Below are 60,948 nucleotides of genomic sequence, written 5' to 3' on the forward strand. Positions count from 1 at the left end.
GATTTGTAATGTTACAAAGATACCCTATTCTCCCGAGTTGTTAATAATATTTCAAGCAAGAATGACAGCATAGCTAACCTTGACCAGAAGTACAACAAATCCGTCTCGGCATCTGTTATCTTGCGGCTCTGACTGACAGAAGAAATAGAGAAGATATCGGCTTGGATTCAAACTCACGATAAAGTCTCTTTTTCCAGGGACAATGAATGCGTTTCCTGAAAATAACAAGATTTTTTATTTAGAAATAATAAGAATATAGTGCGAAACAATTAAGCAAGAGATGGGAAATGAAATGTTGTGCGTTCAAATGGGTTAGAATAAATACATACTTTTCGGGTAAACAAATTTTAAATGAAGTTGATAGACATTGCTACAAAAATATAAGTACCTGATACTGGACGGAATATAGCTTTCGTACCATCCGCACGTTCGTCTATCCCAAAAGCAGAGCCACAAGTGTTGAATGATGAGAACCTTAATAGAGATAAATGCTTTTAATTGTGCAAATTATTTTTAAGGTCACAGTGGACCAGTAGTACGTAGGACAAGGGCTTCTGTATCAAGAGGTCCCAAGTTTGATTCTTATCAAAATAATTCCTAATGTCAATTAGAATTTTCTCTTCATCCAAGCGGAATTAGGTACCTTAGAGGGCGGCAGGATTCCGTAACGATATAACGTTATTAAAGATATTCTAAAACGAAACAAAGGAACAGAATGCCTATTTCCATGAGTGCTTATGAAAAATTCCTTTTGAAATTTTAATGATGTAAAGAAATTTTAAAATACAAACCAGAATCCTAATTCTCTCCGTATTGATGTTTCATTCAAGACTTGGAGACGTAAGTGATTTTTTAAAACTCTTCCTGGGAACACGTCGTCGTCGTCATCAATATCATAAATACCTATGTAATTAACATCTGCAACCTGGTGTAGTAGATATATAATTGTGTTATCTAAAAATATTTGAAGAAAAACACCTATTTACGTAATGATGTTGATCATGCTATAGATAATATAATGTTATTTTGATTTAAGTTTAAACTGAAAAGCAAAACAATGAATTATTTAGTATTTGTAAATAAAAACTGACTTTTCCTGTTTGCAATATGAAAGATATTTGTCAATGTAATAGACATGCGATTATAAATACGCGTAGATATTTGACTTAGCATGAAGGCCAACCTTTGGAATGAAACTTTTGCATTCTGATTTGCACAAAAAGCTCAAGTTAGGTTTGCGATTTGCATACAATCACAAATCTTTAAAAAGAAATGTATTTTAGTTCACAATGACATTCACGTCTAGATGTTGCGCTCAATGGACGAAAATTAGTCGTAATTCTTTGTTACTACTAGCCATAGTAAAGGCAGTGTTGTTAAAGAATAACATGTAGAGTGACAGTTATTCTGTTTTGGGCGAGATGTTCTCTTACTTGTTACTTTACCTGCAATAATTAACTTTTTCAGGTGAAGAAGAAATTTGTGGCCGATCACGCTACAAAAATAGCACTGCGGTGACATCGAATATAAACATTTCTGATGATCCCAAAATTAACTTACATGCTCTTTTAACTGGTCCCATGAAATGATGCAGTCATGCGGAGGAATTTTTATGCCTTTCTCAGCTGTCAAATTTTCTTCGGCCTCGCTGATCATTAAAATATCAGGGGTTGTACCTAGCGGACTTGTTGTTGTTTGTTGTGTAAATGGCAGTAAATCATTTGAAAAACGTGGGAAATAGTTTCTTCTACCAAAGCCTGCTAAGTGTCTACTGTATAAAGTTTGGTGTCGAGAGTGCATTGCATAACCATATGGAACGAACAATATTACCAAAATCACAACAAATTTCCTGAAATTAAAACTGTAAGTCATGGTAGTTGTTTTAACAAATACAGGCACAAAATCAAAGGTGATGATCTCATCATAAAGTAATAAAAAAATTTAAAAAAAAGTTGTGACTGCAATCCAAACTAATGCAGAACAAAACAAATTAGACATTTCATAAACTTTCAACACAGGCTTCAGCAGAATTTTAGCAGGCAAGCATATTTAAGTTGGTATGTAAAAAGTATACATTTTCTTTGATTATATGTGCCTTGTTATAAAAAGAACACACACACCCATGCAAGATAACACGCGCACGCACGTACATTTGTGCGCGCACGTACCAACATTTTTTTGTAATTATTTACAATAAAAATATTTGCTTTATAAAAGCACGAAATAGAGGATGAACGATAAGATGAATAAAATGTGACACTATGTCCTCCCAAGTGGAAATGTTGAGCATTTAGGTAAAAGTCAAAATAATTTTTGTTTCTTGTTTTCAATTTTATAAAGCACCTCGCAGGAATAATCAATAGTTCACGTGACCTACATAAATTTCTATAAATTAAAAAGTAGTTGGGCAGACTTTTTTCATATTTAAGGCAAATTTTATATCTAATATCAATTGCTGACCAATAACCATTACAATTTAAGCCAATCTTTTAAAATATAGAGCTTATTTTTCTCATTCTAGCCCCATTATGCCCCCAGAAATACTTTTATTTCTACTTCTCAAAAGCTTCTTATATTGTATGTCCAGTTATACGAGAAGTTTCAATAAAGTTACTCATTGGTCAATTACCTGTATCATATTTTGTTAACATCTTTTTTTTATGACAAATGATTTCACATTCAGTGCTACTTTCTTCAGGTAATTAACATCTTACATGCTCTTTAACTAATGTTAAAACATTATAAAATTTATGTTTGCCATTTCTAAAGAAGGAACTTTTTATTTGTTTCCGAGACATAACGTGCGAGAATTGAAAACATAAAATTCTGTTTGTCGCCTGGTAAATTGCATGCAGATAATGTAAGATTTTATTTCTATTTTCACTTTCTAGAAATAATTTCATTTATTCATTTCGATATTTTTCGTGAAATAGATGGTTTTATTTTAGCAAATTATAACAAAAAAGTAGGGAATCATGTAATAACTACATGTACACATGTACTTTCTTTCAATTTTGGTAAGTTTGCAATACGTTTATGAACTTTACATATACACAATCATTCAAAGGAGAAAATAAATACTTACATTTTGGATAGTCAAACTATTCCAGGCAAAATATATACACGCAGTTTTGACGCTCGTGGGCACGATACACTGTATTGAAGCGGTTTTGCCTCAAGTAAAGCGGAATTACACGTTTAATTATTTTGATTAGAGATGTACATGTATTTGATAGTGTATCTAACATGATTTACGGAGGATATTTTTATTATGTTGACAATATCCCGCTTCGTTCCAAATTATCATGGAGTTTTATATTAAGTCTTTAAATAGAGGTCTTCGAAATTATCAACATATGTATTTATATTATACAAGGTCTACTTGTTTTCTTACTACCTGGTACATTGATTTTTCCTATGAGGAAATGAAATTGCTTGTGGTTTGCATTCTCACCTGTTTTTATGAACTTTATTTATATGATAAGAAAATTAAATATAAAGATGTTTCTTATAAGCATTGTCAGATTTTAGCGAAAGGTAAATTTTAACTACTATGAAACATTTAAATATGGATGTGATGATATCTTTCAGCTGAAAATATAGCAACTTTTCATCCGTAGTCTAAGCAAAAATATTTCAACATACGAGTATATTTATCATACGATATCGATATGCATGTATTAAAGTCATATTCATGTGCGTGAACTATCAATTTGTTAATATAGTAATGATTAACGGTAGTTATTAGTATTATGTTCCCCTATTTCATTTAATATATAGTATAGAAAGGATACTTTTCAATTGATAAATATTGTTTTACTGTACACATTGTTATTTTACAAGTCCATGCCTGTTGAATTCCCAGATTACTAAAATAAAATACAACAAAGCGGAAAGTGGCCGGGTATGGTGCAGTTTTTATGGAGATTGAAACGAGAGTGTGCTCGCTTTCTTTCTCGCTTCATCTCCGCATATGAGGCCTGTAATAGTAACATGATTCGGACACCTTGAGCACTAGGGAGAATACTTTCAGAATGAATGACGCTTGTTATGTTTTGTATTTATTTTACGACGTCATGCACCTCATTTATTATTGTATTGTTAGCGTGCGCCTGGTGGAACAAATGGGCCGGAAAATTATCATTTCTATTTTTCGAGTAGTCAAGTAGTCAAATAATATTAACAATTTACTCCTCTGGAAGTTTTCTTATGATTGAGTATTAAATCAATGAAGTATATAGTATGTTCCGAAATTCCACAGAATGTAACAAATTTAATAGAATGTGCTGGCACTGTTAAACACAAATTGATTTGTATGAATATTTTGAATTAAAATTAACTATTTTAATGATTATTAAACACATCTCGTTTAAAAATCAGAATGTTGGTGTTAATAATTTACTGTAAAATATTATAAGACACCAACTCTCCGTGACACTTCCGTCGGCGGCGATTCCGTGTTGTGTGATAAACAGCCAGGCCGTTCGGCTCATCTTTAGCTAACAACGTCCTCTGTTATAATCCGCAATTTCTTTAACCCTTTACCTCATATAGACGTGTTTCGACGGCTTTTCGACCGCCCCTCCCCCCTCTTTTTTGAGGCCTCAAGCAGTGAAAAATGTCCTATTTAGGCCCAAACACTGTTTTTCGTTTGAGAAATGTTGATAGAAAAGTGACCACTTTTTCGGCGCCGCCCCATCCAAAAGGTATATCAGGGGGTTGCCAGAAGGGGGATGTGCCCTCTTCTGTTTCGGGGCTTCATTGCCAAGAAAATTTTGGACATGTGACAGGCTAAAAATGGCCTCAGGTCGATTGTAAGGTAACGTGTAACCAACGTTGAAAAGTCTTTTACTATATCTCAAGCCATTGAGAAGTTGCAGCACTTTGAAATCAGTTTTGATGGAAAAAACAATGCAAAAAGTGATTTTTGGCAATTTTTAGAAGTGCCCCCGTTGTCAATGTTACAAGAAATTTAAAATTGAGCATGCTGTTACAGAGGCTATGTTCCTGTCAACATTTGTGCCAAGTTCCATCAGTATTGAAGCATTTTTCATAGTTTCATAGCAGTTTGAACTTGTAACAGTAGGCTTTTCCATGAAAACGGCCATTTTTCACAATATGCTCATGAAGGAAAGGGTTAAACAGCAATCTTTTTTGGTTTGGTTTATACATTTTATTTATTTTAGTTCGATTGTGTAGCAAGCTATAAGCTTATAGACACCCTTCGAATCCGTTCCTGGAACCAACCTACACTGAGCAATGAGTGTAAAGTTTCTTGCTCAAGGAAACAACGACTTGCAACCTTTTTTTTAAAAGATTAACCAACGTTTTTACAAGTGTGTGCAGGTGGATTTACTCAAACTTCAAGGGAATTAACTTTAGGTGACTATCTACAAAAATTATATAAAAGGTTGTAGGCTGATGCAAAGATATATGCATCAACTTCTGGTAGTCTATAAAAGGTAGTCCTGTAGTCACTTAGTTTATATAGATTTATATAGGAAAATACATTATAAAACTGCAATGCAAAGATCTCAAATATTTGGCATGTAGCATTGCCTAGTGGACCTCTACAAAAGTAATACAAGTCTGGCCCCTAGGGTCAAAAATGATTTTAGTCCTGCGGGGTCACTTAGTTTACATAGACTTGAATACATGTAGTAAAGACTTTTGTTTAGAAACTGCACTGCCAAGAGCTTAGATATTTGGCATCAGCACCTTCTTGTTGTCCTCTACAAAGTTACAGATGACCAGAGCTTTGGTGTCTGCCATGTAGTATTTCCTGGCGGACATATTGTTTAAAAACATGCAGTTTGGTAAAATGACACCTTATTACTGTGTTGTTGTTTCTCTTTTACAATGAGAAATGTGACTTTTTTATCAATGTTTCTCAGCTTAACGAATTGGTGTCGTTTTGTTTTATAAGAGCAATGCATTCTACACGTGATTTTGTGCTTATGCAATAAAACGAGTTTTACGTGCATTTTAGCTGAATTTTAATTTCCACTCAAGCGCTCGTTTTTTAAAAGATATTTTAATCGATTTTGTTTTATAAGCATATATAAAGAAATACTGTTTTTTTACCTACAAGGTCAATATGACTTTGACCTCCGGTCCTTTAACCCCAAAATCAATAGGGGTCATTTACTGGTCAAGACCAATGCACCTACAAAGTTTGAGGGCAAACAGCCCATTGGTCGTCCAGTTATTGATCAGAAACCGTTTTACCTACAAGGTCAATGTGACCTTGAGCTTTGACCTAAGCGTTCTTTAGTTATTTACCGGAACCCATTTAATTGGTCTTCGGACCGACGACAGACAGACAAATGCCTAGCAATTTACTCCAACTTCTTTGAAGGGGGGTAATTTTAAACATATTTTTTGTTTCAATATTTACTCTAGAAATAATCAGGAATGAGGGGTAAATTGATTTGAGGTAGGGGAGAAGTGTTTTTTTAGGGGTGATGTGTCTTCAAAATTTGAGGTTTGATGTGTCGGGACTGGATGAAGTAACGTGTTCCCCTTTTGGTGTATGAAATATGTAGTAGCAGGAAGAAAATTACGCTATATGTATATTATTTATTTTTAAATTACCTCCTCAAACCAAGGCCTTTCAATTAGAAAGACCCTGCTCAAACTGTCAATTTTCAGTACTAATGCTTCTTACTGCAGTAGTACTATCCGAAACGCACCAGAATAAATTACATCTTTTTTCAAAATGTTCCCTTTCCCCTAGATATTACAATGTATGTGAATTTGCAAGTTCGCAACATAATTGGTCTAGTTTCATCCCTGAAAAAGCATAATTTTAATACAGGATTTCAAGATCTATTCAAAATGGATTCAATATACTGTCATGGTTCATAAGAGCATCACTGATCATGTGACATGAAATACAAAATTTTGAACATGTAACAACCGGAACACAGAAAAAAATTAACATGAAAACAGGAGAATGAGTGACAATTATATTGTACCCGTAAAAATAGAATAAAGATATGACTAGATTATCAATTATAACAGGAATTTATGCTTCAATAACAAAATTACTAGGAGGCTAATGATACAACATTATATTTATTATTTGCATGATGTAATTATAAGTATTTTCTTTACAAAACAAAGCAAGGTTTTTATTAGATGTGATATGTTTTTACTATTAATAAGATCTTCAAATTTCAATGCATTAGGATACCTATAATAATACTGTTTAATAAATTTAGGTCTACTATGAACAAACTGTGAACAATAAAAGAGATATTGAAATTTATCATCCAGTTGGTTTGACTCGCATAAAGTACATATATACGTAAGTTTATCTCTATATTTAGGAATTTGTCTATTGGCATGCATTTTATGATTCATACATCTAAATTTTAACAAACCTGAAGACAGTTACCAAGGAAGTATGCTAAAATAGTCTTAAAATACAAACTCTGGTTTATATAAACGATAGTTTAAACATTTGCTTAAAGATTGGACGTCACTCTTTTGAAATTAAGCGGGACTAAGTAGATTGACTTAACCAATAATTTGATAAACCAAGTTCGTCCAAAGTATCCATGGTAATTCAGTTCTACATCTAACATACACCGAGTATGCAGTCTTATTTAAAGATATTACAAATCTTATCATCTTTGCCATTCTTGAAAGCTTACACCAGTAGTTAATAATTTTACTTTTATTGTCAAAGATATCGAAGTAACTCCAAGTTCACCATAACGTATACAATTGGGAGTACTTTGCTTGAGGTTGAGTAAAATTTTATAAAAAATTCAGCTGAAACTGATCGATACACTTTAAATTTTCTATTCCCCGAACTTCAGAGCCATAACAAAAAAGGAACAATCCTTGTATTAAACAAGTAGATCTACAGATGATAACAATTTTCTAGCTTTTTTGATCAGAGAGAACAAAGCTTTCTTCGCTCGACCAATAAGACGTTTTTTAGTTTTAGCAAATTACCATTTTCAATAACAAGATTCAAATAACTTTATTTGTGTTCAAAGGCATCAGGCCCAAAATACATAGCATACATACAACAATATAGTAATATGGTTGCGTCAACTTAACAATGTTTATTAATGCGAAAAAAGACTAGTTGTTTATGTTATCCATTAAAACATATACATAAAACATAAGCTTCCTTAAAGTGTTTATATCACGTGTACCTATTAATACATAAAAATCATGTAGTTCTTTTCCGCCAAAATACCAATTGAATAAATACTTATCACGGATTTGTTTATATTTTTTACATATAAAGAAAGCATGGAATTCACAATCTATACTATTATTACAAGTTGTACACAGACGTTCTTCCCTTGGGATATTATTATGTCTGCCTATTTCTATACCTAATTTATGGTTGGAGCAACGAAAATTACAAAACGCCTTTTTATGTTTAAATGGTATTTCTATTAATAAGTATCTACGTTCAACATTTAAAAGTGATTTAAATTTATTATAGTGAAAACATCTACTAGAGTTCGTTATATTTCCATACCATTGTTGAGTACAACAATCAATAAGTCTTTGTTTGAAAAGTTTAAGGAACATATTCGTAATAACTTGAATACCTAGATAAGAAGAATCATGTAAGTAATTATTAGTTTTCATTATAAAAAGAAAATTGAGATGCATCTTCCATACGATTCCTGCCCGTAGAAAATATTACAATTAACCTTTGTTGTTGCAGAGTTCTCTTTTAAATTCAAAACATAACAATATTCAAGCATAGCAGCTAATGCAGTCTGAAGCTCATCTGCATTGTCTGCTAAAATTACAGTATCATCAGTATAAAGGAGCAGAAAGACTCTAAAAAGTACCTCTTCAGTACTTCAAAAGTACTTCATTACATTATAAGCTTTCACATCATCAGCAAGTGTATATAGACCAGCATATTTTTCAGACTTAAACTGTGCAAGATCATTTAGAAATAACGAGAACAAAACGGGTGAAAAATTTTCTTCTTATCTTACACCAGCATTACAAAAACAATTTGATACAGTTATGCCCCTGTAAATATCATGGTCATTTACATCACACTTATTTTCATACAGTGGTAAAATCAGTCTTTTACTCCATTTCTCTGGGAATATACCAGAGTCAAGAATAATATCAAACAATATCAAACACCTCAGAACTTTTACAGATCAAAAAACTTTTCGTTAGTTATTTACTTTACGTTGTTTTTGTTGTTAGTTTTCTCTGTTTAGGTTCATTAATAATTTATTACCCACATTTCCATTCCACATACTTCCGTCTATTTGTACACCGGTTGTTTAGAAGTTTGCAACGTTTTCAAACAGCTGTTTGAGCAAAAATGGTTGAAATAGGATCAGGGCCTATAAAGGAGAGCATAGATAACACGGTTTTTATTGTGCCTGGATTGATCATAGGATTTTTAGTCAGTAAGTATTGTAAGAATTCAAAACTAAAAAAAGGCTACGGAGACACCCCTCTATTTAGGTTGTACGTGTTCAATTTTGAACTCCTGTAAACAGAATTGATTACGCACGTAAATAGCATTGATTATGCACATATTTGTTTCATTTAAGAACGCATAAATAAGGGCAATTCTTAAAATATGATTTTTTATAAATTTTTGTAACTGTTTTATACTAAAAAGCCTCTTGAAAGGTCTGATTTGTCTTATTACAGGGTTCTGGGTGACGCTTATTTCGGCGTCCTGGTACTCATGTTTATTACATCTGATCGCAAATATTTCTCAACAAGAATTCCGCGTGCATAGGACCTCCTATTGATAAGACTTACACTGTCTGGCGTATTTGTGGTTGTAAACAATCGGTAATGTTTATGTGTACCCAGGCAAAATTAAGCGTGCGCGAGAATCCTTGCTCTGAAATATTTTTTCATAATTATGCCCCTTTTTCGGCTTAGAAATTCTTGGTAAAGGTTTTGCTTGTAAGCTGGTATCTCCATAACTACTGAAGGGTTTGTGCCTTTTTTGGGACAACCTTATGCTTTCATAATAATAAAGCAGTGACTTACTTGATAAAACATCTTAATAACAAGCCTTTGTACCTTTTCGGACAATTTTATGTATTCATATAGGTAAGCATTATTAATATACTCAATGAAACACACTTGTGACAACTTTTTCGAAAAGTTGAGCGTTACTGTCTTCTGACAGTTCATGTTTTATTAGATTTGAGTTCTGAAACTACAGTTATTAGTAATGTTAGTTGTGAAATGCTGAAAGTACATATTTTAAGAATTGGATGAACAAAGAAACCAAAAAAAACAAATTGTTATACATTCATAATTGCATTTTGTGTATAGTTTACTCAATTTTGTAACTTGATATTGGAGAAGTCTGGGATTCAAGTTTTGTTGTCGTTATTTACTTAATCTTTTACCACGGTTTACCATTTGCCCTGGCTTCAAGATTTGTTGTCTAACACTGTCTTTACTCAATCTTATAAAGTTCTGGGTTTGTTCTAGCTTCAAAATTTGCTAAGCTGTCTTTACTTTCATTTAGTCTTGTAACTATGTTTGTCTTGGCTTTAATTTTTTTCATTTTTCATATTTAAAATTAATTTTTTGATGTTTTTTTTCTTTCAGTATTCTTCACATATAAACTTGTTAAAAGTCTACGAGAGAAAGAAAGGTTAAAAGAAGAGAAGAAGAAGCTGAAACAGCAAAGAAAAGAAAAAGAAGCTAAAAAAAGTGTTCCCAGAAAGAAGCTAGGATAAATAGATGAGCAAACAGTTTGACAAAAGACCAATTTAAATAATTTATTTTTAGAACTTGAAGTTATGAAAATGTGGCAGGAATTTTTGGCTGGAACAGAAAGTCTGATGCTGTTGGACATAATATTGCAATATTTTTGTAGTTGAATTAAGAAAAGAGGGGTAAAATGCATAGACATTACAGATGAAACATCAATAGGGAAAGAAGGAAATGAAAATTTTAGAACTTCTAACTGGCAGTACTTGGTTTCATAGATGTCAGATGTCTCGATATATGTTGGAAGTGAAATTTATAGGACCAATCTCTTTACAATGAATTGTAAACCCGCCTTTTCCTGTAATTTCTATGTTTTAGGAGTTTATTTAAATTATATATATTGGAAACATTTATGACATCAGATAGAAAGATTAATATATAACAAGATACTAATAACATATTATTATTAAAAACAGAAAAGAACATTAGAATTAACATCAGATCTTGCCATGATATTGATATGATGTATATATTATTAAAGTGATTGAATTATTTAATTCAATGAGATTATGTTCACCAGATTCTGATTACTTATACATGTATATTATTTATTGATTATTTGTTAATTTAGTTCATATTGGACTATGGAAAATTTTTAATTTCAATAAAGAGTAATGTTATAGAACTTTTTTTAAGCCTAAAAGTTGTTCATATACTAAATGTAGTATTTTGGTGGATAATGGTGGATGCTGACATAAAAGTAGAATGTAAAATTAATGAAATACTACAGTCAGTTATTCCACTGTATATAATGCAGCAGTCTATGCAGTAATTTAAGCACAGTTCAAGTCACATGATCCTTAAAGCTGCATGCCTCAAAATGAGCAAACATATTTGTAGAAAAATAAACATGATAAAAAGATTAAAAATTTTAATAATAATATACACTTTATTATGATTTTGCAGCAATTATCATCATATCTCTACTGTGTGTAATTAATACAATGCATGAAGGTCTATTTTTGAATATTTTGATCTCTTTTTGGGTAATTTACATGAATTGGAAGTGCTGTTTGCAATGTGTAAATCACTTTCTTTGTTCACTTCACAATATTATGAATATTATTCTTTTAAATACATTTTTAAATTTTATATGAAAATAAGTATGAATCTGAAGACATGCTGCTTAAATGTGTAGTAAATAATGGTAGTTTGTCCTTAGAATTTAGCAAACTGTTTTAAGATACTGGATAAATAATCAAAACAGCTTTACAGTGATAATCAGTATTTTTATTGTATTCAGTGTTTACTGTTTAGTAAAAATGACCCTTGAGATAATGCATTTGTATATTTACAGTCATAATATATTGATCATATTCTTTTACCTAATGAAAGCATAGATTTTATAAAATATACCACATAATGATGTGAATCAGTCATTTGGAAGTTCTGTATCCCATCTCTATAATTCCTTACTATTGTACAGCTTAAAGGGACTCCACTCAGGGTTTTTGACATGGTGGGACTGAAAATAATGTTTCGAGATATAGAGGATATTTGTCTAGTTCAGTGTAAGATCGGAATATATTTCACCGAGTGAGCACCAAAAGGTATATTTCACGAGTGGCGCAGCCACGAGTGAAATATGAACTTTTTGGTGTTCACAAGGTGAAATATATTTCTATCTTACACTAAACTAAACAAATTTTCTTTTTATTATATGCAAAGAAACGTTTTAAAAAGACATTAAACCTAAAACTGAATGAAAAGCGCGCCAAATAATTAAACAACGTGACGTCATTAACGACGTTACGTCATTAAGTTGGTTCCCAGTTCTGTGCACGCTGGTATTTCACTGAAACAACGTAAGGGGCTTAAATTCAAAACAATTATCAAAGTGGTAATTTCACTGTTTCAAACAGTGAAATTACCAGTTTTATATCACTGATATATTTCTATAAACTACCGAAAAGCATGTAATAATAATGTTTATTTTGCTTTAGGTCCAGACCAATAATGTGTGTAAATTTTCAGATCACTTACTCACTCCGTTTTTCCAAAATAATCATTTTAATTGTGAAACATGTCCACAATTGATAGTGTTGCAATTTTCACTCAAATCAGGCTAAGAACAGCATCTAAATACAATTTTCAATTTAATTCTGTGTATACTTATTTACTTTCACTTTGTATATCTGTCTGTTGTTATTGCCCCAGTTGATCTTTATAACAAATTCATATTATATATTTTTAGACTTTCGAACCTCAGTGGAGTTCTTTTAAATCTCAGTACTTTCAAAAGTGTTGTGAGGGCTGGGTTACAAATGTCTGATTCATAATAGTTTATTATATTATCCATTTGTAAATCTGGTGGTTCAAAAATTTGAATGTTCTGCCAACTGAATTTTTTTAAGCATTCCATAGTCATGTATGTTATTAAGTTATTTTAGCCAATCATGATATTGTTGTTGTTGTTGATGATGATTATTGCATTATTATTATTTCCGCCAATAAAATTGGAAGGTGAATATTGAATTGGCATTGTTTGTCTGTCTCGGAATATAAAAATATAATTTCATTGTCTTTTGAAAAGCATTTAATAAAAAACTGAATATGAGACTGTATGTCAGAGATTAGATGTCTGGGAGAAACTTCAAATTGCCTGCAAATCATATTAGTGATCCATCTGAAACTCTCTGTTGAACCTAAAAAAAATGTTACAATAAGTTTATTTTGCTCCTCACTGCACGAGATCTCAGGCTTTGTATTATAATTAGACACCAGACTCGTTTCTGAAATTCTCATATTTTAAGATATATACACAAATAATACTTAAAGGCCTAATTCAACTTTCAAGTGGCTGGGATATCAATTCAACAACAAAAAAATTATTACTAGTACGGTGAAACCTCTGAATAAAGAGCAACCTATAAAAAAAGGCCTATTTTCACCAAACCTTTATTGATTGAATATAACAGAGTAACCTCACTATAAAGATCACCTGTCTACAATGGCAATGTTCGGTTTTGTTTCTCCCTTAGATGAACATTGTTCACAGGTTTCACTGTACCCTAAATGAGAAAAGATTTTTTTGCAAATTAGTAGTACATGTATGACTTCATTTTAAGGGTACATTTTACTCGGATTCCGTTTGTTGATGTAATAAAAGATAAATTAGTTGATTTTAGATATTTACAAGTGGGTTTCTGTTACTATGTTGATACCAAATATTTATGACTTGGTTTTAGTTACTATTGATTCTACATCCATTGTAGGTTTTGTGTAAACTAGTCATAAGATGATACTATCTAGGTGTAGGTATATGTACTGTATATATGTGATTATACCCTTATTAACACACTGTGGTGATGAACATGCACAAAGTTATTACAATACTTTTAATCCTTAAGCAGAAAAAATAAGTTTATTAAAGCACTAGATGATTTCATCAGTTGAAAGTAAAAACAGTTCTTTTACCTTTGCCAAAAAATTGTTTAATTGACTTGAAGTACTTTTAATTTTGAACTGTTCAGTATCTATATGTGAGAATACTAAAGTGAAGTTGCCAACAATATAGAGTCTACTCACATTTGACAACATGCCTAGCTTGGTTGACTCTATACTGGTGTCATATGAATATTATTATTGTTATAAATTCATCACCACTAACAGGGCTAATTGTCTTTTAGTTTTATTTATAGAGAAATACGCAATATATTTTAAAGCATATCTTGTACTGTTTGTTTTCACATTTTGTGACTTGTTTTTTTTTAAAGATTTACAGATATTGTACCAGATATAATAATAAAATGTTTTGTCTTCTATATTGTATGTATATTATGTTTTATAATGAATAGAATGATAAATCCAGTAATTAAATGATTATTATATGATTGATAAGACATGGTAATTTATCTAAAACAATTAAATTGATATTGATTTGTTTCTCTTGTATCAGACATATTTTGACCTCGACTCATGAATGACCTTGACCTACATGTTGATCAAATTATTTTTACTGTCCTAGGATGATAATTTGGTCTTAACGGTACATGGGAAAGTCCAAAAACGGGGTTATCTGGATTATTATCCGATATCGTAAAAGTAAACACTTACATATACTTTACAGTACCGTTTATATATTACCGTTATGGCTCTGTCGGTAGATCGAAGTTATTGTAACTTTTAATATTTTGAACTCATAGGTTCGAACCCAAAGTAGTGCCATTTTATTACCACAGTTTTTTCTTCTTGCTCTGTTTTTTATCATTATTATTTATTTATTTTTTCGTTTTCCGTTTTGATTTCTTCTTATAATATATATTTCATAGTATATATTTTTTTATTTCTATTCTATTTTCTTTTTGTATTTTTTGATCGCAGAGTAATAAAATATTCGATCTCATATTCATGTATGTATATGAATTTTTTTTTGAACCATTGACTGTTCTGAGGTAAAAACAATATGTCTTACCAGTAGTCGAACTTCTGCCTGTATGGGTAAAAGACATTACCGACACGGTTGCTCTACCTACTGCGCTAACACGTCATATAATTATGTAGTTTTATTTTCATTTTTATAGGTTGTGACATTGATCTGCCTAACCTATTTTTCGCATTGATATTGGTCTTTGTTATGTAAACAAAGGCTCAAGTTATCATCCTAGGACAGTACTTTCACAGTTTCTTGCACTAATTGGCTATGACTGTTACTAATAAAAGGACTGTCTTCATACATGAGCATCACAATCCTTTTGGCAAGATATTAAAGAAGATTAATTAAACTTTACCTTGACCTTAATATGACATTGACAATAAAGTTCAAATTAGTGAATTTTGCTACATTTTGTCATATCTTTTATTTATATATGGGTTTGACTTGGACAGAAGAACATTTATAACAAAATAGTCATGGTTAGTATGACATTGACCTGCAAATATCAGACTGACAAAGTAATGAATTTAGCTTAAACTGTCATAACTGTGTTATTTATGTGCATAATTGATTTATACTTGGACAAAAAAATTGAAAAACCAAGGTCAGGCTATTTAAATTTTCTCAAATTGTAATAACTTGATTTGTGTACTAATTTGGTTTTCACATGGACAAAAGGTCTTGTATGAAAAATCTGAGAAATAGAATGATTCTGATATGACATTGACCTTAAAATGAACTTAACTGGCATGTTCAAATTACTGAACTTTTCTTAAATTGACATAACTTTGTTACGACATAACTTTGTTACTTATTTAAATGACAAAATATGTTGAACTATTCTGATATGACCTTCTCTTTAAATTGACATGTACCATCAAGGTCAAATTATATAAATTTGCTAAAATTGCCATAACTTGGTTGTTTATTTTATTTATGGATTTGATTCAGTCTTGGACTAAAAAACAACACTTATGACAAAATTGACATGATGAAAAATTAAGATGCTACCTTGACGTTTGAATGACCTTGATCATCAAACGTAAGACCTGAGTTTTAAATTATATTTTGTTCTACAAAATAATGTTTTCCAAGAGTATTCTTTACTACAATATTCTTCCTCTGATATGTTTGACTTTGGAAATAGAAAAGTCAAGGAAGGCCCCTGCTTGGTGATGGCTCTTGTATTTTATGCTACAAATGTGAAATTGTACTGGATCATTTGTCACAGTTTTAGAGGCAGAATTGAACTTTGATATCATTTGACCTAGATTCTAATCACGTGCCTGCATTTTAGCTCACCTGAGCACAAAGCTGTGTAGCGTCCAACTATTTTGTTGTGACTGTTTCAAGACGGTACCCCATTGTTCTCCCAAGATGTATGTCTTGTTTATTACTACATGCTTGTAGTAACACTGGTCGTGTCCTTTAATTTTATATTGAATTTTAGTCCCATGTTTCGCTCTTATGCCCTATATATTTTTTTGCTTGGCGCCTTTCCATGTTGATCTTTGTTATCATATTTTGGAATATAATGATAAATAAAACCATCTGGAAAAATCTGTTAGTTTTGATAAAATAGAAAGATCATCTTCAATAATTATTATAAACATGTACATGTAGATACATTCAATCAGAACAATTGTGCAAAATAACCTTTTATTTAAGTTATCAAGCTTAGCTTTAAATTAAAAAGTATTTATAAACTGAAAATTTTCCTTAAAAAGAGTTTTCAAAATTTCAAAAAGAAGAATTTAAACTGGCCAGACAGAAAGAAGAAAAAAATGCAGAAATTGAACAGACCATAGCTCACGTTCCATGCAAATATTGCTAATTACCTCTAGCTGAATAAAGTTTTGTATTAAATTCTTTCAATACAAAAAGAAACGAACATAAGGATGTTTAGATATTTTTATGTGTTGAATATTGATCAGGACGAGTGTTACATGTGTATTTTTGTAATGGTTACATAGATAACAAGACATGTCACTCACTGCCTTCCGGAGAATGATGTATTATAACATGCCTTAGGCGGTTGTTATACATTCTCATTTATGCAACATTAATATTTTATTGCATTTCAAAGCTGCACTTTTTTCAAATTAGCTCCAGGGTACCTCATTATAGACATTGTGACAAGAAATAAAGTCAACAGGAAATTATATGATCGCAGTCAATATCAAATTGTTTGTGATTGATGTGTCCTGCTATGATTTTAGCTCACCTGGACGCTTTGAGCTCAGGGATGAGCTTTTATGATGATAATTTGTCTGATGTTCGTCATTATCTACAATATTCTTTAAACAAGATCTTCCTTAACCACCTTGCTCATATTGACCGGACTTTTACAGGAATGATCATTGGATGACCCTCTGCAAAATTTAAATAAATGGTTCAAGTCTGGTGCATAAGAAGGCCACACTGGCTAAAATTTAAAATGAAATCTTTAAATATCGTCAGAAACTACAGTTCACAAAGCTTAGATATTTAGCATCTACCTATTTGTCCTTTACGGAAGTACATTGTAATATAAACCATGCTCCACATGTAAAAACATTTGCCTGGTTGCCACATTGATTATATTTACTTATGGCATGCAGGTTCATCTTTTCGTCCTGTACAAAAATAATAAAAATCACGCCCGTTGGGTCAAACATTTCTAGGAAACACATTTACGTTTTCATTGGAAAACTGCTGCCCAGAACATTTTGGGGTCACTAAGTTTGTAAACATAGAATTTTATAGTGAAAATGTCACAAAAAAAACGTTCTTCTGGAACTACAATATAGAATTATACAATATAGAGTATAGAATTTTGGCATAAAGCATCACCTTGTGGTCCTGTGTGATGTCCAAAACTTAGATATTTGTCATGACTTGTGGCATGTTAAAGCAAACCACAAACTCTCAAATATTATATAAATCGTGCAGCGTCAAAAATGATACCCGGATGTATTGAAGAAAATATGACATTTCCTAGCACAGAATGTCGGGGGGGGGGGGGGGGGGGATTCATCCTCAAACAGCTGATTTTATTACATATATACAATGGACGTGTCCAGTTTTGATTTTGAGGGATCTCATTATCAACATTACACTATTTAAAAGCTTGTTTGTTCAGCCACTTTTCAAACTTTAATTTCTACCACACTATATTATTACATGTACTTCTTAAAACAGGTCAATAACAGAGTAAGTTTTCAATTTTTTAATGCGTTAATATAGAAGAAAGTCAGGAGGGTGGATTCATATTTCGATTTTCTTATAAAAAGCTTTGAATTTTATATAAATGTTTTAAAAAATCGAAAACTAACCCTGTGATTGACCTATTTTCTCCTTCATCTATCGAGTTATAGCGCACGTCTGGAGCAGCGGAAATTCACATAATATTTATTTTTTTACCGATGTTCAATTTTGAGATGAATATGAGGTTCCACACCGTGCTCAGAAATAGTTACAAAGAAAAACCTTAAGTTGATGTCGTTAACATTTTTGAGAAACATGTCATATATTGTCTATTCCACATGACATTTTTGTGAAAACGAATAAAAAAGACACGTATTTCAAAACTATCTTGAAATATCATTTTACTGTACCCACTCATTCTAGCGAATTGGAGTGATTTGCGCATGTTTGGTTTCATTTTGTTCTGAATTGCATTGTTCATCGTTTCCTTTCAAATATAAATGTCCATTTTCGTGGAAAGCAGTTACCACTTGAAATTACAAATTGGTCAAATAATATAACCGCCAGAAATTTTCTTTGCTGCAAAATTTGATAAAAATATGCGATAACATTGGGTTGCAAATAGGAAAATTACAAAAAACTAAATTAGAAATGTATGTACTATTGGAACATAGTACATTTGTATATGATTATTTTTCAAATATTGAAAAATATAACAAATTGTAAGCAATTTCTATTTTAATTTATGACACGGCAATCAGCGGAGACCCAATGTTACTGTAAACAAAAGTGATGTGATCACCCACCTTGATATTTAGATTTTTGGCTATCATGGAAAAGGTTCATGTTATAGAAATATAAATAATGTAACTTCTAAATCCTAAAAATCTGTTGGTATACATATACATTGTTTTAATATATGCTTGTTTGTTGTTCTTTTTTTCTTCTCGGAGACTTGTATCACAGAAATATAGCTCTATGTTTTTTGTATATTGATGTAATTAAGTAAGTATAATTAATGGACCCCAGTGGAAAACATGGGTTTTCATTGGCAATACTTGATTTAACAAAGTGTTCATTTGCCTGTGTCATTTCAAGTTATTAATATGTAGTTGCATATTGTTTTACGAAATAATGTGATTATGGATTGTGATATATTTACATTGTTAAATTTCTACTTTTGAGAGAGGTAGTCTACTTCTTTCAAATCAAATAATTGGTCAGGATAGTCTACTTTTATGGTTTTCTTGTGTTTGTTTCCTCTGAAGGTCAAATTGTACTGTAAACTGTTTTATGTCAGCTTTTACGAACCTTGTGCAGCAATATCTCACACCTGAATTTGAAATACCTTATTTGATTGAAAAAAATATCATTATGTGTTTTAAATCCGAATAAAAGCAATCAATCAATCAATTAATCAATCATTGATTCAATCAGTCAGTCAGGTCAGTCGTCTTCGTCTGTACTACCATTACAAGGGGGACAACTGCATAGCAGTTTTGATCTCACGAAAGCAGTTAGTTCTCCTGATTTTTGCGGAGACGCCGACATGACCGGCGCGATCAAACCTGCACTCGATCCATTTACAATATAAGATATTTTTTTATTATCGAGTTCATCGAAGCTGAGTAATGTTGGACACCCTATTCATTGTACATTTGAAATTTTATATCGTAACGGAATTTTACTGGCTAAAACTTCCTTCAAATTTCTTTACCATTTGTACTAGTTATTGATCTTTTAATAAGTACAATAAAGGATTTCACATTTCCCCTTAATATTGCAAATTATAATTTAATTAAATGCATTTCTCCATAATAACAGGAATGATATGTCACATGCACCAATACTTGACCAATACTAGATAATACCTTGAATTAATATAATTATGATGATCGTGGCGGTGATGATGATGATGATGATGATGATGTGAAATTGTAGTATGAGTTTTTAACGTCTCTGGAGTAATGTTCAACACAAAACTTGAGTATGAACTGGAAATTATTCAACAACGAAATATTAATATACAGTGCACAGATACTGTATACAGATTTGTGTCGGAAGTTTAAGTCAGTGTTACCAAGTTGCTATTGACCAAATCAATAATAAATACCCGATCGAGTGTTGCTTTACTGATTTATTTATGCGTAACAAATGCAAAAGTTAGTGTAGTAATGAACTTCATATGAAAAATCGATTTACAAATAATGTAAATATAGAATAAGTTGGAATAAGCGATTTTGAAATCTATCGAGTTCTACAGTGTAGACTTTTATAAATCGTATTTGTTGAATTACACCGAACTTTTATTTGGATTAACGCATTTGTTTTTAAGTCAGGTAATATTTTTGTTTTTATTTTCAAATCTTTAATTGTGTCATTTCATTTAGCTTGCATTCTTTCGTATTTTTTACATGTATTTTGTTAATACTTTATTTCGATTCAAAAACGCTTCACCGATTACGTTTCGGTGAAAGTAATTTCTATAGAAAATGACGTTTTTAAAAGCGTTTTGTCTCGAGCATATGAATTTGAACCTTATGCTACTCTTAAAACAACCTCGATATCGTTTCCTGTGAAGGTCTTCACTGGTGTCATATGAGTGTGGTGTGGGACCAATTATATAAGGATTGTTGGCTGCGTGGGTTCAAACCCCGTCAGGGGCAAGTAATGGTTTCCGTGAGCAATAGACTATACACTCATTGCTTAGTACTGGATGGTTCAAGGACCGAATTCGAGAGTCTTTCAATAATCTTATAGCTACAGACACAAACTAAAGTAAATAATTATGTATAAACTAACATAGTCATGCTCTCACAAGTGATTGAACCAATCATACCTGAGCTGAGAAGCAGGTACCATAACCACTAAGCCTATGTGTCCTTCTTAGCATTAATTTTAAATATGCTCGACGGTATATTGCACTGCATGGTAAGCGGTAATGAAAATATACGTTACAAATAAAGTTACATAAGAATGAATATAATACCCATTAAAATGACAACAACACAACCACCAACACCACCAACAAGTATTTTAAACATGCCCTCTCAGCTGTACACACTACATTGTACTTGGCCACTTGTTAATTAAAATTGTTTTAATTGTTTAAGGTCGGTCTTATATACTGTAAATGATATCTTATGATGCGAAAATATCATCGCAGATGATGTAAATATTTACAAGGACGTCAATTTCGGATAATTCTGTCACCACCATTTCACTATACATGTAGTTAGCAAAAAGACATGTTTTGAGGATTCATAAAGGTATAGCTAACTTTTTTCAATGTCCAAAGATTGATCTTTGCAGACATTTTCAGACTGTTGTATTTGTAATTTAGCACCATTTCATTTTATTATAATGTTTGATATCAAATGTTCTACTATTTCATATCACATTGTATATGTTCGCACTTACGCATGCACACACGCATATACACGCACGCACAAAACATCAAAATAATTGACGGAATATTCAATATAACCATCTCACCTGTCCTGATCTCAAATATACATGTTTTTGTCTGTTAAACAAACGAAACAATAAGTTGAATTTGATTCAAAAGAATGACATTGTTGATTAACTTTCAATAGGCTATATTGTGTAAAAGAAAACAAAACGAACCTATTCAAAATAAAGAATTTGAACATAGTTCTTTTGTTAAAACGATAAGTTTAAGGTTTTCCGGGATCATGAGAGAAGTCACCCTTAAAACACTAACGAAACTTTGAGAACGCCAATTTTGTACAAAGTAATATACATAATTATGTAGCATGTCTTAATTATTAGATGACAATAGCGGCAAGCTTAAAGTGACATATTTATGCCCATACAATTTCAGAATAACTTCACATTTTGCCATATTTGTGTTCAATTTTATATTTTACTTTGAAATAATAATAATAATAATAATAATAATAATAATGATAAAGAAATCAATAATGCAAGTGGCAAACGGAAATTTCAATAAATAACGTTCAGAATGTATATCGGTTAATTTTAGATTTCATAACCTAACACATTTATTATCTTTGAATCCCGAGGAGTATGAAAATATCCATATTACGTTATAGTAAAAAAGTATAATTCTGTCAATGTATTATTTAAAACAATAAAGTGATGAACAGAGGTTTCAGTATTTTATAATAAGTTGCACTACTGTTGTTGCATTACAAGATTGTTTCTCTCCTTTAATTTTGTTGATATTATTGTGATAAATATTTACTATTTTCTCCTCTTTTTTTTTGAAAGGCATATACTTTTAACGAATACATAGAGTAATATAACAGAGGTGAAGGTGTCACTAAAGGACCGTTAAGGCTGTCGTATATTCAACATTTTCGCCCAACATGCCGCTAGGTGTCACGTGTTCTAGGTGGATTCAGTAACACATCCGCCTCTTACATCTCAAAACAAACTTGTCCACGACACACTATCAGAAACAAATGTAGTCCTACTAAACCAATACATCCAATCTGTGTTTTGTAGTAAGTCACCTGTAAATATTGCCTTATATTGTAAAATGAAACTCCATGACATGCTTGGTAAAAATCACATGACATCACCTGAAGTCAACAATGAACAACATCAAAGAATGACCAACATCTCAATGAGTGCCAATGGCATAGAAAACTTTGTTTTTGGGGTGAATATATCATATGGTCTTTTCTGTGTCGTGCACATGTATTTATAAACAGGTCAACCGAAATGGCAAATCGAACTCCCTTGGTTGCTTAGGTGGTAATATAGAAATAAACCAAGAACCCATTAATATCAAGGCATAAACCCCTTGTCCCCCACGTTTGACTACAAAGTACATCTGCACGTCGGGTGACGTATCAACTGTTACACAGAAGCTCTATATGTCCCATATAAGTGTCACCTACTAAATCTTTGTCATATTGACTTTGAGCTCTATATGATGTACAAACCCAAGATATACCATCAATAATTCTTAACCATAGGTTGATTTCCAGGCAACTACACATTTTCATTTTTTTGTAAACAGTTTTCCACTGAAACAGCCTATTACCATTTTAAAGTCAATTATATATATACCCTTCAAATATATTACTTTTATATATATTTTTATATATATTGTATATATATTTTTTAATGTACCTGATTAACCCGAAAATGCCCTTTTACAGCTTTTTAATTTTGGTGTCCCAGTACAGTTTTCAATAATGGTACTTATTTATCATAAAGCTGAGTCGTCATTTTGACTGCTACAGGTTGTAGCAGTACATTGTAAGTATTCATTTCGGTGGTATGATATGCAGACCACACCATTAAGCAGTGCAGTACAAACTGCCAGATTGGTAATTGCAAACCAGGGCTACTCTATACATTTTCCTTTGTTTATTATTATAATTGTATATAATATTTTTTATTGATCTTTTATTTCACTTTTTATCCTTTCTTAGTGGCTAAACTTACATGCACTAGAGTGACCATGATGATAAAAACTCTATTCGTAAAAAATAATGTTGCTAGGAAACGCAAAAGGCGTCGCACCTGTTTTATTTACAGTAAAATTGTTATCATTAGAAATATTTTACTTATATTTGACACCAAGACAGATTAATTGCATTCACATAAGGAATGTGTTGATAATTATTAGTGAACTTTATATTATTTATTGATTTACGTTCATCATTGTAAGTTTTTTTTATTTTGTTGTAAATTATGTTTTGTACCCATATTCATTCGTACCCAAGTGAAATATTGATATCTGATTGAGAATTAACGCCGTGAAAATAATGAAGGTCTGTCTTCAGTTTTTTGTAGATCTATAAAGAAAGAAGTACTGTTTAACATAATACATTCAAGTTAGTTGTGACTTAAGTAAAACAACAATTGAGATTGACAATAGCATGTTTACAAATTGTTTTCATCTGATTTATTATTTGTCCATTGATGGCATTATTACTATTGTTAAAATGGTGATAACTATTGCAGTTGGTCTAGTAATGTATGCCTTAAATTAAATTATGCCTTATTCTCATCAATTTTTGTGACTTCCCTTCAATTCATGAATAAATTATAAAAATATACTAAATAAGTCATCCAAAAACCTGACATTTTAGTTTTAGCCAACAGTCCCATAAATTTTATTTTATCCAATCAACTTGAATCTACAGCTGTAAAGGGGCATGTAGTTTGAAGGCACTAGGCCATGTAGGATTGCCAAATACTGAAAAAAATTTAACATTCCATGAAAAACGTGTCATACAAACTGTACCAAAAACTAGTTGAGCGGCTTATTTATAATAACCGCGGATGAATACAAAAAATCAGTCAAGCAAATCAAAACAAGTCACTGATTTTAAAAGGGAGACAATAAGCCAGGTAACAGACCTAATAATAAAAAGCCCCTGTCAATATCGATAATTAAAAGATTTTATGTTTTACAAAAAATACTTCACAATATACATGTACTTCTTCTTAGAAACTACAATACTAAGATTAGATTGGATTTTTCATTATTTGTTATGTATCATAGCTTAGTGGACCTTTACAAGTATACTGTTAGTTATATAATTTAGGTGCATACATGTTATTAAGGACCATGCAACAGGGTGGACTTATACCAAGATGGACCGTTGATCAGGACATGGCAGAACGTATTTTAGACCCCAGGGTTCAAAACTGGCCAGTCCTGGACGTCACTAAGTTTATTCTTATAGACTTGTATAGGGAAAATCATAAAGTGGTCTTTTCTGAATCTACAATGCCTGGAGAGCTTCAATATTTCCCATTAAGCACAATGCCTCTACAAATATTTATTTTTTAAATGCTGGCTGGGAAAAAAAGGATAAATCAAATGTGACCTCATTACTGACTTGAACATTTGAATTGCTACCTTTTATAGAAATGTATCTCTGGTCTAAGAGATCCATCATGGTCCTCTTGTGATGTTTATTGAAATGCTGTTTTGTCCATGACTAACTTAGAAAGCCCTTGTATAATGTTATATACATGTAGTAAAAAAAGCCCTTGTAAAGCATGACCAAACTTTTAAAAGTAACTTGTTCTGTATGCACAAAAACAGTTATAATGTCAGTTGCTGTGAATATAAATGTATAAATACAAACAGTTGATTGAAACACATTCTTGTATCAGTCAGGTCAGAGTCAGAGTGTTGTATTCCAGTTTATTTTTAATGGTGACACATTTTGGAAGAAATCAAGGTTGTAATAATTATTATTTTTGCTTGGAGGTTTATTTATTTCCATAATCACACTTTTAATTCCTATAACTGTCATCTTTGTTTTGCTTATGTTAGTCACAAAGTGACCTGACATCACAGGAATGGTACTTAGATTGCAGTCTCTACAAAATGTTAAAATTGGTTCCAGTCAATTGCACATGTAGGTCATGGAAGCTAACAATGAAAAATGACATCTTTAAAAGTTCTTTTCTTACCCAGACCTTAGATATTTGGCATATTAAGACGGATAAAAACAACGTCAGATAGATTTTTTTACAACTGTGACTAGGAAATGTTTTATAAATCAACCAGTTGTGAGCAAAAATAGTGCACCCAATGTGAATTAATTGCTTTTCTGTGGAAGAATTTTGACATTTCCTAGCAATAAATCTAAAGTGAGTGGTCTAGGGCCATCTTTACTTTCTTAAGGGCAATCTATATACAATTGCGTGAATGTATCTTTGTTAAGCAAAAAGAAAAATTCTCTGAATAATAAGTTTTTATAGACATTATCTTTACATGTTTATTCTGTTCTATTTTCAGGATTGTTCAAGACAGGCAATTAAAAAGAAAGCAAAATGTCTGGGGTAAATATTTTGTATTGTTACATTTTTAAAGTCTTTTAAGGCAAAAACAAATATTAAACATTTTTTAAATATAGGAAAATGATGTATTTTATCATATATATTTTTTAAGACTAAGCATTTACCGATTAGTAAATTAGATGAAAATGTGTTTGAGTGCTAAGTACATTATTTTGTGAATGTATTAATTTTAATCAAAAAAACATTTATCATCAGGTTAAGTAGAAAGTTTGCCACTGATACAATGTCAGGCCAGGTGTAGCCTTACAAAGTAACAACACATTGTAACATAAATTAAATCATTGTATTTTATTATAAGTTTTTTTTAACAAATTGATTTTTTTAAATTATTTGAAAGATTTTGTAATATTGAGCCTTAAACTTTTTGTTATTTTATGTGAGCTAGCATGACTTTCTAAAGATTTTTGTTCTACATTTTGTTATAGGAAGGAAAGGTATGAAATTTGGAAAACAATGTTGTTTAAATTGTATATCACCTTATATTTGCATGTTTGTCTCACTGTATAGTTTTCTACAGTAAGTCTGGATTGTCTCCCTGTAAGATTGTTTTACAGTAAGTGGGGATTGTCTCCCTGTAAGATTGTTTTACAGTAAGTGGGATTGTCTCCCTGTAAGATTGCTTTACAGTAAGTCTGGATTGTCTCCCTGTAAGATTGTTTTACTGTAAGTGGGGATTGTCTCCCTGTAAGATTGTTAACCTCTAAGATTGTTTACAGTAAGTGGGGATTGTCTCCCTGTAAGATTGTTTTACTGTAAGTGGGGATTGTCTCCCTGTAAGATTGTTTACCTCTAAGATTGTTTACAGTAAGTGGGATTGTCTCCCTGTAAGATTGCTTTACAGAAAGTCTGGATTGTTTCCCTGTAAGATTGTTTAACAATAAGTGGGGATTGTCTCCCTGTAAGATTGTTTTACAGTTAGTCAGGATTGTTTCCCTGTAAGATTGTTTAACAGTAAGTGGGGATTGTCTCCCTGTAGGATTGTTTGACTGTAAGTGGGGATTGTCTCCCTGTAAGATTGTTTTACTGTAAGTGGGGATGTCTCCCTGTAAGATTGTTTAACAGTAAGTGGGGATTGTCTCCCTGTAGGATTGTTTGACTGTAAGTGGGGATTGTCTCCCTGTAAGATTGTTTTACAGTAAGTGGGGATGTCTCCCTGTAAGATTGCTTTACAGTAAGTGGGGAATGTCTCCCTGTAAGATTGCTTTACAGAAAGTCTGGATTGTCTCCCTGTAAGATTGTTTTACTTTAAGTGGGGATTGTCTCCCTATAAGATTGTTTTACAGTAAGTTGGGATTGTCTCCCTGTAAGATTGTTTAACAGTAAGTGGGGATTGTCTCCCTGTAAGATTGTTTTACTGTAAGTGGGGATTGTCTCCTGTAAGATTGTTTTACAGTAAGTGGGGATGTCTCCCTGTAAGATTGCTTTACAGTAAGTGGGGATTGTCTCCCTGTAAGATTGTTTTACAGTAAGTGGGGATGTCTCCCTGTATGATTGCTTTACAGTAAGTGGGGATTGTCTCCCTGTAAGATTGTTTTACAGTAAGTGGGGATTGTCTCCCTGTAAGATTGCTTTACAGTTAGTCAGGATTGTCTCCCTGTAAGATTACTTTACAGTAAATCTTGAATGTCTCCCTGTAAGATTGTTTTAGTGTAAGTTGGGATTGTCTCCCTGTAAGATTGTTTAACGGTAAGTGGAGATTGTCTCCCTGTAAGATTGTTTTACTGTAATTTGGGAATGTCTCATATTGAAAGATTTTTTTACAGTAAGTTTGGATTGTCTCCCTGTAAGATTGTTTTACAGTAAGTGGGGATTGTCTCCCTGTAAGATTGTTTTACAGTGAGTGGGGATTGTCTCCCTGTAAGATTGCTTTACAGTAAATCTTGAATGTCTCCCTGTAAGATTGTTTTAGTGTAAGTTTGGATTGTCTCCCTGTAAGATTGTTTTACAGTAAGTTGAGATTGTTTCTCTGTAAGATTGTTTTACAGTAAGTGGGGATTGTCTCCCTGTAAGACTGTTTTAGTTGGGATTGTCTCCCTGTAAGATTGTTTTTCAGTAAGTTGGGATTGTCTCCCTGTAAGATTGTTTTACAGTAAGTTGTGTCACTGTAAAATTTGTTATGCAGTAATTTGGGAAAAAACACACATGATCTGCATATCTTTACTGCACATTTGAAAGAAGGGTCTTCTTTTCTTTTTGGTTATGGTTACTGACTTTGAATTACTTCATCCTTTCACTGAATATAAACTAATGGTGTAACAATTAGTGGACACATTGATTTATCTTGACCTATACAGTTCACATAGCAATCAGTTCCATAACTATCAGCAATAGTCTGCCTACAGTCTATATAGTTTAGACTGTTTAAAATTTGTGGTCAGCTGAAAGTTGCCCTCAAAATTTGTTAACAAAGGCAGCATGAGAGGTTTAAATGGGTCCTATCAGGGGGCAATGTCACAGAAACATACAGAGTTCTAAGGTCAGATACAAAAAAGGTAAATGTGTGTATTGATCATGACTATTTAGTTGTCATGAATTGAGAAATTTTAATATAAATACTATAAATAACTATGAAACTCAGAATTTGTGAGTTGTATTTTGTGACATTGGCACTCTTTTTTTACTGTAATTAAATGTAATGAATATTTTCCATTTGTAATTTTGTGCATTTTCTATTTAAATAATGACTCAACAGGCTCATGCATATTATTGTCTCCCTCTATTTGTCGTATTTGATGTTGTCTTATTTTATTGCTAGACATTGTTTCATTGAAATTAAATGATTTAACAATAATAAAGAATTGACCAAACACAGTTCATGTTATATCCTGTAAAACTTGAGTTCTGACTCAAGTTCCAGAATTTTTTTATTGGTTAGTATACATTCTATGCCAGTTTCTGACCAATCAAATACCTGAGATCTGAGTTTAAACTTAAAAAATATTTTTATAACCTTTGGACCCTGGATGATTGAATTCAGTCAATGAAATTGAGTAAAAAACAAAACAAAAAAGCCAACTTTTAGCAGCTCAACAGAAGAATCTTATGCATCTCATAATATACATGTTAGACTGATTAAATTTGATATTACATACTTAAAGACAGAATATAATTGATTAATTAGCCATTAGCCAATAGAAAACAGTATAACAAATATGCAAAATAGATTTAATCAATCAGAATAGGTGTAACATTTCTAAATTTCATTTAAGGTTGACAAAGAACAGTTAATGAGATACATAGAGTTGGAGAAACAAATCCAGAATTTAGAGACTCAAAATGCACTTAAGAACTATGAGGTAAAGAAGAAAGCTGCAGAAGATGTTGCTCTGACAATTCAGGAGGTGGAGAATACCTTGAAGCAACTGAATATTCAAACGTATGTATTGTATGCTTTGTCTGCCTGTTGGTTTTTGCTTTGGATTTGTATTTTGATTTTCTAGCATCTGTAAGCTATCCAGTCAATGGAAAGTTATGGGACATTAACCAAGGTAAGCTAATCAAGTCAATGAAAGGTTTTGGAACATACCAAGGTAAGCTATTAAGTCGACAGTCAATGGAAGGTTGCGGGACATACCATTGGGTTTCTGTACATGCTTCAAGTATTGAGAGGAAGGGTTTTCAGTGGCATTGCTGTGGCAATATAATGCTGGTGTTATGAACAGACCTGAACTACACAGATGCCACTGATAAAACCACTGTCGTTTAGTTTATTTGAAATAATACTACATTTTCTACTTAAATTATATAAATAGTTTATATGTTAACCTAGTGCCACTGTCATAAAGAAGACCATATTTCATTTACCCCCCTGGCTAGAACATGTGTTTAAGTTGACAGTTATTTATAAAATAATGTTATCTTTGCCACTCACTGTTGCTATTGAATAGTTAAATTTATGTTAATATGTTAAAGCTGCATAATTGCAGCCTCTACTGGTCAGGGACCATCAACTGGACACTTTTTTAGCTCACCTGTCACAAAGTGACAGGGTGAGCTTTTGTGATCGCTTTTCGTCCGGCGTCCGTCCGTCCGTCATCCGTCCGTCGTCCGTCCGTCCGTAAACTTTTGCTTTAAATGACATCTCCTCATAAACCACTGAGCCAATTTCATCCAAACTTCACAGGAATGTTTCTTTGGTGGTCACTTTTAAAAATTGTTCAAAGAATTTAATTCCATGCAGAACTCTGGTTGCCATGGCAACCAAAAGAAAAAACTTTAAATATCTTCTTTTAAAAAACCATAAGAGCTAGAGCTTAGATATTTGGCATGAAACATCTTCTAGTGAGTGTCTACCAAGTTTGTTCAAATAAAAGCCCTGAGGTCAAAATTGGCCCCGCCCCAGGGGGGCATTGATTTTCTCTATAAGCATATAGTAAAAACTTAAAAAATCTTCTTTTAAAGAACCGTAACAGCTAGAGCTTAGATATTTGGCATGAAACATCTTCTAGTGAATGTCTACCAAGTTTGTTCAAATAAAAGCCCTGGGGTCAAAATTGGCCCCGCCCCAGGGGGTCATTGATTTTCCCTATCTGCATATAGTAAAAACTTAAAAAATCTTCTTTTAAAGAACCCAAAGAGCTAGAGCTAAGATATTAAGCATGAAACATCTTCTAGTGAGTGTCTACCAAGTTTGTTCAAATTAAAGCCCTGGGGTCAAAATTGGCCCCGCCCCAGGGGGGCATTGATTTTCCCTATATGCATATAGTAAAAACTTAAAAAATCTTCTTTTAAAGAACCATAAGAGCTAGAGCTTAGATATTTGGCATGAAACATCTTCTAGTGAGTGTCTACCAAGTTTGTTCAAATAAAAGCCCTGGGGTCAAAATTGGCCCCGCCCCAGGGGGGCATTGATTTTCCCTATATGCATATAGTAAAAACTTAAAAAATCTTCTTTTAAAGAACCATAAGAGCTAGAGCTTAGATATTTGGCATGAAACATCTTCTAGTGAATGTCTACTAAGTTTGTTCAAATAAAAGCCCTGGGGTCAAAATTGACCCCGCCCCAGGGGGTCATAGATTTTCCCTATATGCATATAGTAAAAACTTAAAAAATCTTCTTTTAAAGAACCCAAAGAGCTAGAGCTAAGATATTTAGCATGAAACATCTTCTAATGAGTGTCTACCAAGTTTGTTCAAATAAAAGCCCTGGGGTCAAAATTTGCCCCGCCCCAGGGGGTCATTGATTTTCCCTATATGCATATAGTAAAAACTTAAAAAATCATTTTTTAAAGAACTCAAAGAGCTAGAGCTAAGATATTTAGCATGAAACATGTTATAATGGGTGTCTACCAAGTATGTTCAAATAAAAGCCCTGGGGTCAAAACTGGCCTTGCCTGCGGGGGTCATTGATTTTCCTTATATGTGTATAGCAAAAACTTAAAAATCTTCTTTGGAAAAACCCAAATAGCTAGAGTTTAGATATTAAGCATGAAACATCTTTAAGTATATATCTACAAAGTTTGTTAAAATAAACGCCCGGGGGTCAAAACTGGCCCTGCCCCAGGGGTGTCATTGTTTTTAACTATATGTGTATAGTAAAAACTTTAAAAATCTTCTTTTAAAAAAGTCAATGAGCTAGAACTTAGATGTTTAGCATGAAACATCTTCTTATGGGTGTCTACCAAGTCTGTTCAAAAAAACAAATAAAAGCCCTTGGGTAAAAATTGGCCCGGGGGTGGGGGGGGCCTATATACAGGTGAGCGACCTCAGGGCCATCATGGCCCTCTTGTTAACATTTTTCTACACAAGTTTCATAATTTTAAAGCTAGAGGTACGAAAATTTGACACAGTACAGCTAGGTTCTTCTCATAACTAACAGTCTAGTTTGTTTACTTCTGATTATGTTGACATTTATATCCGAGGCCCGTCAAAGAGGGTATCAAAATTAACTAAAGTGTACATACTACAGTACCATGTGTCCGGACAGATATGTAGTTACATTGATTTAATTCAGATAAAAGCTTTGGTGTTCTTTTTTTTTATTTTTAACATGACACACAATATTTCAGCAGCAAATGCTGAAGTTTTGGATATTCTATTGTTTACTCTGCAAATAATTATTGCTGTTATATGAGGTCAACATTCTTGAAATAGATATTAAAATATTACCATTGATTTGCAGTATTTATCACCACCTTACCACTACATGGCTTACACTCTGTTTTTGTTTTTTTGTTGTTTTTTTTACATAATACATTGACCCTTTTTGGTCAAAGACTTGGATTGCTGTTTAAAATGTACAAATTACTTTCTCTGTCAGCTTCACAATTTTTTACTTTTAAATAAATTTTCAAAATTTTCATGAAAATGCTTCAGAATGCTTTAAAACCAACAAAAACCTCAAGATTTTTTTTTTAAAATCAAGGTAACGAAACACTCACTCTAAGATTATATGTCATGTAGCTATATATTTGCACTTTTGTTTATATATATGTTTTAACAGGAAGAAAGAGAAGGATGATGTTGACAAAATGATGAAAAATAAATCAATTGGTGATATATTTAAAACACAAGCTGATTATGATTCACAGTTATCTCAGGAACAGGTACCCGGCTTCAGTTATGTCCCCCAGAGTTTTTTCACATTGCTAGTTTGTTGACTGGTTCAGTTTTATGATCATTGTGATCAATTTGACTGGTTCAATACAATTTATAAATATCATGAATATTTGAACAGGTTGAAACTTATTATTTTGGTATCATTTAAGCTTCAAACCAATTTATTGGGACTTTCATTCACTGTTTCAAACTCTTCTAAATACAAACTAACTCTCTAAGATCTTAGCAATGTGAAAAGACTTTATTGAATAGATCATTTAGAAATTTTAGTGTTGTTAAATATACAGTCAGTCCTGTTTTGAAAGAAAATTCCAGAGTATAAACTCTATTATAAAAGCAGTAACTAAAACAGCAGATTAACCTTCAATGTAAACAATCATAAACAATGTAAACAATCATGTTTTGAAATAGTACTTATAAAAAGATATTGATATCTATTTCAATTTGATTTTACTGGTCTTTTAGACTCAGGTTTGACTGTATATTTATATTGAAAATAATGACATCATTGATGACATCACTCAATATCAATGACATATTATAATTATTACATCAGAAAGAAGGAGAAGACAGATGTAGAGAATATGTTGCCAGGCAGCATCAAGCAAATGTTTAAAGAAAAAGAATATGATAAAAAGTTGTCAACTGAACAGGTTAAACTATCGCACAGTTTCTGGTTTTTATCCGGTGCATGGTATAAAATGTTTTGATTATGTTCTTGTGATCCACAGGCACTAGACACAATTAATTTACCCATATATGCTCATAATACTATATATAAAGAATATTTTATATATAGTATTATGAGCATATATGGGTAAAATAATTGTGTCTAGTGCCTGTGTTGTGATCTGAGGTGAGATCTCGGTTGATCTGGTGATGGTATTGCATTGTGTTTATGTTTGGTCAAAATATGACATTGTTATTTTCATAAAGGATTGTTGAATAGATGAAAGCACTAGAATGAAACTGTCTTATGATTTTCATTGTGGTATGTCACAGGTAACATGTTGGTGATATTGGTGATTGAATAAGTCATGTCTCTAGGTTCAGATTGGTGGAATGTTTGGTTGCATTGAATTGCACAAAATGTCTCTGTTTGTGATACTTTGGCATTGATCATTGAACTTAGTTTATTTACTATTCAAAATATATAATATCTTTTCAATAGCACTGACAGAAACAAATATGTTCATGTAATGTTTGCTCTGTCAATTTCAGTTATCAATATAATGAATTATAGAGGTTTACATTTTTCATTTCAAAGCTCAGAATAAGTACAAAAGTGATTATATTTGCAATTAGATTATGCACTATTCACAGGCAAATTATTTGTAAATGGGATAAGGGTTTCCTTGCTATAACTTTATAAATACTAAAGGTATTTATTTGTGGGTTTGTGTTTTAAAATGGCAGCAGACATTGAATGAACTGAAGACACTTTAAAATGAAATCTTCGGTTTTGATGAAATATACCTTCTTATGTCCATATAACACCCACCCTTAGAGCCCCCCAACCCACCACATTTTGTAGGAAAAAACCTCTCACCTTATAGATTTATAATCAATTATAAAAGAACAATAAAAAAAAAAATCCAAATATTTTCATTTAGAAAGAATAATAAATGACGCTCCAGTAATGTAAACACATTAAAATGATATCATCCTGTATTATAAATTAGATTATAATAATGAATAATGATTTGTATAATTAAATTATATCTTTGATCAACATACATGTATTTATAAGGACATTTTTAGCTTGACTATTCGATAAGAATAAGTAGAGCTATTGCAGTCACCCGAGCGTCGGCGTTGGCGTCGGCGTAACCACTTATGTTAAAGTTTTTGTAATAGTTCAAATATTTTCAAAGTCCATTGACATATGGCTTTGAAACTTTGCACACTTGTTCACCATCATGACCCCAACCTGTAGACAGGAGGAGGTAACTCTATCAAGCATTTTGACAGAATTATGCTCCTTTTTCGACTTAGAATTTACGTTAAAGTTTTTGTAATACCTCAAATATTTTCAAAATTCATTGGCATAAGGCTTTGAAACATGTTGAAATTTTATACTCTTCTTTGAGAGCATAATAGGACTCTCTCCAAGGCCTTTAACTGTTATATGGATTTAAAGAAAATTTTTGCCTTTTTCTTTACTTAGAAAATTTTACCTTTTAATCAAGGCTTTTTTTACTATCAAGCACTAAGAATAGTCGAGCGTTGCTGTCCTACCGACAGCTCTTGTTATAGTTCTAATTAGCACCCCCAACCCCCCCCCTTTTGAAAATATGCAAGCTCCAGGGGTGTTAAATAGAGATAGTACTGTAATCAAGCTAGCAGCAACCAATTATTAACTTCTAAATATTTCCTATAATGCCTTAGGGCTGAGCTTGCTTCAATTTTTTGGGGGCAATTTTCAAGATTTAATTGGGGACAGTTTCTGTTTTAAGAAAATAGATATGTTACCCCCCTTACACAGTGGGATTTTTATTCTCTGATGCATTCCATTAATTTTATATGTTCTAAAATATTCCAAGGTATAAGTTAACCCATTACTTCATGAGCATTTTGTGAAAAATGGCTGTTTTCATTGAAAAGTCTCCCATTACAAGTTCAAATTGCTATAAAACTATAAAAACTGCTTCAACACTAATCAAACTTGGCACAAATGTTGACTGGACCATTGCCCTTGCAACAACATGCTCAGGCTTAAATTTTCTGTTACCATGGCAATGAGGGGACATCTCAAAATTGCCAAAAATCACTATTTTGCATTGATTTTTTCCATCATAATTGATTTCAAAGTGCTGCAACTTCTCAATGGATTGAGATAGAGTCAAATGCTTTTCAGCGTTGGTTACACGTTACCTTATGATCAATCTGAGGTCATTTATAGCCTCTCACAAGTCCAAAATTTTCTTGGCGATGAGGGGGACTCCGCCCCCCTTCAAACCCCCCAAAACAGAAGGGGGCACATCCCCCTTCTGGCAACCCCCTGATGTATCTTTTGGTTGGGGGGCCGCGCCGAAAAAGTGGTCACTTTTTTAAACAACATTTCTCAAACAAAAACAAGTGTTGGGGGCCTAAATAAGGCATTTTTTCACCATTTGAGACAACAAAAAGGGGGGGGGGTGAAAAAGGCGTTAAAAGGCGTGTATATGAAGTAATGGGTTAAAGAAATAATTGTGTAAAGATCACAATCATACTCATGCTGATTTTGCGACTCTGTAGGAATGGTATTGCATGCATATATTTTGGTACAATGTCATTTGCTTATATACAAACATAGTGTAAAGACGTGCTAAATGTAGTGTTACAGTTATAATGGATTGGTCAATTAAAAATTATTCTTTTGCACTTTCAACACTCATCTTTATTTTGGGTATGTTATAAATAGAATATAGCATTTATATACAGTATTGAACTTACACTTATTCAATATATATCCTCTATATATGTGTTGTAGGAAGAATATCTGGAAGCTCTCAACAAGGAAGAAGTCTGTAAACAACATTTTACAGACTTACAAAAACAACATCAAGATTTAGAAAGGGAAGCAAATGTTCTTTTGAAGGATGCTGATGTATTGAAAAAGCTGTATGAGGAAAGAGATGGGTTATTATGTGAGAATAAATTTTCTGCATTTTTCTTTTCACTATTTAAACTATAAGATAAATACTGGTGATATCAGTACTTCACCACACAGGTGTTTTTCCTTCTGAAGCAGGGGTTGTTTTAAGGGCAGCTTCCATGCAGAAAAATTCTTTCAAATCATGGAGTTTTCCCCAAAAATTGAATTAACATCAAGTTTTTTCTCACCCTTTTGCAAAATATACCATATAATTTTCCCCAAAAATTAATGGCAGGGCTGCTTCCCCAACCTGTGAAAAAAAGCCCTGAATATCCTCCTTATACTGTCTTATATTTATAATAAACAGTTGTGATTGTATATATAGGTGTAATAGGAAGTTTGGTTGAGTGTTTTATGTGTCAGGCACCTGTGCTTCACCAGGCATTACAATTAGTGTAAGAAAAAATTCTGGGTTTGCATGCATGATCATATTTCCAAAACCCGCTGATTATAGAATTCTGTTGAACCAAGTGACTCATGGTCATAAGTGTAGGTTAATCACCAAGTCCCTTGTAATGCTTTTCACTCATTTCGGGCTAAGAATCACACAAAAAACAAATTTCAATTCAATTATGAGCATATTTCTTTATTATCATTTGTTTTAAAACAGAAAAATACTATTTTCAGTAATTTGTTATTTTTCTTGAATATAGCGGATATATTTGGTGGAGAATACGGAAGTGTAGAAGAAAATAAACTAGAGGCAAAGTTTGATGAACTAATGGACAAGAAACAGCGTGTCAGTGTGGCCAATTACAAATGGACTAATGCCCGTGTACTTCTACAACATGCTGTCAACCAGCTGGCTCATGCTGTCAGAAAATGGTCAGACTTAGACAGAATCCCTCCACAGTGAGTTAACTATCATATTATTACAATTGATGTGTTAGATCTCGATAGAGATGGAATATGAATGATTGTTTTTTAATTATTAAGAAAATGTTGTATTTCTATCAAAATCTGATCAAGTTTGTTGGTCCATTATTGAGTTATTGCACTTTCTTTTATATAGGCAGTCTTTAAGCTCATAATGAGAAAGAGAGGGTTGTCCTTCTTGGGTTTGCACTGGCACATTATGTTTACACTTGGCACTGGTTACAGTTTTTTGTGCATCTTCTTGTAAAAGTTCTTGTATCATTAAGATATTAGCTGATAACTACTTCATAATAGGTCACTGTTTAATTTGAGCATGATTTTGACAGACTTATGGCCCTTTGTGAAGTTAAAAAATTTCTGGTCAAATTTTTGCCTTAAGCACTGAAGGTTTTGAAACTTAATTAATACATATCTTCAAGATCATAATTATAGGTAACTTATATAAGGCCAATAACTCTGACCTAGATTTTATGGCTTTTTCCCTTCATTATCAAGGCTTATGTGTTTTACTATCAAGCACTGAGAATAGTGAAAGGCTGTCATACTAACAGCTCTCATATTGCAGGATATTATGTTTTTTGGTACAGGTTACACAATCATTGTGATTGCACATTAATACAAATGAAATAAAAAAGTGTTTGCTAATTTTTGCACATTTTTGTGTCAAAAATGTTTTCTTTTCTATGTTCAAATCTTGAAATTATAAATATAACATGTTACTCTTAAAAATGGGAAATTTATCAGCATCTACCATAAATACAAAACTATGAACATTTTATTGTAACAGTTCTTGAAACATTTGACATTTTATCAAAAGAACAGACAGTGTTTTTGAATTTCCCATACATTTCAAGAAATGACCTTGACCTATCTCGCTATAGCACCAATATTTCCAGAAATATCTGCCTCTTGAACCCAGAACTGACCATAAAACTGTTTAACTGTAATTTCTTATTTCTAGAGCTATTTACTTCACTTAAATGTTCCTTGTCATCATCTACATCAAATATGACCAAGGTTCATAAGTCTGGGAACGTTTTATTAGGAATTATCTACCCCTTGAACTCATAACTTTGTTAGAAATTATTTTCTTACTATTACTTCTTTTTTTTGAGGTATTTACACCAATCTTCATATACATATTTCATAGCACAGTGTTGCATCTAGAATTTCAAAATTATGGGGGATTGTCCCCCACCTAACTGAAAAATGTGAGGGACATGCATCTACCTAACAATATGATCGACATACCGAAAAGAATTCATTTATTTTATGTTTAGGCATTTTTGACAGCTATTGTCCGCTCAGCAAGGGAAATAGAAAAATAAAAAATTGACCAATACTAAGTGCGCATATCAAACCGTCAGTCAATACACAAGTGAGATTACGCCGTCAGCTGCTCCACACGATTTAGTACATATTTTAGTCATTACTGCGAAAATTAACTGAATTAAGTTGAAAAGATCATCAGATACGTGACTTGGTGCGCATTAACTGCATTAAAATGCACGATCTGCAAAAATTAGGCTATTACTGGCACAATTGTGCAGCCTAGATGCAACACTGAAATCAACATCCACATTAATATGGGTTTGAATAATTGGAGTATTATGGAGCAATAAAGTGCTGTCATACAACTTTTGTTTCTTCCAATATTTTTCCTAAATTTGTTTTGTTTGTTTACTCTTCTGGAGGATTGCACATTTTACATGGTGATTTTGTTCACTCATATATAGAGGTACAGGTTACACATGGTGATTTGGTTTTGCACGTTTTGTTTTGCAGACAAATGCAGGTGAAATATACAGCTGCCACTGAAACAAGAAATAACTTGATCGCAGCCGTTCAAAATGTTCAATCAACCCAAAGATATTTAAATACAATACAGTTCCCTTATTGTCAACCATGTGAAATGGAAACCCTTTCAAGGGCAGCTAACAATATATACACAGGTAAATTAAGGTCATGTTTTTATCATGAAGGGTTCGAAATGCAGCACTACTATAACCTGTTGAATTTTAAAATCAAGTTTGTCATTTGAATTTTCTTTTTAGAAAATGTGGTTTTGATAATTGACCAAGTTACAATTATGTTGAAGTTAATTTTAGAATTATATACTCATTGATAAAATAGATTGCAAGGATTTTCTATTAAATTCAAACTACTGGTTTGGTCTCTCAATTATACAGAAATTGGCTTTATAAAAAGGATGATTACAATTCCAATGTGTCTTTGTATGTTTGAGCTCCGGCAAAAACTTCAAAATAAGACCTTATATTGATTTTATTTACCTGTCAATTCTGATAATATTAATTATACGGCCGTGGGGGCCTTATTGACAGGTTAATTAAATCACATTATAAAAATATGCAAAATATATTTGATTTTGGAATGTCAGCTAATTGATGTAAAAGACAATTTCCATAAAAAATCCTTGCTATACAAAATTAAATGTTTCTGTTTTCATATAGGGGTATACAGTAAAGACCGTAGCTTGTACATTTAGTGTTACAGTGTATATTTAGTGTTATAGTGTTATTATACAAATATGGACTATTTAGCTGCTGAATATGATGTGATATGTACTGAAAAAATTAATATTGACTGAGGCGATAAAGAGTACAGCTAAAAAGTACATATCTGTTTTATTATATAATTTATAAATAGCTTTTATATTGCTTATTAAATCTGCCATTGCCTACATCGGAAATCAACATTTTTCAGCTTGTCTAATTTTTCCATAAATTGGCCCTTTCTTTTAAATGAACGCATTAGCAAGCTTATTCTTAGTGTTCTTTAAAATGTAAAGACAGTAACTAAAATAGACTAATTTGACTCTTATTTACAAATCATCCAACATTTTTTTTTGGAGAATAATATATAACAGCCAAGTTAGCATGACGTCATGTCATAATCTCGCGTCTTTTTTTAGAAGAAACACCAGTGAATATACTCTGAAAATCTATTTTTAGGAGAAAAAAACAATGAATGTAGTCTGATATTGACCTGGTATTTTTTACAAAAAGTTGCTTGCTTAGCCAATCAGTGAAAGGCATTTCAAAGCTATTTATAGATTATATAATAATTAGTGTTATAGTGTACATTTGTACATTAAATGCACATTATGCCTCAAAAACTTTTTTTTAGATTTTTAAAAAAAAGTTTCTTCCTCAGAAAAGGCAAACATGAATTTTAAAATGTTTAAATGATGGTTAGATGCTTGTATCCTGAAGAAATTTGTGATAAATGTGAATTTATTTGTTGTAAATGTAGCAAAATGTAAACAAAGTAGTATTTAAACTTCCATACAAAATACTTATTCACTATAAATACTTTTTGCTAAAAAGCAACAGATGAGAAAGATGGTTCCGGTAATTGGTCAATAAATTGAACACCAAAGTTTAAAAGCTTTTGAGAAATAAAAATAAAAACATTTTTGAGGGATAATGGGCATTTAAGTGTTATTATAATAAGTGTACATTAAGTGTTATTACATACATTTGCATATTTAGTGTTATAGTGTACATTAAGAGAAGTAGTGTACATTTGTATATTTAGTGTTAGTGTACTTGTGTACATTTAGAGAACTAGTGTACATTTGTATATTTAATGTTATAGTGTACATTTGTACATTTAGTGTTAGAGTGTACATTTGTACATTTAGTGAAATAGTGTACATTTGTACATTTATTGTAAAAGTGTACATTTGTATATTTGTTGTTAAAGCGTACAATTGTACATTTAGTGTTATATACAATGGATAACTTCAAATGTAAAGAGAGACAGGTCTTTTATACAAATTGAGTAGTTTATAGTTAAAGAAATTTCTGTACAATTTGAAGATATGGGTTAAATGAATCTAAATTGCTTTAAACTTGTTATGGCACTTGAAGAAATAAATATCAACCTTTACCTGAGATACTGGACTAGTCTTGTATTGAATTTGGGGTTGTCAGTTGCTCTGGTAATGAGATAGTTTAATGTCATTATGGCTGATTTGCGTGTTTTATCTCCGCGCCCTCCATTTTTAACTTATTAATTCTTGACTTTTTGCTTTGCGTGGTCGCGGGGCGAAAACACGATTGTCACAAATCAGCCACCATATCATGTTGCTATTATAATATATATAAGTGTATTACTTATAATTTATCAGTGAGACTACAATTAAATACTGTTGTGCGACGGAAGCCCGGAACAACAATATTGCAGCTTGTAGTAATGTGAAGAGTTGCCACAAATACCTTGGTGACAAAATAGATTTCCCATATCTGAAGCCAAATGAAATAGAAACTCTGGAACGTGCCACTGCAAATATCTACACTGGTATACAAATGCACTAGATTATGTGTTTTAATGTTCTTTATAAGTTTTCAAGAGCACCCTGTGAGAGATTCTGATGTCAGCCACTGTCTCCTCAGACTCTATATAAAACAAATCAAATAAAAGAAATACTGCAACAAGAAAATTACATAAAAAAATTACATTAATTGAAATTACTTAATACTGGATCCCATAAGTCATCAAGGCAAATTATCTATTTAACAAATTAAATTTTTTATTACATTTTCAGAGCAATAGGTCAAAGGTCACTTGGGACATGTTATTATTAAAAATAATAAAACTGGCCATTAAATCAAAGTGCATTGACCTATAACTCTGAACTTTAGATGCACCTAGATGCATTCTTTTTGAGGGGGGTCAAAAGGTCAAAGTCACTGAGACCTGTAATAAAAACTATTCATAATTTAAAGTTAATTGAGCTAGGGGCTTCAAACTTTGTACTTGTATGTGTATGCACTTTGCAGTTGTTATGTCCATTTTAGGTTATTACGGTAGGTCACTTGGTACTTAAATAAACAAATATTAAACTGGCTGCATATCCCTGGGAACTTCAAACTTTGTATGTTGTTGCACCATCTTGAGTTTTACATGCTACACCTATTTTTAGGTCAAAAGGTAAAGGTCAAGGACATTGTGATCTTTAACTCAAATTGTGTGTTTATTAAGAAAGAATGCAGTTAACTATCTAGCACTTAGCCAAATGGAGTGCACTGTTCCTCTGTGTCGTAGTGAGACAGCTCTTGATAATCATTTATGAAGTTTGCATTAATGTGAACAATTTAACATGAGGATGGTTACAAAATATGGCTTCATTTTATAGTGAAGGTGAACAAGGAATATTAAGTAGTAAACTATGAAATATCGAATTACAGTACATTTGTACTTTATGAGAATGGACTCTTTTTCACTTTTTGCTGCATAAACATGTAGAACAAACCTTAGTAACTTAATGAAATAAATGAAATAAGGTTATTTGTGACATATCTTTTTATATTTAGATAGATATAAAGCTCATAATAACATTTCTTATTGTTAAGTCATTATACATCAGGTCATAATGACATGTTTGTTTGTTATAAGATAAATTATAATGCTGAATTTTAGTGATCTTGCATCCTAAAGATAAATTATAATGCTGAATTTTAGTGATCTTGCATCCTACTAATGAATCAAATAACGGGGCAGAATGTTGTTTATGCTGTACAATGGTGGAGGTATGAAGATTAGATATAAATTTATAATTCAATTTTAAATATAGATATGCTGACACCGTCAAGATGCAAGCATGCGTTTCAGTGCTATGACATCACATGGAAACGAGCTACAGCTCTCCTGCAATGGTTTGATAATGTATGTCATTCACTATGTGTGATTTACCGATGTGATTTACCGGTTTTCTTTTTCAGATGATTGGATATGGTTTCATGAATGCTGTGTTTTTTTTGTGTGTGTTTTTTTGCTTTGTTATGAAGACAAGGTTGTAGAGTTTGTTTTTAGCTCTGCTATAAATTAAGAAATATAACATTAATGCTGTGTCACAAACTGTTTCATTCTGAAAATACTGTGAAATCATGTTAATTTATGAATTTTATAGAAAACAAACTCCTAGAAATGTGTTACAACTTTTAGATCTATACCAAAAAACATCTTTCGGCAAAAATCTCTGTTAAAAATCTATTTAAAAAAAAACCTTTTAATTTAAAGTATTGCTTAAAGTGACATTTTGCCATCCAAAGGTATATAGTGAGTGAATGGGTGAAAATCAAAATAAGTTCATTTTGCCATAATTTCTTTATTTTAATAATTAAGTCTGCATAAACAATAAATAATGCACAGATCCAAACGAAATTTCTGTAAATATCCATTAGAAATTACCTATCACGCTTAGTTTATTGAAAGAATGGGGCAGTTTTTAGCTCGACTTTTCTATGAAAAGGGGAGCTATCCTACTCGCCCCGGCGTCGGCGTCGGCGTCGGCGTTGGCGTCACACCTTGGTTAAGTTTTTCGTACCACCCCACTTTATTTCAGAAGTATTACAAGTATGGCTTTGAAACTTACCATACTTGTTCACCATCATAACCTCCATCTACAGACAAGAGTACATAACTCTGTCAAGGTTTTTGACAGAATTATGGCCCTTTTTTGACTTAGAAAGTGTATTGAGCTTGGTTAAGTTTTTTGTACCACCTCACTTTATTTCAAAACCATTGGAGGTATTGCTTTGAAACTGACCATACTTGTTTACCATCACGACCTTCATCAACAGACAAGAGGACATAACTCTGTCAAGGTTTTTGACAGAATTATGCCCTTTTTGACTTAGAAAATACATTGAATATGGGTAAAATCCACTTATTGCCTTAACCCTTTGAGATATTGCTTTGAAACTTTTAATGCTATTTCACATCATTACCCCCATCTGTACGCAAGAGAAGGTAACTCTGTCAAGGATTTTTTTAAAAATTAAGGCCTTTTATCGACTTAGAATCTTGGTTAAGTTTTTAGTACCAGTCCACTTTTTGACTGAACTGTTTGAGATATTAATTTGAAAGTTGGAATACTTGTTTACAATCATGATTCCCAAACATGTCCAGGAGAAGGTAATTCTGTCAAAGATTTTATTTGAATTATGGCCCTTAACTGTCAATGTTTTGTATTATAGGCAAGCACTAAAAAACTTAAAAAATCTAAAAAAATTCATTCCTATCCACTGAACCTGCAGTGTTCAAGGGTATCACACAATTCAGTAAAATAATTCTTCACTAAATATCTTAATGCTCATGGCCATTGTTCACTTTAAAAATACAGAGATTCTTGTATTGCCTTTTACTGCAAAAACTTTTTTTATTGGCAAGCAATAAAAAAGTCGAGCGCGCTGTCTTACGGACAGCTCTTGTTTTAAATGTTAGGCAGATTTATAATTTTATCCTTAACATTTTTAATATCAACTGTTGGTCAAACACCATTTTGACTGTCAATGTTTTGAAATGTAAAGTCAATTCCGCTCAACTTGACTATGAAAATATGAGCATAATGTCACTTTAACTTCATTCAAAGAAATACCTTTTAATAAAACATATGCTTAATTTGAGTGAAATTAATGATAAAAAAATAATTTTGACTTGGATTATTTTGTACTGGTTAATGTTTTTGTTAAGGTTTAATAATTGCTCAAAAAACTATCAAATTGAAAGATTTACAATAAACTGGGATTATTTGTTCACTATAAAAAAAAGAAAGCATTTCTGCTAAATTATCTCCCTTTTTATATCTAACTAACTTTCTCAAAACAACCATCATTTACCCACAAGGGCAAGTAATTCTACCAAACATTTTTGTGAAATTATGTTCCTTGTTTACTTTATTTTTATCATACTATCGACAGCACAGAGGAAAGTGTTCGAGCACTGCTTCTGGGACATCTCATTTTGAGATTGCTTGATTTGATTATTTCAATTATCATCCACGAACATTTTTGAAAAACTAAGAATATCAAATTTTCTTATGAAGATATTCCATGATTTCACAGTATTCTATCAACATTTTGATGCACATAGTTTATACGTTTTCTTTTCTGGTATTTTCATGGGTTTTGCTTTACACAATTTTCTCACAGATATGGTGGATAAGGGACGGCACAAACACGCATTTACATGTTATGAAGTCACATATAAAAGGGCTGCGGCACTACTGCAATGGTTTGACAATGTAAGATATCATTTCAACTTTCATCTGATAAAATTAACTTCAGTATGAACCAGTGCATAGATAACAATTTATAATACTGCACGTTTGTAATATTGCTTTTCATTGGATAATCATGGTGTTTATAAAGTTTTATATACACGGCTACTGTCGATTCATGAAGAAATCTTACCTTTTCTCTAAAGATTGATGCTAGCTGTATTATAAATTCGTTATAAAGATTGTTGACAGGATATATGGCTGTATATAAACAGCTGTTTGCAATATAACCCGAGCTGTTATATTTACAAACAACTGTTTATATTACTAAGGGCCATATAACCTGTCAGCAATCATTATAACTAATAATATAAGGTTATTTAGGTTACACTGTAATTCAAGTCACTGAGAGTTATTGGAGCACTTAAAGCTTTGTTCTAGACATGATAAATTTGTTTTCTTTTTTTTTAGCTCACCTGTCACAAAGTGACAGGGTGAGCTTTTGTGATCGCCTTTCTTCCGGCGTCCGTCCGGCGTCCGCCCGTCATCCATAAACTTTTACTTTAAATGACATCTCCTCATAAACCACTAAGCCAATTTCATCCAAACTTCACAGGAATGTTTCTTTGGTGGTCACCTTTTAAAATTGTTCAAAGAATTTAATTCCATGCAGAACTCTGGTTGCCATGGCAACCAAAAGAAAAAACTTTAAATATCTTCTTCTATAAAACCCAAAGAGCTAGAGCTTAGATATTTGGCATGAAACATCTTCTAGTGAGTGTCTACCAAGTTTGTTCAAATAAAAGCCCTGGGGTCAAAATTGGCCCCGCCCAAGGGGGTCATTGATTTTCCCTATATGCATATAGTAAAATCTTAAAAAATATTCTTTTAAAGAACCCAAAGTGCTAGAGCTAAGATATTTAGCATGAAACATCTTCTAATGGGTGTCTACCAAGTTTGTTCAAATAAAAGCCCTGGGGTCAAATTTAGCCCCGCCCCAGGGGGTCATTGATTTTCCCTATATGCATAAAGTAAAAACTTAAAAAATCTTCTTTTAAAGAACCCAAAGAGCTAGAGCTAAGATATTTAGCATGAAACATATTCTTATGGATGTCTACCAAGTTTGTTCAAATAAGAGCCCTGGGGTCAAAATTGGCCCCGCCCCGGGGGTCATTGATTTTCCTTATATGTGTATAGCAAAAACTTCTTTGAAAAAAACCAAATAGCTAAAGTCTAGATACTAAGCATGAAACATCTTCTAGTGAGTGTCTACCAAGTTTGTTCAAATTAAAGCCCTGGGGTCAAAATTGGCCCCGCCCCGGGGGTCATTCATTTTCCTTATATGTGTATAACACATATGTGTAAAGAAAAAACTTGACCAGCTAGACCTTAGATGTTTAGCATGAAACATCTTCTAATAGGTGCCTACCAAGTTTGTTCAAATAAAAGCCCTGAGGTTTAAACTGGCCCCACTCCGGGGGCCTATATACAGGTGAGCGACTTCAGGGCCATCATGGCCCTCTTGTTTAGGTTATGTAAAGCATTGTAAATAGATTTCTAGGCCATTTTAAAAGCTATAAACTCTTGATGCCAAGCTGTGAAGGTCACTTGCAGTAGGACTTGAATCTCACAAGGGTATATGGCCCTTTATAACTTAGAGCTAGCCTTTTATTTCAAGTCAGAACATCATATTGGCCTACCTTGATAATTTTTAATCAAAACTGATAAGACATTACATAATATCATTATAGTATTTTAATGTCATCATACCTTATAAAGATGTTATTTACAATGTTAAAAAGCTTGACACAATCTCAGTTTTTGTGGGCTTTGTCTCAGAGTAAGTAAAAATACCAAATTAATTTTTGCTCATATTTTGAGGTACATAATTTTAAGAAGCTTCAATTGGTTTCAGTTATGGCAGGGTATATCAATTAAACAAATTTCTTTGTTTTTTTTATGCTACAAATTGTTCTAATTCATCTTCAATTACTAAAAGATCCATTACCTACCATAAGCTATGAACTTCTGTAAGCTACAAACTACTGTAAACTATGAACTACTGTAAGCTATGAACTTCTGTATGTAAGCTTTAAGCTACTGTATACTATGAACTACTGTAAGCTATGAACTAATGTGAGCTGCTGTAGCCTATGAACTATTGTAAGCTATGAACTACTTTAACTTATGAACTGTTATAAGCTATAAACTACTGTAAGCCATGAACTACTATAACCTATCAATTATGGTAAGCTATGAACTACTTTAAGTTATGAACTATTACATTCAAGGTTATTCAAGGCACCATTCAGAAAGATCTGAAAAAGGTAACAGAAGAGGTCAAAAAGGTTGAGAAAGATTTACGGGCAGAAAGAATAAAGTTGATCAGAGATAAAGTGGCAGAAAGTGGTGGAGACGTGGGAGGTTTAACTGATGCAGGTAAAATCATGGACATCTTGTTTATTTCATCATTATTTAATTGATAATTGAACTGTTCTATGATTACAAAAAAATTATTTCCGATTTTTTTAAGTTGCTTTAAAGCTGCATGACTCAAGATAAATGCTTATTTCTAACACGGTTTTCTGAAGAAAAAAATACTGATTATGATATTGGTGAATGTTTGTTTCTAATTGGTAGGTAGGGATAAAAAATTTCTCTTGTGTGGGCATCTCTACATTTCTTGACAGATTTCAGCCAAATTTCCACAGAAGTATTGTAACAAAAGGGTTAATTCAGACATATTTTGCATAAATTTTTCAATGTTTTATGTATTGTAAATATGTATACATTTTTTTAGAAAATTAAAGCCTGATGTCTATAAAAAATAACAAATTGTGATTTTCTTTTGTAACAAAAATTATGTTTTTTGTTTGTTTATTTATTGAACATTATTTATAAAGATGGTACAATTACACATTACTCTAAAGTTGTAATTTCTTGAAACTATGTTAGTTCATCTTGAAATTAATTGTCAGATAACCATGGCTGAACCATTAACATTTAATTGTATCAGCCATGGGATTTCTGGCCGACACCCAGTGAATAGGAAGTGTGTCAAAGACAGGTATTTCATTGGTCGCATCACAATTTCATGAGGCAATTAAAACCATTGAAAACGCTCATTCTATAGGACATTCAGTATTACAGACAAACTTGTGGCAACCAATTAAATTCAGCTGTGAAACATTCAATATTAACCAATTAAGTTCAGTAGTAAAAATGTGAACGATAATCAGCAAAAAAAGCATAGAAAATTTACTGTTACTGATAGTTTTTACCTTTGCCATTGAAGAATATAAATTTTGTTTAACATGATTTCATTAATTGTGCACACCTGTTACTAATCTTGAGACATGCTGCTTTAAATCACAAATAGCTTACTTGTTAGGCCCTAAAGGAATGCACTTTTGAAAAATTGATTTCAGGTATAATTTTGTATATATTAAAGTGGGTGGTTTCAAAGTAAAATAACTTGATTTTTTTTTACATGCCAGAAATGATGCCAGGTATAGTAACCTATGTTTCCGTCAATATACACAAGTTACCTATCTCTCACACACTCCCCCTTTTGTTTGCTATATCACCTTTGTATTCAAGTATTTAGCTTGCTAGAACAATGCTTCAAAGTGAGCTTTCTATATGATAGACGGATACTCCAGCTTTAACAAAAACTGTTCCCATTCAGTAACATTAACTTTGTATTTGTCTTTTCTCAAAAACTGCAAGAACTAGGCCGGTATACCAAAACCAAGTTTATTAATAACAACTACTGTAAATAAAAAGTCAATTATTCAACTTCATGGCATTAATCATAGGGTGTGTCATGTAAGAACTTGGTAAATAAAATAATTGCATGGTTCTTGTTTGTTTCTTTAATACATAATGTATTTATTATGGTGAGTTAACATACACCATATATTGCCCTGGTTGTTGTGGATGTTATGTTATATCTGTTGCTTTCATAGACTGTTTGAAAAATGCTAACTTCACCCGCTATTATACATTAAAGGTGTACTACATAGGGAATCTTTTCTTCTTTTTTTTCAATTGACAAAAAACAATTTCAGTTTGGAACTAAATTGGGGAAAATATTTTCTTAAGGGCTTTTAATTAATTGGAATGAAGATTTCATTTTTGGAGATTTTTTAATGTGCAAAAAAAGAAAATCAAGTTTTAGTGCTCGCCAATTTTTTTAAGCCAATCACCGACGAGGATTTTTCAAATTTTCAGGTTACAAATCTTAATAGAACAGATTTTATATATTAAAAACTGGACGTTTTATATTATAAAACGCAAGTGGGCGGATCACTAAGCCGGTTAGAGTGCATATTGGATGTTCTTCGTAAATAAGAAAGCTACAGTCGCTTCGCAAGCTCCGCTCCTTTTTAGCTTTCTTATTTACGAAGAACACCCAATATGCACTCTAACCTATACTTGGAAAAGATTTATTTCAGAAAACATAATTTAATTCAGGAAAAATATTTTTATTGGGAAAATCTAATGAATTTATAGCAATTTCACCTATTACATGTATACCATATATGTCATGTTGAAAAAAAATAAGAATCAGTTGTGTGTCATAGAAAGAATCAAAGAGTTTTTACTCCTGTTCAGTCAGAAAAGGTGATAAATGTGACATTGGTTTGATAGCTAGACTAACATAGAGATATTGAGAAAACTATGCCATCCTACTTCGAAATGAGGCTACTAGGCTAGGCCTTGCTTTTACTATTTTATAATTATGATTGTTTGAAATTATATTGATGATTCAATGTCCATTGGTTTATATTTAAAACATAAAATAATTATATAAATAAATGTTTGTTATTGCAAATTTCTGCTACAATTTCTTCAGATTCAGATATACCCTGCAATAGTAAGTTATAACAGTACTTACAGTTCACCTTTCCCCTTAGTCATCATAATTTGTAATACAATATAAGTTTTAACTTGAAAACTAGAAAGACAGTAAGGTATGGGGAATATGGGATGGTTGTCTAGTTTTATGTTCAAATTTAGCTTTTGTATTATTATGAGACAGTGTAGTATTCCTTGTAAAGTCAATACCCAGTGTTGTGTATCCATTATTTCTTTATATACAGTCAAACCTTTCATTAAATATCACAATATAATTTTGGTTGAATCCTTAGATCTTGTTAATATCATGTGTCAATGAAAAAAGAAAAAATTAACATGATTTAAATTTTCAAAGAAAGATAAAAATATTCCTGTTAAAAAAAGAATATTTTCATTCTACTATATCATCTGAATTGTTTTCGTTTTTTAGCTCACCTGAGCATAACATGCACAAGGTGAGCGATAATTGTTGATTACCCTGTGTTTGTTATCCATCGTTAATATTTTGCTACACACAAACAACATCTTGTTCCAGTAGTTTTGCTAATAATGCTTAGATTGGTCTTCTACAAAGACTTGGTTGTCCTTTACATAAGTTGCTGACAAGATGGCTGCCAGAGCTAAAAATAGAATCAAATTTTTATACCCAGAACATAAATATTTTGTATAAAGGATAATCTTAAGGTTCTATACAAAATGTTATTTTTATATCATTCTCTATTGGTTAAAATTATCTGTGCTTTGTTTACAAAGTTATGTCCCTTAGTGCAACAGATATCAGGTGAGCCAGTATGGCTACCGTGGCCTTATTCTTCTAAAACTATGATCTTGAACAAATATTAAATGGTATTTCAATGCAAGTTTGACTGTAGATAAAAGATTTGTTCTCGTATCTTAAATCATGTTCATTTCAATTCTTTTTTTTTGTCATGTATATAGATAACTGAACCCTCATGTTCTAAATTGAAATTATAAATGTAAAATTGACATGTTTAATCACAAAAAATACATGCCTATATTGTGCCTGTTATATGTTGATGTCAATGGACATTGTAATAATCATTGAGTATTGATGATGCAAATAAAGCAAATATTTTTATAATCTACACATGAAAAAGTCATTTAATGAAATTATAATAATGAATTTATTTCATGTATGGTCAGTTTATCATGCAAGACTTGTACTATCCCAGATAATTTATATAGCATTATATATTATACAAATATGGACATTTTAGCTACATGTTGTGAATATATTGTACATTTACATTATTTTAGCTACATATGTTGTGAATATATTGTACATTTACATTATATTCACCAGCTAAAAAGTTTATATTTGTTTTATTGTATAATTTATAAGTAGCTGATCAAATCTTCCTCTAAACACAATGCAAAAGACATTTCTTCAGTTGTTTTTTTTTTTAAATAATTTGGCTATAATTTTTATAAAGAACACATGGGAACACTAAATTTGTGTAATGTTTCCAAGTACTTATAAGGATGCCAACAATAATATACTACTTTGTCTTTTACTTATACATTTCTCTAATCATATCCTTGTGTACTTTGGCAATTTTCTAGAAAATCTATTTTTAGGGATAAATTGTAACCCAGTAAAAGTACATGAAATTGACCTGTTAATTATTTTAAGAAAAAATATTATGTCCTATAACCAATCAGGAAAAGTCTTTTTAAAGCTATTTATAGATTGTATAATAAAACTGTTGTAGCATTAGAATTGTTGTTTCCCAGCATGTTGTATAGTTACCTTCCCTTTTTTTACAAATTTTCAGGTTTAAAAGGCTTAACAGGTAAAATTATTGCACAGGAAAAAAAAGATAATTTTTCACTGCACTCACATCATTTAGGAAAAATTGACTGCTGTTTACTAATGTAGCAATTTTCAGATAAAAAAGCCCTCGGACACTGTATAGATTTTTGATGATATTAGTTAGAAATTAACTGACTAATTAACTAGACTATTAACAAATTAATTCATATGTCAAAATTAACCAATTATACAGCATAGCAATATTGATTCATATGTCAAAATTAACCAGTTTTACAGTATAGCAATGTTGATTCATGTGTCAAAATTAACCATTTTTACAGTATAGCAATGTTGATTCATATGTCAAAATTAACCATTTTAACAGCATAGCAATGTTGATTCATGTGTCAAAATTAACCATTTTAACAGCATAGCAATGTTGATTCATGTGTCAAAATTAACCATTTTACAGTATAGCAATGTTGATTCATATGTCAAAATTAACCATTTTAACAGCATAGCAATGTTGATTCATATGTCAAAATTAAGCATTTTTACAGCGTAGCAATGTTGATTCATGTGTCAAAATTAACCAGTTTTACAGTATAGCAATGTTGATTCATATGTCAAAATTAACCATTTTAACAGCATAGCAATGTTGATTCATATGTCAAAATTAACCAGTTTTACAGCATAACAATGTTGATTCATGTGTCAAAATTAACCATTTTTACAGCATAGCATTGTTGACTCATGTGTCAAAATTAACCAATTATACAGCATAGCAATGTTGATGCATATGTCAAAGCTAACCATTTTTACAGCATAGCAATGTTGATTCATTTGTCAAAATTAACCATTTTTACAGCCTAGCAATGTTGATTCATTTGTCAAAATTAACCATTTTTACAGCCTAGCAATGTTGATTCATTTGTCAAAATTAACCATTTTTACAGCCTAGCAATGTTGATTCATTTGTCAAAATTAACCATTTTTACAGCCTAGCAATGTTGATTCATTTGTCAAAATTAACCATTTTTACAGCCTAGCAATGTTGACTCAAATGTCAAAATTAACCAATTATACAGCATAGCAATGTTTATTCATATGTCAAAATTAACCAGTTTTACAGCATAGCAATGTTGATTCATATGTCAAAATTAACCATTTTTACAGCATAGCAATGTTGATTCATATGTCAAAATTAACCAGTTTTACAGTATAGCAATGTTGATTCATATGTCAAAATTAACCATTTTAACAGCATAGCAATATTGATTCATATGTCAAAATTAACCATTTTTACAGCATAGCAATGTTGATTCATATGTCAAAATTAACCAGTTTTACAGTATAGCAATGTTGATTCATATGTCAAAATTAACCATTTTAACAGCATAGCAATATTGATTCATATGTCAAAATTAACCATTTTTACAGCATAGCAATGTTGATTCATGTGTCAAAATTAACCATTTTTACAGTATAGCAATGTTGATTCATATGTCAAAATTAACCATTTTAACAGCATAGCAATGTTGATTCATGTGTCAAAATTAACCAGTTTTACAGTATAGCAATGTTGATTCATATGTCAAAATTAACCATTTTAACAGCATAGCATTGTTGACTCGTGTGTCAAAATTAACCAATTATACAGCATAGCAATGTTGATTCATATGTCAAAATTAACCAGTTTTACAGCATAGCAATGTTGATTCATATGTCAAAATTAACCATTTTTACAGCATAGCAATGTTGATTCATATGTCAAAATTAACCATTTTTAGCTCGACTATTCGCAGAATAATCGAGCTAATGCAGTCACCCATTTGTCGGCGTCGGCGTCGGCGTCCCTGTGGTTAAGTTTTTGTATGTAAGCTGGTATCTCCATAACTACTGAAGGGAATGGATTGAAACTTCACACACTTGTTCTCTGTGATTATCTAAGATGATTGGCACAAGTCCCATAACTCTGAATTGTTTTATTTCATAATTATGCCCCTTTTTCGACTTAGAAAATCTTGGTTAAGTTTTTGTATGTAAGCTGGTATCTCCATAACTACTGAAGGGAATGGATTGAAACTTCACACACTTGTTCTCTGTGATTATCTAAGATGATTGGCACAAGTCCCATAACTCTGATTTGCTTTTTTACATAATTATGCCCCTTTTTCGACTTAGAAATTCTTGGTTAAGTTTTTGCGTGTAAGCTGGTATCTCCATAACTACTGAAGGGAATGGATTGAAACTTCACACACTTGTTCTCTGTGATTATCTTAGATAATTGGCACAAGTCCCATAACTCTGATTTGCTTTTTTACATAATTATGCCCCTTTTTTGACTTAGAAATTCTTGGTTAAGTTTTTGCATGTAAGCTGGTATCTCCATAACTACTGAAGGTAATGGATTGAAACTTCACACACTTGTTCTCTCTGATTATCTTAGATGATTGGCACAAGTCCCATAACTCGGATTTGCTTTTTAACTTAATTATGCCCCTTTTTCGACTTAGAAATTTTTGGTTAAGTTTTTGCGTGTAAGCTGGTATCTCCATAACTACTGAAGGGAATGGATTGAAACTTCACACACTTGTTCTCTCTGATTATCTTAGATGATTGGCACAAGTCCCATAACTCAGATTTGCTTTTTAACATAATTATGCCCCTTTTTCGACTTAGAAATTTTTGGTTAAGTTTTTGCGTGTAAGCTGGTATCTCCATAACTACTGAAGGGAATGGATTGAAACTTCACACACTTGTTCTCTCTGATTATCTTAGATGATTGGCACAAGTCCCATAACTCGGATTTGCTTTTTAACATAATTATGCCCCTTTTTCGACTTAGAAATTTTTGGTTAAGTTTTTGCGTGTAAGCTGGTATCTCCATAACTACTGAAGGGAATGGATTGAAACTTCACACACTTGGTCTCTGTGATTATCTAAGGAGATTGGTACAAGTCCCATAACTCTGAATTGTTTTATTTCATAATTATGCCCCTTTTTCGACTTAGAAAATCTTGGTTAAGTTTTTGTATGTAAGCTTGTATCTCCATAACTACTGAAGGGAATGTATTGAAACTTGAAGAGTTTGTACCTTTTCGGACAATTTTATGTATTCATATAGGTAAGCATTATTATACTCAATGAAACACCCTTGTGACAAATTTTTGAATAGTCGAGCTTTACTGTCCTCCGACAGTTCTTGTTACAGCATAGCAATGTTGATTCATATGTCAAAATTAACGATTTTTACAGCATAGCATTGTTGACTCATGTGTCAAAATTAACCAATTATACAGCATAGCAATGTTGATTCATATGTCAAAATTAACCAGTTTTACAGCATAGCAATGTTGATTCATATGTCAAAATTAACCATTTTTACAGCATAGCAATGTTGATTCATATGTCAAAATTAACCATTTTTACAGCATAGCAATGTTGATTCATGTGTCAAAATTAACCATTTTTACAGCATAGCATTGTTGACTCATGTGTCAAAATTAACCAATTATACAGCATAGCAATGTTGATTCATGTGTCAAAACTAACCAATTATACAGCATAGCAATGTTGATTCATGTGTCAAAACTAACCAATTATACAGCATAGTAATGTTGATTCATGTGTTAAAATTAACCATTTTTACAGCATCATGAACATTTTTTATCAGAAATACAAGTATATGTTTTAACAAATTTAACAACAGGGTAATCATTCCTTTCATGCTATTCATTCATGGTTGATATAGGTTTATTTGGCAAATAGAAAAAAGGAGAGCACAATGAGGTATCCATTTTAAGTTGTTGCTGAACTGACTATAAAGTTGGCAAATACTTTCTAAGAACAGGTACAAAATCTATAACAGAACTAGATGTTTTTTAATTAAAACAAGTAAACATAATGTATTCCTGAATTAATATACTAGTCATGTATATGATAATACTTTTGAATTTAATTTTAGATGGGTTTTCCCAGGCTGGTTTGTATTTTACAACATTATATGACACACATTAAAGGATATTGTGTGGTTGCACTCGCAGTGTGTTGTTAGACAAATGGTCCACTTCAGTACCTATTTTACATCAATCTCTTGATTAAGGCTTAATAGACTTATTAGTATGATTGGCCATTGAGGCATTTTCAGGATGGATAATTTATTGTTGATGAACATTGATGACTTCTTAACCTTATAAACAATGATGAAATATTAACATACTGTCATTAATGTTGATTACAGGTGTATTACAGGTGTATTGTTGCCTAATTAGGCTGTAATGTAATTGTTTGTTTCTGGTCTTTTACAAGTTTTCACAGTGTTCAAATGTTTGTTTGTCCAAATAGAGATTGATAGAGGAAATGAAAATGTACATGGAACCCAGAGGGTAGGGGGCAGTGATTATGTGTTTTTCCTATTTAAATGCCATAATTTGACAATAAGAAGTTTCAAATTGTTAGTATTAGGCTTTAGTCTATCACAGGTTTTTAGTGGTTTACTTTAGAATCACTGACAGATGAAGGTCTTGAAACATTTTTTTTTGCTTTTGCCTTTATGACAACTCTGTAATTATTTGCAATGAGTTTTCCTAATTTTCCCGAGAATTTAAAGAGGGAAGGGTACAAGTGTTCTGATTTTATGAGAAGAAGGATACACAATTCACATGTTTGCATATTTTTTTACAAGGAATAAGTTTATTTTAGTTTAAACATTTTTTATTTTCAAGTCTGCTTGTGAAACAAATCTAAACAACTTTAATCATTATATATTGCAAAGACTTTATTCATGAGTGCAGTGAAAATATGATTTTTTATATTCTTTCATAAAAAGTAATACACACATGTATATAAATGACATAATTACTGTTATTTTAATTTTTATTAGTATAAAAAAACTTGTGTAGATGTATGGGAATGGGTAGCACAAGTGGAATACAGCGTAATTTGTTTACTATTCAATAATATCTTATATTAGTAATTGATATGTATATTTCTTGACATAGTAAAATTTTTTAACTTTCTAACTATAAAGTACATATCTATACTTCAACATTAGTATTTTATAAAGAATGGTATGTTATTATTATTTACTATAACTAATTTAACTAACTTGTAATCAACTCCTGTGGCAAAGAAAACTTTCATAGAGCCAGCTTTTATATCTAAAGTCAAAGGTGGTTATATTCTGAGCTCATTAATCTTTATTATTTTAGTATTAAAATCTCTTGAATTAACAATTTACAGTTGAAATGTATTATTAGAACTGTTACTAAATGTATAAATGAGTGAACAAACATTGTAATAAATATTTAATGAAATATTTTTCATGGAGTACAGACATTCAACTTTAATATTAAACAGCCACACCTGTAATACAAACTTTGAAATTGATTTTTTTTTTCAAAGTGTGATAAATTATATTATATTTTTGGTATCTATGACAACTATTTATTATTTGATATAGATCAACAGAAGTTATCTGATGATGATATGGACCTGAAAGGTATAGGAATTGTGCGTGCAGCACCCGTTGGTGATGATGGTAACATGCCAGATGCTAGTAATGATCGGGTATAAATCTATAACTTTATTGCCATGACAATTCATGTATGACAAATGAATGAGATAAACAACTAAACAATCAAAAAATGAATTGATGGAATGAACAAATAAACAATAAGTAGATATGGTATTTCAATACAATAAAATGAACTTTCTTTGTATCTGGTGTATATATAGATAGATTTAGGGACTGATGGCCCGGTAATTAAAATGTCTACCTCTCAACCAACAGATTGTGTGTTGATTTATAAACTATGCTCAAATTTGATTTTAGAAACATATTAAAAATTATTGCTACAGTCAGTCTCACAAGATATGTTAAGTTTAAAATTATACAATTTAAAAATTAGACATGATCACAATAGGAATATATAGGGTCATTATAATTATACCAACTAATAAGTTGACCTGCAATAAGAAAAGCAGCTTCCTATACACAGCTTTTTCTTTCTTTTATTCAAATGTGACATATTCAGTAAGAATTTCATAAATTTCAATAAATTTCTGTGATAAAGATATTTTAGTCAAGGATGAGTATAAAGAATATCTTTAAAGCATACTGGAATATAACAACCATGTGTCTTCCCTGTAACACAGGAAGCATGGATAGAGTGGCTGTACAATCAAACTAGAATAAGAAATAAGTAAATAAATTCATATATTGGAAGTGTGCAGTATATAAACAAGTCTAATTCCTGTTATCTCAAGAAATGTTAATTTAAAATATATAGAATCAGCAGTAAGGTACAGTAATTGGAAGTAATTCTTGCTTGTAATGGCAAGACAGGGTAAACATTGAATTGTATAAGCTTGCAAGACAGGTAACAGTGATTTATATACTATTAAGTGATTAATATGTTATATTTTTGTTCCTTATAGCCAATGCCAGCTCCTACACCCCTACCTCTGAGTGAACTCGCACCTTTACCATGTGAAGATGACTTATTTGGTAAGTAAAGTTTTCTTTTACTTTACTAACACTTGTTTTCTTATTTCATTGAGAAATATTTTCAAAGCTTTAGAGCAAAAGCTAATATAGCTTTAAATAATTGAAGTATCTTAGTAAAAAGAAAGTGATTTAATTTTATATAAAAAGTACAAGACAATCCTGATGAATTGTTTCATGCAGGAAGAGAAAGGATTGATGATACATAACACCCTACATTGTGATGACATCATTAATGATGTCATATATCACACCCTACATTATGATGACATCATTAATGATGTCATACATAACAACCTACATTGTGATGACATCATTATTGATGTCATATTTAACACCCTACATTGTGATGACATCATTAATGATGTCATATATCACACCCTACATTATGATGACATCATTAATGATGTCATATATCACACCCTACATTGTGATGACATCATTAATGATGTCATATATCACACCCTACATTGTGATGACATCATTAATGATGTCATATATCACACCCTACATTATGATGACATCATTAATGATGTCATATATCACACCCTACATTATGATGACATCATTATTGATGTCATATTTAACACCTTACATTGTAATGACATCAATAATGATGTCATAATTGATGTTTTAACTGTATATAACTTTATAAAAATTATTAAATTTTATATATTTTTGTCAGTATCCCAACAATAAAACTTTCTTTCACTCATTATAATTATATAGCTTGATTGAGAAACAAATTACTTCATCTTGTATTAATCACTATAGTAGTGTATACCTGGATAGAGAAGCAGACACTTTTGTTGTCCTCATTGACACTCATTTATATCAAAACAAATATGATGATAGAATAGTTTTGATCTTGTTTCAGGTGACATATCTCAGTTGAAGGAACAATATAAGAAGGATCGGGAAGAATTTGAGCGACAACAAGGCCTCAATAAAATCCGACAAGAACAAGGCCTCCAAGAAAAACTGGCTGCAAGACGACACAAGAAGAAATGTTAAAACAGTTGTTCTGCTTATATGTATCACAAAATTGACAAATCAGTTATTAAATTGCAAACAGTTCAGCTAACTAAATAACAGTTAATAAAGTAAATAACAAAAGTGACCAATCTGAAACAAACAATACATTTAATCAAATGACATTAATTTACTTAAAATTTAAAGGTCACAAATAGTTCATTAAATCAAATGACAGTAAACAGTACATAATGCTTAGAATTACTTCAATGCTAAAAAAAAATGCTTAAAAGAAAAGTCTTTGACCTAATTAACCAGTAAGTATTTTTTTATCAACAGTTATTGACCAGTAGGAATTAAAGACATTTTTCTTTAATCAGTAAATTGCATATTATGAACCAATTAAAATGATTCCTGATGAATGAAGTAATATAATGGAAGAGTTTTGCACATATACAGATTTATGATACACTTTTTATTTTGTTGTGCTGTGTTTTAAATTATATTTTAATAAGTAAATATTACAGTGTGTCAAAATTTATCTAAAATTAATATGAACAGTTCCAAAGTCAAAGCAAGCAAAGTTCATTATCTAATTTTTTAAGTGTAATGGTTTAACAATGTTATATAACATAAAATTGTTAAAATTGAGTGTATTTTATACTGTGTTTTACAAGTTAAATATGACTTACAGCCTACTCATTTGTAGAGAAACAAACACTCTATTATTGTATCAATAGAATTGAATATATCAACATGTACCTCATTTCTTTTACACAACATAAAATGTATCATTTATACATTAACATGCAGACAATAGAAAATTGGCTTTATTCACCAGTATTATCAAGGAAGCATTGTTCAAATGTTGTTTGTCTTTAAAAATTATTTTAGATATGAGTACAATGTAATAGACTTACACTGGAATTAAGGAATATCTAGGATTTTCCCAGCTAATCAAGGGGTATAAACAAACTGTTACAGTTATAGCTTTTAAAAAAAAAAAGTGCAACAAGTTAACTTATCTATTGTGAACGGTAGTGCACCATGACGCTGCAGTAATAAATGTTTGTTTGTACCGCAGGATTAGCTTGGAAAAACCCAGATTAGCCAAGTTCTGGACTACAACTATTATTGAAAATTTTCAAGACATGACATGTTTTTGTTTTTGTTTTTTGATATTTTTAAACCTTGTCCTTTCAAATTTTGGTACGACGTTCTTTTTGAGAATATTTCTCCTTACAAAAATTCCGTCCCAGTTTCATGTATATTTACACCTCATATTTTTTTTATATTTATTTATTGTGATAAACATTTTAATGTGGTCTTGTTATATTGGACAAAGTTATGACTTTTTACAGTCACTTGTATATACAGTTTATATTGTGTTAACATCAGTATTTTATTCATTTTATCCTCTACTTTTGAACACAAATATTTCAGCATCATGTTTGAGTGTCTTAAAGAAATTTGTTTATTCTGTAACTTTTGTAAAGATTGTTTACTCTATTACTTTTGCAAAGATTTGTTTACTCTGTTACTTTTGTGAATATCTCTAACATTGCCCTCTAAAAAATTGCAGCACTGACTAATTTATGTTGTA

The 60,948-nt window shown here is 31.5% G+C and overlaps 2 protein-coding genes and 1 long non-coding RNA gene across 16 annotated transcripts in view; 2 read left to right on the forward strand and 1 right to left on the reverse strand.

The window, feature by feature from the left end:
- LOC132731998 (uncharacterized) overlaps positions 1-2,011 on the reverse strand; it is a 2,942-nt gene extending 931 nt beyond the window's left edge. The window contains exons 1-4 of the mRNA XM_060718316.1: positions 1,561-2,011; positions 792-925; positions 389-474; positions 79-215 (exon numbers count right to left, since the gene is read on the reverse strand). Coding sequence (XP_060574299.1) covers positions 79-215; positions 389-474; positions 792-925; positions 1,561-1,872 — 669 coding nt within the window. The 5' untranslated portion in view covers positions 1,873-2,011. The remainder of the gene's footprint in view (positions 1-78; positions 216-388; positions 475-791; positions 926-1,560) is intronic.
- A 7,205-nt stretch (positions 2,012-9,216) lies between these two features.
- Positions 9,217-10,863, forward strand: LOC132731995 (uncharacterized). The gene is made up of 2 exons (XR_009625967.1): positions 9,217-9,413; positions 10,588-10,863. It is a non-coding gene; the product is annotated as an uncharacterized LOC132731995 (long non-coding RNA).
- Positions 10,864-20,499: 9,636 nt separating this feature from the next.
- On the forward strand, positions 20,500-60,157 carry LOC132732000 (uncharacterized). 14 transcript variants are annotated; one of them, XM_060718327.1, is made up of 15 exons: positions 20,500-20,652; positions 26,073-26,116; positions 29,344-29,510; positions 32,577-32,679; positions 36,165-36,321; positions 36,983-37,181; positions 41,359-41,528; positions 42,805-42,896; positions 47,523-47,670; positions 48,729-48,740; positions 50,090-50,110; positions 51,888-51,905; positions 57,330-57,436; positions 58,307-58,376; positions 59,251-60,157. In XM_060718327.1, exons 2-15 carry the CDS (start codon positions 26,108-26,110, stop codon positions 59,385-59,387), a joined length of 1,410 nt encoding a protein of 469 aa, XP_060574310.1. In that variant the 5' UTR covers positions 20,500-20,652; positions 26,073-26,107; the 3' UTR covers positions 59,388-60,157. The 14 variants fall into 14 exon arrangements, with proteins under 14 accessions (XP_060574310.1, XP_060574312.1, XP_060574306.1 ...); XM_060718329.1 differs by lacking the exon at positions 50,090-50,110 and adding an exon at positions 55,833-55,850; XM_060718323.1 differs by lacking the exon at positions 48,729-48,740 and adding an exon at positions 55,833-55,850.
- The last annotated feature ends 791 nt before the right edge of the window (positions 60,158-60,948 follow it).

The sequence above is a fragment of the Ruditapes philippinarum genome, unplaced genomic scaffold (genome assembly GCF_026571515.1).
Source record: "Ruditapes philippinarum isolate M1 unplaced genomic scaffold, ASM2657151v2 ctg3128_1_1_1_1, whole genome shotgun sequence".
Lineage (NCBI taxonomy): Eukaryota > Metazoa > Mollusca > Bivalvia > Venerida > Veneridae > Ruditapes > Ruditapes philippinarum.

Excerpts from the sequence above, each read along its gene's own strand:
- LOC132732000 (XM_060718323.1), top strand. Across the intron at positions 29,511-32,576 it reads AAGCAACTGAATATTCAAAC|GAAGAAAGAGAAGGATGATG; the intron begins GTATGTATTGTA and ends ATGTTTTAACAG. Across the intron at positions 58,377-59,250 it reads ATGTGAAGATGACTTATTTG|GTGACATATCTCAGTTGAAG; the intron begins GTAAGTAAAGTT and ends ATCTTGTTTCAG.